Genomic DNA, 72,089 nt, shown 5'->3' on the forward strand with positions numbered 1-72,089 from the left:
TTTTATTGAGTAACATACATAATCTTATACACAAAAAATATTGATAAAGGAAAAGATAGGGTCCACAATAGAAGCCCTGGGAATAAGGGGTTGGGGAAAGATGATTTTTTTCATCTAATCCTTCTCCTCTTGTTTTCTCACTAGTTATCTCACTTGCAGTGCTTGTCTCTTGAACAAACAATCAATCTATGGTCCGGTTTGTGAGTTTTCTCTTTTTTCCTCTAAGCAATTGCTCTCACAGAAAATGGCCACACACTACGGACTCTTTAAAAATGGCCGCTGGTCTGCACATTTGCAGTGTAAACTCCTACCATCTACATCAGATCCGGTCTTCACCTTGTGGGAGCGCATGTTTGTGACGTCACACAGGGATTTCCCTCACTTGCGCTCTCCCAGAGAGGACTGGGTTGGCGATGATGACATGTGGTGGGAGGAACACATCACATGTGCACAGCATGCTGGCAGATTACACAGGATATAAAAAGGCAGATGGGGCACTTGCCACTCATTCCCCATTGAACAAGCTTATGCAAAACGTGCATTTGGGGTTGGCCCCTGGGAATTCTGTGGTCTGTGCACAGGCACTTTACAACATGGGTAAGTGTATGCAACCTTTATAACTTAGGTACGGGCAGTAGATTTACTTTATGGCCCTGCTTTCCACATTATCAGTTTATAATTAATGGTAGATCTTCTCAGCACAATCACTTTATGATTGTTGCAATATTACCACATTTGACTAGGAGAGTATATGTTTACATGATCTTCCAATACTATAGACTTATGTAATTTGTGGAACTGCCTCTTACCCCAACTCCTTATTCCCAGGGCTTCTGTTGTGGATCCTATCTTTTCCTTCCTCAATAATTTTTGTGTGTTAGACTATGATAAGTAACATACATAATATCAAATCATGTTTAATTTTTGAAGTCAGCACTCCATTTATCTTTATTTATATCTTTTATGAGTTTTTTCTATAATTTTTATCCTCATTTTTTTTATTAAGACTGCACTATTGATTATGTTCATTATATTAATCAAGACTTGTCTTATAATCAATTACCCTGTGAATTATTTAACATAGTTGTTCAGTAGTTTAATTCTCCAACCCCTGTTGTCTATTAGTTTAGCTATCCATCGTATGGTGTGTAGTGGTTTAGTGCTACAACCCTAGCTGTTTAGTACTCCAAGCCCTGTTGTCTAGTAGTTTAGTTATCCATTTTATGGTGTGTAGTGGATTATTTCTCCATCCCCAAGCACCCTTGTAAGCCTTGAGGAGTGCAAGACTTGTGGAGCAGCCCCTTCCCCAGCTGCCCCTACAGCCACCAGAGTCACTCAGTGCCGAGTCATCTAGAAGTAACTCCCCTGTCCATGCTTGCTCATCTAGGTGTCATTGCTGAAATGCACTCTGGCAGTGTGAGGTGTCCAGTTCCCACCGCTGCACAGGGGGAATCTCGAGCCATGTCTGCTGTGGTCTCTCATTCTCCTCCAGCCGCAGTGGAACCTGCTCAGCAGAGACATCGGTCCCAGCGTCTGGCTCAGTCTGATACTGTGCGCATGGTTACTGTTGCCTTTCCAGGCTCTACCCTCGTAGCCAGCACTGGTCAGCGGCGAACAGGCTTTTCTGGGACTAAGTCCTGCTTTTCACACACTGAGCATGCTCACGGGAGGACCTCTCATTGGAGGTCGAGGGTCACACGCTCAGGCCCTGTTGCAGCTCCTATCGGTCCTCCAGGAAGGTCCTGTACAGCTGCAACTATAAAAGGTTTGCATGGCCGCACGTCCATGCGCTAGTATCAAATGTGTTTGGCTTATGCCAGTGGATACTATACCACTCTATACATATGTGGTTTGAGGCTGTAGCTTTGGGACTGTACACTCAGGCAGGCAGCCAGCATCAGTGGAGGCAATTAGCCTTGGCTTAGCTTCTGGTTCCTTCATGTGTGCGGTTAGCACAGATGAGTTCCAGAGCAAGCACAACCCTTAGTTAGGGTAATAGTTTTGTGTACAGCACGACTCTGTGAGTCAACAGAGATCGCATCCAGTTCACATGGGGTGAAGCTTAACCCATGTTTGAGCTCCGCCATTATTTTGCAGCAGATATTGGTGGACCCCGGGCTGCGAACGCACCTTGCAGCTACCTATCTATACTCGGTGCGTTCCGCTAGCCCTAACAGGCAGATATCGAATTATTCAGGGAATAGGTGATGTTGTTTGCGACTTGTTGCTGTTGTGCAGGCACATCTTTCTTAGAGAAGTAATGGCGACTGGAGGGACTGCGAGGGCCATCAGCTTTCGGAGTCCGTCTTTATCCATAAGGCGGAAAGGCTGCATTTCCATGGCCAACAGATTGGAGTGGCCATGCAATAGTCACAGAGATCACAGGCCATGAGTCATACAGAAACAAGCGCTGTGATCATTTTAGTGAATAGCTCTCAGCTTGCCCCTGTCGTTCAGACAATGACACGATTGGGTGACGAATCTTCCAAGGAGGCCGCTGGCTGTTCACAATAATTATTTCTCTGAAATGTAATAGTGAGAAGCAGCTTATCCACGTTCAGATTGCAACACATGGAATATGCGTATATCCCACAGGACGGTCACTGCAAACTCCACGATAAACCTACACTCCTCACTGCCAACATCAATCCTGTTTTTAACATAATAAATAAATACAGGCTGACTGGACGCCATTCTTCTTTTGAGGTTCACACCATCAGGGTGTTCCATCCCCTCTCCCTCAGAGTAGCAGTCAATACCGGCCCCCAGGCTCACCCACCAACTTCCTCGACCACTTTTATGTGTTACGGCCACACTTCATGTCCTCAGAATTGGCAACCCTTAACCTGGGAGACTTCAACAGCTCCACCTCCTCAACTGTATCCCAGCTTCTATCTCTAGCCAATTCTCTTGGCCTCTCACAACTTTCGAAATCTGAGACACAAAAAGACGGTAACACCCCTGATCTGGGGCATATATACCGTATATACCGTATATACTCGAGTATAAGCCGACCCCCCTAATTTTGCCACAAAAAACTGGGAAAACTTAATGACTCGAGTATAAGCCTAAGGTGGGAAATGCAGCAGCTACCAGTAAATGTCAAAAGTAAAAATAAATACCAATTAAAGTACAATTATTTGAGACATCAGTAGGTTAAGTGTTTTTGAATATCCATATTGAATCAGGAGCCCCATATAATGCTCCATACAGTTTATGATGGCCCCATAAGATGCTCCATATTAAAATATGCCCATATAATCCTGCATAAAGGTTAATAATGGCCCCATAAGATGCTCCATAGACACACTTGCCCCATATAATGCTCCACAAACATTAATTAGGGCCCCACAAGATGCTCCATACAGACACTTGCCCCATATAGTGCTGCACAAATGTTATGGCCCCCTACAGACACTTGCCCCATATAGTGCAGCACAATCGTTATGGCCCCATAAGATGTTCCATACAGACACTTGCCCCACTTGCTTTTGCTGAGATAAAAAAAAAATCACATACTCACCTCTCCGTCGCTCAGGCCCCGCCACTTTCAATATTCACCTGACTTTGTTCCGGCTTCATCTTCATCGTCTTCTTCACTGATGTTCAGGCAGAGGGCGTGCACTAACCAAGTAACTGCGCCCTCTGACCTGAGCGTCACTGCAGAAGACGCTGAAGATGGAGCGGCGTCCGGAATGGGGAGCAGGTGAATATCGCGCAGCGCTCCCCCTCCCCATTATACTCACCTGCTCCTGGCGCTGTGCAGTCCCTGGTTCCCCGACGCCGCAGCTTCTTCCTGTACTGAGCGGTCACCTATGGGAGGTGGAGCCACATATTCATTACTGTAATGAGTGGTACCATGTGACCGCTCAGTACAGGAAGAAGCTGGGGAGCCAGGGACCGCACCAGGAGCAGGTGAGTATAATTAGACAGTCCCCGCTCCCCCTCCCCTGCCGACTCCTTGGTATGACACGAGTATAAGCTGAGAGGGGGACTTTAAGCCCCCAAAAATGGGATGAAAATCTCGGCTTATACTCGAGTGTATACTGTATATATCTTATTCTCTACTTCTCTGAACATAATTCACCATCAAACTCAACTGTACCCAAAAGGCTCATGCAACCTTTATCTCCCCCCCCATTTCCTCAAGATGGTTGTACCATCATTGTAAATAAGCACCTGTAATTGGTGTCACCCCCACCTCATTGTAGATTGTAAGATCTGAAGAGCAGTATTGTCATTATTTTTGCTTTACTTGTTTGGTTATCTTAAACTTGGTAACTTTTGAGTGATTTATATAAACTGCTGACTCGTAAAGCTATGCGTAATGTGCTTGCGATATATAAATAAAGGTTATTATTATTAGTTGATTGAAATTTGTGAAATTCAAGCTGTTAACTTGTGGAATCCATTTTCTCCTGTTACCCTTGTGAAAATAAAACATTTTGGCCTAAAAGATCATTTTTGTTGAATAAATGTGGTTTTTATTTTCATGGATCTACGTTATAAACTTCTGAAAAGCACATAGGGGTTTAAGGTGCCCACCACTTATCTAGATAATTTCATTGAGGGGTCTGGTTTATAAAATGGGGTCACTTATGGGGAGTTTCACTATTTAGGAATATCAGGGGCTGTTCAAATGGACCATGCCATCCATTGTCGATTCCAGACAATTTTGCCTTCAAAAAGTCAAACAGTGCTCCTTCCTACCGAGCTCTGCCTTGCACCCAAACAGTGGTTTTCCCACACACATGGTGTATCAGTGTACTCAGAAGAACTTGCACACCAATTATTGTGGTCCAATTTCCCCTGTTACCCTTCTGAAACTGCAAAATTTGGGGCTAAAGTTCATTTTTGTGGAAAAAGTGTGATTTTTAAAAAAAAAAAAAATTATTTTCACGGCTCTACGTTATAACGTTCATTTAATCACCTGGGGGTTCAAAGTTGTCACCATCACCACACATCTAGAAAAGCTACTTGGGGGGTCTAGTTTCTCAAATGGGGTAAATGGTGGGAAGTTTCTACTGTTTTGACACTTCATGGGCTCTCCAAATGCAACATGTCACCTGCTCTCGATTGGAGCCAATTTTGCGTTCAAAAACTCAAACAGTGCTTGATCCCTACCAATCCCTGCCATGCGCCCAAACAGTGGTTTTCCCCTACATATTGGGTATCATTGTACTCACGAGAAATTGGATAACAATTTTTCGTCTCCAAATTCTCCTGTTACCCTTGTGAAAATAAAACAATTGGTTGCAAAATTTCATTTTTGTGGAATAAATGTGAATTTTTATTTTCACAGTTCTAAGTTATAAACTTCTCTGAAGCACCTTGGGGTTCAAGGTGCTCCTAATACATCTAGGTAAGTTCCATGAGGGGTCTAATTTCAAAAATGGTCACTTGTGTGGGGTTTCCACTGTTTAGGCACATCAGGGGCTCTCCAAACATGACATGATGTCCACTCTTGATTCCAGCCAATTTCAAGTACAAAAAATAAAACGATGGTCCTTCCCTTCTGAGCCCCAAGTAGTAGTTTTCTCCCACATATGTGGGAATCTATGTACTCAGGAGAAATTGCACAACAATTTTTGGAGTCTTTTCTCCTGTTACCCTTGTGTAAATAAAAAAATTGGGTCTAAAGTAAAATTTTTCTGAAAAAAAAGTGAAATGTTCATTTTTTTTCCTTACACATTTCATTGATTCCTGTGAAGGACCTGAAGGGTTAATAAACTTCTTGAATGTGCTTTTGAACACCTTGAGGGGTGCAGTTTTTAGAATTATATCACTTTTGGGTAATTTCTGTCATATATACCCCTCAATGTCACTTCAAATGTGATGTGGTTCCTAAAAAAATGTTTGTTCTTTTTAATTTTGTTGCAGAACTGAGAAATTGCTGGTTAATATTTAACACTTATAACGTCTTACAAAAAAAATGTTGCTTCAAAAATTGTGCTGATGTAAAGTAGACATGTGGGAAATGTTATTTATTAACTATTTTGTGTCACATATCTCTCTGATTTAAGGGCATAAAAATTTAAAATTTTGAAAATTACTACATTTTCTAAATGTTTGCCAAATTTCCGACTATTTCACAAATGAACACTAGTCATATTGAAGAAATTTTACAACTACCATGACGTACAATATGTCACAAAACACAATATCCGAATCAATGGGATCCTTTGAAGTGTTCCAGAGTTATTGTCTCATAAAGTGATACTGGTCAGAATTGTAAAATTTGGCCTAGTCATGAAGGTGAAAACGGGCATGGAGGGTGAAGGGTTTATATTTGGTTGCACACCCTTTGGAATAAATAACTGCAATCAGTCGCTTCCTATAACCATCAACAAATTTCTTATACCTCTAAACTGGAAGTTTGGACCACTTTCTCTTGAAAACTGCTCCATTTCTCTAATTTGAAGGGTGTTTTCTCCCAACAGAAATTTTAAGATCTCTACACAGGTGTTCAATGGGATATCAATCCGGACTCATTGCAATCCACGTCATAACTCTTTCTTTCCATCCATTTCTGGTGCTTTTTAAATATGTTTGGGGCCATTGTCCTGCTGGAAGACCCATGTCCTAGGATGCAAACCCAGCTTTCTGACACTACCCAAAATCCTTTGGTAATCTTCAGATTTCATGATGCCTTGCACGCAGTCAAGAAAAAAAGGAGGGAGACAAGCACACATAGGGTTATATTGGATGGTACAGATGAGAATGGATTTATGGAGTTGCTCACATGAAAGGGTTGTCCTTGTCACAACTCCCATAATTGCCGATGAGTATTACAACTGCGACAGTCCTGTCAGCAAATGAAAGTGAACGCTGAATAAAGGAAGCAGTTCCACAGTGGAATAACAATTTTGTAGTCTTTGTTTTTCCATGTTTTGTGCACAGTCAGTATCACAGGAAAAGGGGGTTAAGTACTGAGGAAAAAAACACCAATACTTAAAAAAGGGAAACCGCCCACCTGGGCATTGCAAAAAGGCTACTATTGGTATAAAAAGCTAAATATATAGTTATTAGGACATAAGACATAACAGGAAGGAAAACAATCACATTTAAAGTTAATATTTACTAATCTCAGTAAAAAATATATAAAATAGAGCAAATAATGACTGTTTACTTTATCAATAAAAAAACAACAGGTATAAGCAGATATCGCACTGTTGCTATGTGGGTTAGTGGTATCAATCAACTGTGGACTGCACTAACCACATAGGTATGGACTTATTTATTGTTTACTAGTTAGTTATTGTCACAATGAAATAGTAGTCTGTAATAAATAAGTGTAATAGATATTATGTAACAATATTTTCATAAAAAACATTCATTTTCGCTTATAGAATCAAAATTAAAACAAGTAAATAAACAAATTATTATAAAAAGGAATTAAAAAAGTATAAGACAATTATATTAAAGAAATGAAATTGTATTTAAACAGGACAGTTGTTGGAGCTTGGTAGAAAGACACTGCTTTACCCTGCCCAGCCAGCAGGACAGTCACTTGAACAAGCTACTGAACTGCAAATCCTTATTGTCTTTCTTGTGTCAGCAATGCCTGCCTGTTAGGAACAAGGCCTTGGTCAGAAGTTGAACTAGAAAGACAAACTAATAAACACAACTGATAAAACGACATGTAGATAGCAGGCGTGTCCGGTTCAGGGCTCCATGAAGAAAGCACCTATCATCAAACTGAAAAACTCTATATTTCCCTGCAAGCTCTAGAATTATTATATAGGAACATATAGCCTTAATTACTGTATATTTGCAATAAACGGAGGAGAAAATATTGCATCCATGAATATTGCTACACTTTAACAAGTGGTGTGCAAATAGGGATCAATTAAGATTTTGAACATTGTCAAATAATATCAAGATATATTAATAGTATCTATAAACATTATATTAATTAGAAATTGCATATAATGATATAGTTAGGCTAATTAATGTTTTAAGGAAAAAAGATACAAACAAAAAAAATGATACTGTATATATAAAAATAAATATTGCACACAAACAAGGCACTCAGAGCCAGATGCAGCAAAACAACCCCAAAACATATTTGAACCTCCACCATATTTGATTGTAGGTACTGTGTTCCTTTCTTTGTAGGCCTCATTCCATTTTCGGTAAACAGTAGAATGATGTGCTTTACCTAAAAGGTCTGTCTTTGGCTTTTCTGTCCATAAGACGCTTTCCCAGAAGGATTTTGGTTTACTTACATATTTTTGTAATACTGAAGTTGAGCTTTTTATGTCTCTTTGTTAGCAGTTGGGTCTATCTGGGCCTCCTGCATTAGCGTTTCATTACATTCAAATGTCGACGGATAGTTCGCGCTGACACTGATGCACCCTGAGCCTGCAGGACAGCTTAAATTTCCTTGGAACTTGAATGGTACTGCTTATTCACTATCTGGACTATCCTATGTTGCAACATTTCATCAACTTTTCTCTACCATCCAGGTCCATAGAGATTAGCTACAGTACCATGGATTGTAAACTTCTTGATTATGTTGGAAAAATATTTAGAATTGAGAGTCCTCAGTGGTTGATACCTTTTAATGGCTAACTGAAAAGATGGTAACAAATTGCAAGCTTTCGAGACTACACAGGTCTCTTCATCAGGCAAAAACTAAAAGAAATTCTGAAGAATCATTGATTATTGATTATGTTGCACACTGTGGACGTAGGAACATCAAAATCTCTGGAAATTGACTTGTAACCTTGAGATTGTTGATATTTCTGATTAAATTTTGTTCTCAAGTCCTCATATAGTTCTCTTCCTTCTGTTCTCCATGCCTAGTGTGGCACACAATACAAATATTGAGTCAGCTGCTCCCCTTTCAATCTGGTTTCAGGTGGGATTTTCATATTGCCCATACCCATTACGTGGCACAGGTAAATTTGAAAGAGCATCACATGCTTGAAATAAAGTTGTTTACCCAAATTTTTAGAATGATGTCAACAATTTTGTCCATCCTATTTTGGGGGTTTTGTGGGAACTTATGCAGTACTTGCCTTTCTTTTCTCTTTCTTTTTGTGCTTTACCAATACACACAAAGGAAATATATATGTGTACAACAAAACATGCGTAATTTCGATAATTTTCTGGGAGAAATACTTAATTTTTTTGAACAATTTCAAAGGTGCCAACATTTTTGGACATGACAGTATGTGTATTTTTTTAAATTTTTCATCTTTATTTTCAATTGGAGAAAAAGGGGGTAATTTAAACTTTTTTATTTTTTTTCATATTTTGCAAAAAAAAAAAATTATTTTCACTGTTCTTAATACAGTATCAGTTTATACAGCAGAAATCACAATGTCCTTGGAAGCCCGGCCAAAGGCAGGGTTTAAAAGGAGCTTTGTAATGACAAAGACCCATGGCTGTCAAAACAACCCACCGGCAACTCACGATCACGTCACAGGTGTACCAATGGAAGCATGATATGACATGCCCCATGCCAGTGTGCATTAAATTCGTGTGTCAGAAATTGACAGATAAACAGGTTGACATTACCAATCACAGTCTGAGTTCTGTTCCTCCCATGATTGTTAAAGGCATGTACTGGTTGTAACATACAGCTATGATCTGCGGGTTATGGGATGGGATTATCCTGTGAGCCCACGCCATACACCCACTTCTGACACATGCAATACATGCACTGAGCATATCTGTAAGGGTTTAATAAAATTGCATTTTCAGGCTGCTATCTTAATAGATTTTCAGATGCCCATTATATGCAGTCTGATCCAACTTCCAGAAATGTATCATGTCTCAGAGTGTTTCTTCCTATTGTAAAGGCTGAATGTGAGGTCTCCATATATCCAGGTTGTTGCTGTCTTTTATTTTATCATTATTATTATTATTTATTGTTATAGCGCCATTTATTCAATGGCGCTTTACATGTAAGGAGGGTTATACATAATAAAAACAAGTACAATAATATTAAACAATACAAGTCATAACGGGTACAGGAGGAGAGAGGACCCTGCCCGCGAAGGCTCACAATCTACAAGGGATGGGTGAGAATACAGTAGGCGAGGGTAGAGCTGGTCATACAGCGGTTTGGTCGATCGGTGGTTACTGCAGGTTATAGGCTTGTCTGAAGAGGTAGGTTTTCAGGTTCTTTTTGAAGGTTTCGATGGTAGGTGAGAGTCTGATATGTTGGGGTAGAGGGTTCCAGAGTAGGGGTGATACGCGAGAGAAATCTTGTATACAATTGTGGGAAGAGGAGATAAGAGGGGAGTAGAGAAGGAGGTCTTCTGAGGATCGGAGGTTGCGTGTAAGTAAGTACCGGGAGATGAGGTTACAGATGTATGGAGGAGACAGGTTGTGGATGGCTTTGTACGTCATGGTTAGGGTTTTGCAGTGGAGTCTCTGGGCAATGGGGAGCCAGTGAAGGGATTGACAGAGGGGAGAAGCTGGGGAATAGCGGGGAGGACAGGTGGATTAGTCGGGCAGCAGAGTTTAGAATAGATTGGAGGGGTGCGAGAGTTTTAGAGGGGAGGCCACAGAGCAGGAGGTTGCAGTAGTCAAGGCGAGAGATGATGAGGGCATGGACTAGGGTTTTTGCAGATTCTTGGTTGAGGAATGAACGGATTTGTGAAATATTTTTGAGTTGAAGTCGGCAGGAAGTGGAAAGGGCTTGGATATCTGGTTTGAAGGAGAGATCAGCATCAAGGATTACCCCGAGGCAGCGAGCTTGTGGGACTGGGGAGAGTGGGCAGCCATTTACTGTAATGGATAGATTCGTTGGGAGGGTCACATGAGATGGGGGAAAGATTATGAATTCTGTTTTGTCCATGTTAAGTTTCAGAAATCTAGCGCAGAAGAAGGATGAAATAGTGGACAGACATTGAAGGATTCTGGTTAGTAGGGAGGTGATATCTGGTCCAGAGATGTAGATCTGTGTGTCATCAGCATAGAGATGATACTGAAAGCCATGAGATTCTATGAGCTGTCCCAGGCCAAAGGTGTAAATGGAGAAGAGCAGGGGCCCTTGGACTGAACCTTGTGGGACTCCGACAGATAGAGGGCGAGGTGAGGAGGTGGTGTGTGAGTGGGAGACGCTAAATGTCCGGTCTGTTAGGTATGATGAGATCCAGGATTGGGCCAAGTCTGTGATGCCAAGGGATGAGAGGGTCTGTAATAATAGGGACTGGTCCACTGTGTCAAAGGCAGCCGACAGGTCCAGGAGGAGGAGGACAGAGTAGTGTCGCTTGCTCTTGGCGGTTAAGATTTCATTGGTGACCTTAGTTAGGGCAGTTTCAGTGGAGTGGTGTGACCCGAAGCCAGATTGTAAGCGGTCGAAGAGGGAGCAAGAAGAGAGATGGGAGGACAGTTCAAGGTAGACGTGGTGTTCCAGTAGCTTGGAGGCATAGGGGAGAAGTGATATAGGGCGATAGCTAGATAGAGAGGATGGGTCAAGAGAGGGCTTTTTGAGGATAGGTGTGATGGAGGCATGTTTAAAGCTTGAGGGGAAAACACCAGTTGTTAGTGATAGGTTGAAAAGATGGGTTAGGGTTGGGATGAAGACTGTGGCGAGATTTGGGATGAAGTGGGATGGGATCAGGTCAAGTGCACAGGTGGTGAGATGCGATCTTGAGAGTGGAGTGGAGAGTCAATCTTCCGTAATAGTGGAGAAGTTGGTTTTGGAGGTGGAGGGCTGGGAAGTCGGGAGGAAGGGCTCTGGGGGTTTTTGACCAAAACTGTCTCTGATGTTATCAATCTTCTGCTTGAAAAATGAGGCAAAGTCTTCAGCGGAGATAAGTGGGAGGGAAGAGGTGTTGGGGGACGGAGGAGAGAATTGAAGGTGTTGAATAACTGTATAGGGTTGTGAGACAGGGAGGATATGAGAGATGAGAAGTAGGTTTGTTTAGCTGAGGTGAGTGTGGTCTTGAAAGTAGTGAGGGACTGTTTGAATGCGATGAAGTGCTCGTTGGAGTGGGATCTTTTCCATCTGCGCTCAGCAGCCCTGGAAGCTCGCCTCAGTTCTTTGGTCAGGCTGGTGTGCCAGGGCTGTCTGTTGATTTTGCGAGCTTTGGTATGTGTAAGTGGGGCAGCAGATTCCAAAGCTACAGCTATTGTGGTGTTAAATAGAGTGGCAGCGTCATCCGCATTGTGTAAGGAACTTATATCTGTGAGAGGGAGGAGGGATTCAGATAATAAGTGTAGGTCAAGGTGTTTTAGATTTCTGCGAGTGTGTGAAAGTTTCTGGGGTGGGGATTGTAGACATGGAGTGGAGAGGGAAGAGAATGTGAGGTTATGGTCAGAGAGTGGAAGAGGTGAGTTAGAGAGGTTAGATAGGGAGCAGAGGCGGGTGAAGATGAGGTCCAGTGTGTGACCATCTTTGTGGGTGGCTGTAGAAGACCATTGAGTGAGGCCGAAAGAGGAAGTGAGAGATAGAAGTTTAGTGGCAGCTTAGAGGGAAGTGTTAATGGGGATGTTGAAGACATCCATGATGATAGTAGGGATGTCTGCGGAAAGGAAATGAAGTAGCCAGGTGGTGAAGTGGTCAAAGAAGGTGGTGGCTGGCCTTGGGGGCAGTAGATGACAGCCGGTTGGAGGGGGAGTAGATGCGCACAGAATGCACCTCAAAGGAAGGGAGGGTAACAGAGGGTGGCAGTGGGATTGGGGTGAAGGAGCAGGTATCTGACAGGAGAAAACCAACTCCTCCGCCATGTTTGCTGCTGGGGCGGGGTGTGTGAGAAAGGTAGAAGCCACCATATGAAAGAGCAGCAGGAGAGGCTGTGTCAGAAGGGGTGAGCCAGGTTTCGGTGATGGCGAGGAAGGAAAGTTTGGTAGTAACAAAAAGATCATGGATGTAGGAAAGCTTGTTGCCGACAGAGCGAGCGTTCCACAGAGCTCCTGTTAGTGGGACTGGGGAAGCAGGGGCTGGGTGAATGGGTATACGTTTAGAGAGGTTACGGAAGGTTGTGATAGAGCGTGGATGGGAGGTAGAAATGACTGTGGGAATGTGGTGAGGAGGACCAGGATTTGAAGAGATATCACCAGCAGTGAGAAGGAGCAGAGAAAGTGTTAGCAGGTGGGAGCAGGAGAGGGCATGAAGGGGCTGTCTGTGTTTGGAGGCAGAGGATTGTATGTTAAGGAACAGTTTTGAGGAGGAGGTGAGGTGGATGGGGAGGATTGAAGAGGAGATGAACAGTTCCTTACTTGGTGCAGGGATCAGGGGAGTTAGCAGGAAGTGAAGAATTAGAGGGGTGAAAGTGAAAACAAACAGAAACATTGTTTACAGTGACTTGCCAGTTACCTTCAGTTCCCTTCTGGTTCAATTCTGGTTTTAATTCTAAAATTAATCTTCACACTCTTAGGACACACTTATAGGAATCACACTGCAGACTAAAGTCATTGCAGAATTGAGCTATGCAATATATGTAAAACTAAGTGCGGTCAGGTGTGAAGCAGAGAGGAGTGGTCTCTGTTCATCTTGGTCAGAGAATTAAGAGTGGACCAGATGCATACAATCAAGCATTGAGTAAGCAAGGTCATAAATAACACTAGGATAAGCTGGGGTTAGCTGAAAGGCATACCATGAGAATGCTAGGAGCAGAGGAAGGCTGTGTGCAAAGCTGGGTGATGTACTATGTGCACTTCATAGACAGACAGCAGGAGAGCTGGGTGGATGAACATACCATGAGAATGCTGGGAGCAGAGGAAGGTCTGTGTGCAAAGCTGGGTGATGTACTATGTGCACTTCATAGACAGACAGCAGGAGAGCTGGGTGGATGAACATACCATGAGAATGCTAGGAGCAGAGGAAAGTCTGTGTGCAAAGCTGGGTGATGTACTATGTGCACTTCATAGACAGACAGCAGGAGAGCAGGAGAGCTGAGTGGATGAACATACCATGAGAATGCTAGGAGCAGAGGAAAGTCTATGTGCAAAGTTGGGTGATGTACTATGTGCACTTCATAGACAGAGAGCAGGAGAGCTGGGTGGATGAACATACCATGAGAATACTAGGAGCAGAGGAAAGTCTGTGTGCAGAGCTGGGTGATCTACTATGTGCACTTCATAGACAGACAGCAGGAAAGCTGGATGGATGAACATACCTGTAGGAAGAATAGACATGCTGGTTAGAGTGCGATGGTGGCAGGTAGCAGGGCACAGTCAGTATTTATCTGGTTTTAATTCTAAAATTAATCTTCACACTTTTAGGACACACTTATAGGACACACTTATAGGAATCACACTGCAGACTGAAGTCATTGCAGACTTGAGCTATGCAATATATGTAAAACTAAGATATATATATATATATATATATATATATACGTGTAGGGACATACGTCTAGGGTTATATGTGTGACTAGTGATAATGTAACCTCTGTCCTGAAGGCAAGTCGCACCTAGGTGTTAATAGGTACTTCCTTGGGACTAGTAGAAATTCTGTCTCCATATCCCTCCAGGAGGTCTGGCTAAGGCCAAGAAGAAAGGAACACTTGACACCCCCTAGTGCTTGGAGGGGAGATGCTAATTGCGGCTTGAGGGTTAGCTATCCCTGGGAACCATCTCACAAGTGTCTCCAGAGGAAAATAATATATATTTATTAGTAGAGCAGCCATGGCCCAATCAAACAGACCGCAATTATGATATTAACCTGGGAGGCCGGTCTAGAAACCTGACCTCAGACCAAAGTTATAAATTTAGGCTGCAGACAGAGAATTGTGTTCACATGATGGGGGCAGCCTGAGAAGCTGATGTGATCCAATCTACATTCTTCCTTCCCTCAGGGAGCAGAAAGCAACTACCAGTTAGATAATTTCTGTAAGTTTTCTCCTGTTTATTTTGACACTGTTTTGCATAAGTTATGTCTTTTTATTATCATATTTTTATTCCTTTTTCTTATTGTAAGCATTGAACCTTTTGTTCTTAAAGTATAAAACTTTAACAAGTTGAACCTTGAATGCTCTAAAAGAATCCATAGCCTAAAGGTGTGTGAGCCTTATGAGTGATAGACATATTTTTATTAGAATTATTATTAGTCCGGGACTCATCGCCCGTGTATTCGATGAGTGATGGCAGCGCGCATGAGCGGGTGTGTGTCCTGGGTCGGTGTGTGATTTATGCTCCCATTACAGCATAGGACAGAGATTGAATGCTGGACTGAGAGTGGGGAGATAGATTAACCCTTGCAGGCACAACCCCAAGTCACGTGTGAGAGCATGTAGAAAAGCTGCAGAGACACCATCACGTGTTTCTCAACGCAAGCAATAAATAGCCAGGTCTTTCACCGGGAAGGAACAACTACGGGAAGGGCAGCATCCAAAAAGGAAAACCACCTATGCCAAAACATGGTATCCATCCACAGACAGCTGTTTTTTTTTTTTTGTTTTTTTTTCTTCCCTCAGATGGGAAAATCCACGGTCCAGAAATCCAAGACCAAAGAAAAATCCCAAACAGCTGCGTCAAATCCAAAACACAAAAGCTGTTCCCATCATCATCGGAAAATTTCAGTTTACTACAACATCAGAAAAAACAAGTCAAGACATAGTTACAAGGTATCTCCACTTCTTCACCTTCCAAATCCCTTCGGCATCCACCTCCCCCCTTCTTCTTTTATCCCATAGAAAACACACATACATCTTCCCCAAAATCACTTTTAGACTATTCTTTACTACAATTTCCTTTCTCTTAAAAACATACACATTCCTCACATCCCATAATACTTCCTTTATACATGCAACTATTAACCACAACACTCTCTCCTTCACTCCATCACACATTCCCAAGCCAAACATGAACAACTCGAATGATAACAAGCTCACACCACACAATTCTTTACAGAACGGTCCCATTCTTCCAATCACCTCCCTAGCATAATGACAATTCCAAAACACATGTATTACACTTTCCCTTCCACCACACCCACCTCTCGGACACATATCATTTCTCCCCAACCCACGATTCTTCTGAAATTCTCTAACTGGTAACACTCCATGCAAAGACTGCCACACAATCTCACTCTGCCTATTCGTCATACCGTCCAACCGCACTTTCTTCCATACTTTTTCTATATCATTCCCTCTAACCATGTTTATTCCACACTCTGTCTCTCTACATTCAATCATCCTATACACAGCCTTCTTATTACTCAACAACCTAACATCCACATCACACAACTCATACTTCACCAAAAATTTATAAACCCACACATACCATCTAGGCACGTCAAAAGCAACCGGATACCTCAGATCCCTCTCTCGCCACTTCAAACGAAATAAATACGCCCCAAACAAAAACCTACACAGACAAGAAAACTTGCCATCCATCCTAATCACCCTCAAGAAAATAGGCAAAATCACACTTTTAATAACTAAGATTTTTCCAAAAAACGAAAGACTTCTCATCTTCCAAACACATAACTTCCGCTCAACCTTTCCTTTCGCATCATCCCAACTTTCTTTCCCATCCAAACTCTCTGAAAATTTCACCCCCAAAACCTTAATAGACCCAGTCACCTCATTCACTCCTACATCCTTACTTAAAACCCCTCCCCAAAAAACCTTACACTCACTCTTCTCCCAATTCACCTTAACCCTGCTGTTCTGTTGGTCAAAAATGACCGACTTTGAACTTCAATATTCTTTAAAATATTCAAGATGCGGCTCTGAAACCCGTGGCCGACCGACCCATCCTCATTTAAGTCAATCAACCACAAGTTTCAGAACCGCATCTTGAACACCCCAAAAAATACCAAAGTTCAAAATAGGTCTCCCCAGACCGAACAGAACAGCAGGGTTAAATGCTGACGCACCACAAAAAATAGACGCTAATAACTTCACCCGCCTCACAGAATACTCTGAATCACACAACACACACACGTCATCCATATAAGCACTAACCTTCCATTCCCTCCCTCCACCTCCTGGCACTTGTACTCCTCTAATCACTTTATCTTTCCTCAACATACAAAGCAACGGTTCAATCGCACAAATAAAAACCACAGGAGACAAAGGACAACCTTGTCGCACAGCTGAAAAAACATTCACTCTTCTACCCACAGAACCATTCATCAAAACACAACTATAAATGTCTTTATATAAGCTCCTCACCCTCCAAACAAAATCAGGCGGAAACCCCATTCTCAATAATACCCGGAACAAAAAACTATGTGATAACCGATCATACGCCTTTTCAAAGTCCAAACTCAAAACAAATACACTCTTCTTCCGACTCATACAGTCCCACAAACAATCTCTCAACATACACACACACTCATGTATACGTCTCCCAGGCACTGCACAACACTGTTCATCCCCAATCACACTCTCTATCACATCACCCATCCTATTCACCATTACTTTCGCATAGATCTTATAATCGCAATTCAACAACGTTATCGGTCTCCAATTTTTTAAACTCTTCAAATCTCCTTTTTTAGGTATTAACACAACCATCCCTGCACGCATACTCTCAGCCACCTCCATACTAGACCACATATACTTACACACATCCACAAAATCCTTACCAATCACATGCCACATCACCCTATAAAACTCTATAGGAAGACCATCCTCTCCTGGAGTCTTATTTAACGCCATGCTATTCATTACCTTCCATACCTCATCACCTGTCACCTCACCCATCACTCTCACTCTCTCCATCTCACTCAATTTATTTTCTAATACACTTAGTACATCCTCCTCCAAAGCCTCATCCCTCCACTTCACTGCATACAGCTCCTCATAAAACTTAGCCACCTGTTCACACATATCCTCCCCACTTACCTCTCTTCCATCCTCTGCATTCAAAACACTCATACTCTGCTTTTTCCCAAAAACCTTTTTGAAGAAAAACCTTGAACACCTTTCATCTTGCTCCATTCTATCAATTTTTGCCCTAAAAATAATACTCTTCCCTTTCTCCTCCAAAAACTCATTAATTTCTTTTTTAACCTTTTTTATCCCCTCCTCCACCTCCATTCCTCCTTCCCTCAATTTATACAATAAACATAAACGGACATTCAACTTAACAAACTTTTCCCTCTTAATTGCCGCAAATTCATACCCCACACTTTTAAAAAAACTTTTTTGTCTGCCTCTTAACCCAATCCCACCACTCACAAACATTCCCAAAACTTTCCTTACTTTTACACCACTGTTCATACTTTCTCACTTAGGGTACGTTCAGACTAGCGTTGTGCTAGTGTGCGTCGGCGCCGCGTCGGGCGACGCAGCGGCGACGCACGCGTCATGCGCCCCTATGTTTAACATGGGGGACGCATGCGTTTTTGCTTGTTGCGTTTTGCGACAAATGCGTCTTTTTTGCCGCAAGCGTCGGACCAAGAAAACGCAACAAGTTGCATTTTTCTTGCGTCCGATTTTCGGCAAAAAACGACGCACGCGTCGCAAAACGCAGCGTTTTTGCGTGCGTTTTGCCGCGTTTTTCGGTGCGTTGTGCGTCGCGTCGCCGACGCAGCGGCGCACAACGCTAGTCTGAACGTAGCCTTACTCCTTCCTCACAGCTTCATTTTCCAACAATTTCACATTTAACTTCCACAAACCCTTTCCAAACACACCACTAACATTAATATCTAACTCGCACAACACACAAACATGGTCCGAAAAAACGACCCTATCCTGCTTATATCCAACAGGAATAATATTTTTAGAAATAAAACAATAATCCAACCTGGACTGTGCTCTTCCACTATCAGAAAAAAAGGTATCTAACAAAGGGTTAACCTTACACACACGCTGCATATCACTCAAATCAAAGTCAGTAACTAACTCCAGCAAAACTTTTCCAGACACATCCACATTCACTCCCCCCACATCACAATTCATATCACCCACAATCACCACAGGCACTCTTCCTGGAATAAAAAGCTTCACTTTTTCAAATAATAACTTACGCTCATTTTTTTCTACTGGCGCATAAATATTGATAACACAAAACTTAGCATTTTTATATTCAAAATTTGCTAAGATACACCTCCCCACCTCCACCACCAAATAATTATTCAAAACCACCTCCTGCCCCTTAACTAAAATACCCACACCATCATTTCTATTATTTGCACTACCAGACCACACAGACGCACCATAAGACCACTCATCCCCTTTCACACCATCCACAATCCCACATTCTTGCAAACAAAAAATAGATGCACTCGCAATAGCTAAAAAATCAAGAATTGCTGCTCTCCTCCTTGCTTTCTTAAAAACTCTCACATTTTAAGAAACTATAGAAAAACCCATACTATAAGAACAAAAAACAATGCAAAAATTACCACAAAACTACACACATTACACAAAAAGCCCTTGACAAAGGTCAAGACTCACAGAAAGGAGAGAAAAAAAAACAACAGATCCACTGAGCTTTCATTTTACCCAGTATCACCATTGTCCTCCTCTGCCATTCGGACTGAACAGCAAGTCTCTGAACCACTAGCCCCTTCGTGCTCACTCCATTTTTTTATAGCCGGCCCAATTTTTCTCTTAGGCATACTACTGCATGCCTCATCACTTTCCCCATCCTCCTCCCTCTGACACTTATTCCCACCCCTGTCCTCATCTGAAGAAAGCCCTCCAATATTCTGAGGATCTGAGGGGTGCACAGGTCTCTCAGCTTCAGAAATGCGCACGTCTTCCTCCGTGGCATCCATTGCTTCCTCAAGAGAAAACATTTCAGGCACAGTAGAGTCATCATCTTCTTCCTCATCTTCTTCCTGATCTTCTTCCTTCTTCTTAAACCCCTTCTCTACTTTTTTTGCCGCCAACCAAAACTCCTTATCTTCCTTCTGTGCATCACTCATAGCACCACGGGGTGCTATGGCTATGCCCTGCCACAGAGAAGTTCGCCGGAGGGTGTCTGAACCCACCCACACTGCCAGGATCTCTTCTGAACCTTACACGATACTTGTATCGACAATTAAAGATTCCTAAGCAGTTCACTTGCTTCTCTCCCTTTGAAACAAAGTCACAATACTGTGAGAGGAAGCTCTCCAACAATGCAGGTTCAGTAAAGGGGTTATAGACAGTGATAGTCACCTGCCTTTCCTGAAGACCAAACAGTGGTTCACATTTCACTCCCTTCAAACAGGGATCTCTGGCATGATTCCTGAACCACTCATAGATGTTCAGGCAATAATGCTCTGACATAAAAGTAATGTCGTAGTTACCTTGATTAGGGAACTCATTGATACTAAAGATGTTTTCTCGCTTTCCTCCAGCCTTTTCCTCAATAAGGTCACGAACAATAAAGACCACGCTGTTCCTTGCCCGGATAGATGGCTCCAACGTCACTCGGATGGTGTTCCTCACATAACTCATCTTCAAAGCTGTCGGTACAAACGACCACAGAAAAAAACAGAATTCTCTGCAAAAGGGTCTGGATTGCTCCAGAAAACCTCACTCCAGACAGCTGTTTCGGGGTTTTTGCCCCTCATCAGTGTGGAGTAGGAAACTGGCTATTAGGAGCAGTGCCTAGTAAAAGGACTAAAAACATAAGGATGAATGACCTCGGGGAGATCAAAACATCCAACACCGCAGAGACACCATCACGTGTTTCTCAACGCAGTGATCCAGAACACTGCCCCGATCCCTTATGGGAAATATGCAAATGCATGTAGAAAAGCCGTGAAGACACCATCACGTGTTTCTCAACACAAGCAATAAATAGCCAGGTCTTTCACCGGGAAGGAACAACCACGGGAAGGGCAGCATCCAAAAAGGAAAACCACCTATGCCAAAACATGGTATCCCATTAAGAACCTGTGGTCAATCCTCAAAAAATTAGCGGACAATCAAAAACACAAATTGTAATAAACTCCAAGCACTCAGCAGACACGAATGTGATGTTATTGAGCAATTGCCGAAGTCAGAAAAACAAGGGCCACACTAAAAATATTGACTCCTTAGATAATCTTGAAGTATTAAACAGTAAAAGTATAAAAACTCATGAAAAACTTATAAATAAATTTCAGTGACCATAGAAACACCTAACTAAACAAGGACTAAATGCATGTAGAAAAGCCGCGGAGACACCATTACGTGTTTCTCAACGCAAACAATAAATAGCCAGGTCTTTCACCGGGAAGGGACAACCACGGGAAGGGCAGCATCCAAAAAGTGGTGTTGGATGTTTTGATCTCCCCGAGGTCATTCATCCTTATGTTTATAGTCCTTTTACTAGGCACTGCTCCTAATAGTTAGTTTCCTACTCCACACTGATGAGGGGCAAATACTCCGAAACAGCTGTCTGTGGATGGATACCATGTTTTGGCATAGGTGGTTTTCCTTTTTGGATACTGCCCTTCTCGTGGTTGTTCCTTCCCGGTGAAAGACCAGGCTATTTATTGCTTGCGTTAAGAAACACGTGATGGTGTCTCCGCGGCTTTTCTACATGCATTTGCATATTTCCCATAAGGGATGGAGGCAGTGTTCTGGATCACTGCGTTGAGAAACACGTGATGGTGTCTCCGCGGTGTTGGATGTTTTGATCTCCCCGAGGTCATTCATCCTTATGTTTATGTGTGAGAGCAGGCACGTGACAAATAAGTTACACCATGGAGTAGGGATCCGAGACAACTGGTCACGGATCCAGGTTCTATCCTTCGCTTATATTTTCCTCCTTATCTAAAGTTTGTATTCTCTAACACCTTTGAGGTACATAGCCATTTAGCGCATATGCATGGCAAACAGGATCATAGAGGCTCAACTCTGCAAGTTTTGCAAGGCATAAATACAATGGTATTGCATGAAATCAAGACACAAGAGAATATATAGCTGATATTCAATTTCCCTTTGCCACACTTAATTTAGCCTCATATAGTGAATACCTAAAACTACCAGGATGTTAGGGAGTGGAGTAATAACAATAATTTTTATGTCTCATGAACAATACATCTCATGCAGGAGAGCATGTTTTGGACTTGTAGTCATCAGAGCTTTTGATAATAAAAAAATTCAAAATGTTTGAATACTTGGATGTAACGGAGTTGGAATAAAACAAATTAGACAACCTAAGTAGAATGCACTAGGGTCTATCAAAGTAGAAAACCACAAAAACAAAACAGTTCTTAAAAAAATAAGTTTTATTTGTATAAATACCAGTAAGTACCTAATATTAATAATCAATCAGGACAGCCGAGGGTCATAAAAGACATGAAGTCAGGCCAGTATAGTCAATCATTTTTACTCAAAAATACAAGAAATTTCTAAGACAATAGTCACCCTTCCTGACAGTGGAGGTTGGCACCCTAGGGATTCGACATGGCACCCCCGCTCAACATAGGCTGTCACTACTTGACCCTCAGTGGACCTCCTTACAAAAGCCACCACAAACACCCCTATAAAGTGCTTAAGTGCTATAAAAATGTAAATGAAGTCTGGTTTTATTGATCATGTCAATAAATCTAATGAGCATAAGATTCCATGGAGGAGATTTATCCAATGTTCATGTCTGTAAAATCTGGGGTTAGATGTAATAAAAGTCTGATAGGCCTGAGGCACTGCAAAATAATCTGAACAGGTATTCACATCTGAAGCCAGATGAATGAGTGAAGATGTATATGCAGACCAAACACAAATTAGATAGATAAATAAAGGCTGTCAGCCTAAATCTACAAGATTTTTTTGACTATAGAGAATATCACTCACAGTATTATCAATTGCATATATCATGCATGACCAGTATGACAGTGGGGTATCCATAATAGGATTCATACTGTTAGGAATGGCGGAACGCACCGAATATATATATTTATTAGAAGAAGTTGGTGCGTCCGCAACCCGGGATCCACCGTACAGGAAAGCACCTGCAGCTAGATATGGCGGTACAATACAGTAGTATAAACAGACTGTTACTTCACAGAGTCTGTTAGCAAGGATAACGCTGTGCCCTGTTTGGCTCACTGAGGAACACAGCTACTTAGTAGAGCAGATGGTGGTCATGCAGTCAAATGCAAACATGAAACTCCTCGCCTGAGGTGCCAGCATTCTAGGGGCTTATTTCAGCCGGGTCCCTGAATACACACACAAACATGACCACAGTGGCGCTGAGCTCATACATAAATTGACACTAGCGCATGGCCGTGCGGTCATGCGCACCTCTTATAGCTGCAGCAAGTGCAGGACCTTCCTAGAAGGACCAATGAGAAACTGCCACAGACGTTGAACACCTTCAGGACCTTCCTAGAGGACCAATAGGATTTGCTGCAGTACCTGAGCATGTGACCCTTGATCTCCAATGAGAGATCTTACCCTGGGCATACTCAGAAGGGGAAAAGTAGGACTTAGTCCCAAAAACGTCTGCTCGCTGCTGAACAGTACTGGTCACAATGGCAGAAGCTGGAAGGACAGCAGTAACCCTTCGCACAGTGTCAGACTGAGCATGATGCTGGGACCGACGCCTCCACTGAGCAGGCTCCACTGCGGCAGGAGAAGTATGGGAGACCGCAATGGAGATGGCTCGAGATTCCCCCTGTGCAGAGGCAGGAACTCGACCCCTAACACATATTATATAAATGCAAATAATGCAAACCACTACTGGTATCAGTGTCATGAGTTACATATGCCAGACCATCAATAATGCCACTCACAGTATTATCAATTGCATTTACCAGATATTAGTAGTATCACAACAGCAAATCCACAATAGAATTCATATTCGATAAATTCAAATAATGTCTCCGATTGCAGATATAAGATATAGCATATCCATAATAGGGTAATAATAATAATAATTTTTATTTATATAGCGCCAACATATTCCGCAGCACTTTACAATTAAGCAGGGACATGTACAGACAATAAATTCCGTAAAAGTTAAGACAATTTAAAAATTTAAACAGTGACATTAGGGGTGAGTTCCCTGCTCGCAAGCTCACAATCTACAAGGAAATGGGGGGACACAATAGGTAAAAAGGTCTTGTTATTTCAGGTCTGGCAATTATAATAAATAGGGATTTTCATATAAAGCTGCATGATCCGGTCATCAGCCCGTGTGTTTAAGTGCAATAGTCAAGTATCAAGTGCAGTTATCTTGTGCATGGAGGGTGTGGAGACAGATGAATAGTAGGGGGCAGATTCACATGCAGATAATATTTGGAAGGAGGGAACAGGACAAAGTTAGTTTACTGAGTAGTTGATGTGGTAGGCTTGTTTAAAAAAGCACGCTTGAATAGGTCGGGGCTAGGTATCAGTCTGATCGTCTGGGGAAGTGCATTCCAGAGAGCTGGCGCAGCATGAGAGAAGGCTTGGAGATGGAGGTGTGAGGTTTGGATTACAGGGGATGTTAATCTTATGTCATTTGTAGAACGGAGGGAACGTGTAGGGCGATAGACAGAGATGAGAGAGGAGATATAAGGCGGTGCAGAACTGTGGAGAGCTTTGTGGGTGAGAGAGATGAGTTTATACTGGACCCTGTAGCGAATGGGTAGCCAGTGTAATGACTGGCACAAGATGGAGGCATTGGTTAAGCGGCTGGACAGAAATATGACCCTGGCTGCCGCATTCAAGATGGATTGGAGAGGAGAAAGTTTGGAAAGAGGGAGACCGATCAGAAGAGAGTTGCAGTAGTCCAGACGAGAATGAATAAGAGCGACTGTAAGAGTCTTAGCAGTTTCAAAGGTGAGAAAAGGTCGGATTCTGGAGATGTTTTTAAGATGCAGGTGACAAGAGCGGGTGAGTGATCGGATATAGGGAGTAAAGGAAAGTTTGGTGTCAAATATGACCCCAAGACAGCGGGCATGCTGCTTGGGAGTTATGGTTGAACCTTCCAGGGTAATTTCGATGTTGGGTAGAGTGAGGTTAGTAGAAGGGAGAAACACAAGTATTTCAGTTTTGGAGAGATTTAGTTTCAGATAGAGGGAGGACATGATGTTAGAGACAGCAGACAGACAATTCTTGGTGTTTTGAATTAGAGTGGGGGTGATGTCATGGGAACAAGTGTATAATTGGGTGTCGTCAGCATAGAGATGGTACTGGAACCCAAATCTGCTGATTATTTGTCCAATAGGAGCAGTATATAGAGAGAAAAGGAGGGGGCCTAGGACTGAGCCCTGCGGAACCCCGATAGTAAGGGGATGAGGAGAGGAAAAGGAGCTGGCAAAAGATACAGTGAAGGAGCAGTCAGAGAGGTAGGAGGAGAACCAGGAGAGGGCTGTGTCCTTGAGGCCTATGGAGCGGAGCATAGTGAGAAGGAGCTGGTGATCCACAGTATCAAATGTGGCAGATAGATCTGTTGTGAATTCTGTGGCTGAGTTCACTTCTGTGGTCACAAGTGGTATTGCAGTCTCTGGGCTTCCTCCCTCAGGTGTTTTGGTGAGCTCGTTGGCTGCCTTGCTATTTAGCTCCACCTGAGTCTGTCTTCCTTGCTCCTTGTCAATGTTCCAGTGTTGGATCTGAGCTACTGCATCTTTCCTTGGGCCTGCTGCTCTGCTAGATAAGTGCTTCTAGTTTGTTTTCTGTTTTTTCTGTCCAGCTTGCTATTAATTTTTGCTGGAAGCTCTGAGAAGCAAAGGGGTGCACCGCCGTGCTGTTAGTTCGGCACGGTGGGTCTTTTTGCCCCTTTGCGTGGTTTTCGTTTTAGGGTTTTTTGTAGACTGCATAGTTCTCTTTGCTATCCTCGCTCTGTCTAGAATATCGGGCCTCACTTTGCTGAATCTATTTCATTCCTACGTTTGTCTTTTCATCTTGCTAACAGTCATTATATGTGGGGGGCTGCCTATTCCTTTGGGGTATTTCTCTGAGGTAAGTCAGGCTTGTATTTCTATCTTCAGGCTAGTCAGCTCCTCAGGCAGTGCCGAGTTGCATAGGTAGTTTTAGGCGCAATCCACTGCTGCTTATAGTTGTGTGAGGATAGATCAGGTACTGCAGTCTACAGAGATTCCACGTCTCAGAGCTTGTCCTATTGTTTTTGGTTATTGCCAGATCTCTGTATGTGCGCTGATTGCTGCACGCTGTGTTGCCTGATTGCCAGCCATAACAGTACAAGGAGCCACACCAATGATTCCCAATAGAGGGAAAAAAGAAATCCTGACATCATTTTTTTTTCTTAGCTCTGTCTTCAGTCTTTTTTTTCCTCTAGACATTAGAGTGCTTCAGGACACAGCTGTGGACATGGATATTCAGGCTCTGTGCTCCTCAATGGATAATCTTGTTGTAAATGTACAAAAGATTCAAGATACTATTGATCAGAAATCGATGCTAGAACCAAGAATTCCGATTCCTGATTTATTTTTTGGTGACAGAACTAAGTTCCTGAGCTTCAGAAATAATTGTAAGCTATTTTTGGCCTTGAAACCTCATTCTTCTGGTAATCCTATTCAACAGGTTTTGATTATTATTTCTTTTTTGCGCGGCGACCCACAGGACTGGGCGTTTTCTCTTGCGCCAGGAGACCCTGCATTGAGTAGTGTCGATGCGTTTTTCCTGGCGCTCGGATTGCTTTACGATGAGCCTAATTCAGTGGATCAGGCTGAGAAAAATCTGCTGGCTTTATGCCAGGGTCAGGATGATATAGAAGTATATTGTCAGAAATTTAGAAAGTGGTCAGTACTCACTCTGTGGAATGAATCTGCACTAGCGGCTTTGTTCAGAAAGGGTCTCTCTGAAGCTCTTAAGGATGTAATGGTGGGATTTCCTATGCCTGCTGGTTTGAATGAGTCCATGTCCTTGGCCATTCAGATCGGTCGTCGCTTGCGCGAGCGTAAATCTGTGCACCATCTGGCGGTATTGTCTGAGAGTAAACCTGAGCCTATGCAGTGCGACAGGACTATGACTAAAGTAGAACGGCAAGAACACAGACGTCTGAACAGACTGTGTTTCTATTGTGGTGATTCTACTCATGCTATTTCTAATTGTCCTAAACGCACTAGGCGGTTCGATAGCTCTGCCGTTATTGGTACTGTACAGTCCAAATTCCTTTTGTCCATTACCTTAATGTGCTCTTTGTCATCGTATTCTGTCATGGCGTTTGTGGATTCAGGCGCTGCCCTGAATCTGATGGATTTGGATTATGCTAAACGTTGTGGATTTTTCTTGGAGCCTTTGCGGTGTCCTATTCCGTTGAGAGGAATTGATGCTACACCTTTGGCCAAGAATAAGCCTCAGTACTGGGCCCAGCTGACCATGTGCATGGCTCCTGCACATCAGGAAGTTATTCGCTTTCTGGTACTGCATAATTTGCATGATGTGGTCGTGTTGGGGTTGCCATGGCTACAAACCCATAATCCAGTATTGGATTGGAACTCTATGTCGGTAACCAGCTGGGGTTGTCAGGGAGTACATGGTGATGTTCCATTTTTGTCTATTTCGTCATCCATTCCTTCTGACATCCCAGAGTTCTTGTCGGACTTTCAGGATGTATTTGAAGAGTCCAAGTCTGATGCCCTACCTCCGCATAGGAATTGTGATTGTGCTATCGATTTGATTCCTGGTAGTAAATTCCCTAAGGGTCGTTTATTTAATTTGTCCGTACCTGAACACACCGCTATGCGCAGTTATGTGAAGGAGTCCCTGGAGAAGGGACATATTCGCCCATCGTCGTCACCATTGGGAGCAGGGTTCTTTTTTGTAGCCAAGAAGGATGGTTCGCTAAGACCGTGTATTGATTACCACCTTCTTAATAAGATGACTGTTAAGTTTCAGTATCCCTTGCCATTGATTTCTGACTTGTTTGCTCGGATTAAGGGGGCTAGTTGGTTCACCAAGATAGATCTTCGTGGTGCGTATAATCTGGTGAGAATCAGGCAAGGAGATGAATGGAAAACGGCATTTAATACGCCCGAGGGTCATTTTGAGTATCTGGTGATGCCGTTTGGACTTGCCAATGCTCCATCTGTTTTTCAGTCTTTTATGCATGACATTTTCCGTGAGTATCTGGATAAATTCCTGATTGTTTACTTGGATGACATTTTGATCTTCTCTGATGATTGGGAGTCTCATATGAAGCAAGTCAGAATGGTTTTCCAGGTACTGCGTGCTAATTCCTTGTTCGTGAAGGAATCAAAGTGTCTCTTCGGTGTGCAGAAAGTTTCATTTTTGGGGTTCATCTTTTCCCCTTCTACTATCGAGATGGATCCGGTTAAGGTTCAGGCCATCCAGGATTGGACTCAGCCGACATCTCTAAAAAGTCTGCAGAAATTCCTGGGCTTTGCTAATTTTTATCGTCGCTTCATCTGTAATTTTTCTAGCATTGCCAGACCATTGACCGATTTGACCAAGAAGGGTGCTGATTTGGTTAATTGGTCTTCTGCTGCCGTGGAAGCTTTTCAGGAGTTGAAGCGTCGTTTTTGCTGTGCCCCTGTGTTGTGTCAACCTGATGTTTCTCTTCCGTTCCAGGTCGAGGTTGATGCTTCTGAGATTGGTGCAGGGGCGGTTTTGTCACAGAGAGGTTCTGGTTGCTCAGTGTTCAAACCATGTGCTTTCTTTTCCAGGAAATTTTCTGCTGCTGAGCGTAATTATGATGTGGGCAACCGAGAGTTGCTGGCCATGAAGTGGGCATTCGAGGAGTGGCGTCATTGGCTTGAGGGTGCTAAGCATCGCGTGGTGGTTTTGACTGATCATAAGAACCTTACTTATCTTGAGTCTGCCAAGCGCTTGAATCCTAGACAGGCCCGTTGGTCGTTATTTTTTGCTCGTTTTGATTTTGTGGTTTCATACCTTCCGGGCTCTAAAAATGTGAAGGCGGATGCTCTGTCTAGGAGTTTTGTGCCCGACTCTCCGGGGTTATCTGAGCCGGCGAGTATCCTCAAGGAAGGAGTCATTGTGTCTGCCATCTCCCCTGATTTGCGGAGAATGTTGCAGAAATTTCAGGCTAATAAACCTGATCGTTGTCCGGCCGAGAAACTGTTCGTCCCTGATAGGTGGACTAGTAAAGTTATCTCTGAACTTCATTGTTCGGTGCTGGCCGGTCATCCAGGAATCTTTGGTACCAGGGAGTTGGTTGCTAGATCCTTCTGGTGGCCATCTCTGTCACGGGATGTGCGTGCTTTTGTGCAGTCCTGTGGAATTTGTGCTAGGGCTAAGCCCTGCTGTTCACGTGCCAGTGGGTTGCTTTTGCCCTTGCCGGTCCCGAAGAGGCCTTGGACACATATTTCGATGGATTTCATTTCTGACCTTCCCGTTTCTCAAAAAATGTCGGTCATTTGGGTGGTCTGTGATCGCTTTTCTAAAATGGTCCATCTGGTGCCCTTGGTTAAATTGCCTTCCTCCTCTGATTTGGTGCCTTTGTTCTTCCAGCATGTGGTTCGTTTACATGGCATTCCTGAGAATATTGTTTCTGACAGAGGTTCCCAGTTTGTCTCGAGGTTCTGGCGAGCCTTTTGTGGTAGGATGGGCATTGACCTATCTTTCTCCTCGGCCTTCCATCCTCAGACTAATGGCCAGACCGAACGAACCAATCAGACCTTGGAAACATATCTGAGATGTTTTGTTTCCGCTGACCAGGATGATTGGGTGTCATTTTTGCCGTTGGCTGAGTTCGCCCTTAATAATCGGGCCAGCTCGGCTACCTTGGTCTCTCCATTTTTCTGCAATTCTGGGTTCCATCCTCGTTTCTCTTCAGGACAGGTTGAGTCTTCGGACTGTCCTGGTGTGGATTCTGTGGTGGACAGGTTGAAGCAGATCTGGACTCAGGTGGTGGACAATTTGACCTTGTCCCAGGAGAAGGCTCAGCTTTTCGCTAATCGCAGACGCCGTGTGGGACCCCGACTTCGTGTTGGGGATCTGGTTTGGTTATCTTCTCGTCATATTCCTATGAAGGTTTCCTCTCCTAAATTTAAACCTCGTTTTATTGGTCCGTATAGGATTTCTGAGATTCTCAATCCGGTGTCTTTTCGTCTGACCCTCCCAGACTCCTTTTCCATACATAATGTATTCCATAGGTCGTTGTTGAGGAGATACGTGGCACCTATGGTTCCATCTGTGGAGCCTCCTGCCCCTGTTTTGGTGGAGGGGGAATTGGAGTATATTGTGGAGAAGATTTTGGATTCTCGTGTCTCTAGACGGAAACTCCAGTATCTGGTCAAATGGAAGGGTTATGCTCAGGAAGATAATTCCTGGGTTTTTGCCTCTGATGTCCATGCCCCAGATCTTGTTCGTGCCTTTCATGTGGCTCATCCTGGTCGGCCTGGGGGTTCTGGTGAGGGTTCGGTGACCCCTCCTCAAGGGGGGGGTACTGTTGTGAATTCTGTGGCTGAGTTCACTTCTGTGGTCACAAGTGGTATTGCAGTCTCTGGGCTTCCTCCCTCAGGTGTTTTGGTGAGCTCGTTGGCTGCCTTGCTATTTAGCTCCACCTGAGTCTGTCTTCCTTGCTCCTTGTCAATGTTCCAGTGTTGGATCTGAGCTACTGCATCTTTCCTTGGGCCTGCTGCTCTGCTAGATAAGTGCTTCTAGTTTGTTTTCTGTTTTTTCTGTCCAGCTTGCTATTAATTTTTGCTGGAAGCTCTGAGAAGCAAAGGGGTGCACCGCCGTGCTGTTAGTTCGGCACGGTGGGTCTTTTTGCCCCTTTGCGTGGTTTTCGTTTTAGGGTTTTTTGTAGACTGCATAGTTCTCTTTGCTATCCTCGCTCTGTCTAGAATATCGGGCCTCACTTTGCTGAATCTATTTCATTCCTACGTTTGTCTTTTCATCTTGCTGACAGTCATTATATGTGGGGGGCTGCCTATTCCTTTGGGGTATTTCTCTGAGGTAAGTCAGGCTTGTATTTCTATCTTCAGGCTAGTCAGCTCCTCAGGCAGTGCCGAGTTGCATAGGTAGTTTTAGGCGCAATCCACTGCTGCTTATAGTTGTGTGAGGATAGATCAGGTACTGCAGTCTACAGAGATTCCACGTCTCAGAGCTTGTCCTATTGTTTTTGGTTATTGCCAGATCTCTGTATGTGCGCTGATTACTGCACGCTGTGTTGCCTGATTGCCAGCCATAACATAGATCCAGGAGAATCGGCAGAGAGCAATGACCTTTTGATTTAGCCGTTATTAGATCATTGGAGACTTTAGTGAGGGCAGTTTCAGTGGAGTGTAAAGAGTGGAAACCAGATTGTAAGGGGTCAAGAAGAGAGTTATCCAAGAGATAGCGGATTAGACGGGAGTGGACCAAGTGTTCCAGGAGTTTAGAGATGAAGGAAAGGTTAGAGACAGGTCTGTAGTTAGCCGTGCAGTTCTGGTCCAGGGATGGCTTTAAGTAAAGGGGTAATGATGGCATGTTTAAATGAGGAGGGAAAGATACCTGAAGAAAGAGAGAGGTTAAATATTGTAGTCAGGTGAGTGGTGACCACTGGTGAAAGAGACTGCATGAGGGGTGAAGGAATGGGGTCACTATTGCAGGTTGTAGGCCGAGCAAAAGCGAGGAGCTTGGAAACTTCTTCTTCTGAAACAGGCTCAAAGATGTCTAATGAGCTTGAAGTGCGGCAGGGAAGGGGATCCAGGCACTGAGGAGATTGGGCTGAGATATCCTGATGGATGTAGTTGATTTTTTCTAGGAAATAAGTGGCCAGATCCTCACCACTGAGATTGGAGATGGGGGCCTGTACTTTAGGTTTCAGGAGGGAGTTTAAGGTTTCAAAAAGTCGTTTTGGGTTGTTGGATAGTGAGGTGATGAGGGTGGTGAAGTAGGATTGTTTGGCCACAGAAAGGGCAGAGTTATAGGTTTTGAGCATGAACTTATAGTGGATGAAGTCTTCTGCTAAGAGAGATTTTCTCCATTGCCGCTCTGCACACCTTGAGCAATGCTGAAGAAAGCGTGTTTGCATAGTGTGCCAGGGCTGCCGTTGTCTGTGTCGGGTCTTTCTGCGTGTAGAAGGTGCTGCTTCATCCAGGGCATTCTTCAGTGTAATATTTAAGTGTGACAATGCTAAGTCTGGACAGGAGAGGGAGGAGATGGGGGCTAAAGATGTGTGGAGGTTGTCCATAAGCTGCTGGGTATTAATGGTACGTGTATTCCGATAAGTGTGGTAAGTGGGGGTGTCCTGGGTGAGGAGACAATTTTTGATAGAGAAGGAAAGAAGGTTGTGGTCCGAGAGCGGGAGAGTGGAGTTAGTAAAGTTGTGCAGCGATCCAGGACGGGAGAAAACCAGGTCCAGAGTATTCCCGTCCTCATGCGTAGGAGAATTAGTAAACTGTGAGAGGCCGAATGAAGAAGTTAGAGAAAGAAGATGAGAGGCAGATTGGGAGAGGGGATCATTGATGAGGATGTTAAAATCTCCCATGATGAGGGTGGGGATGTCACAGGATAGAAAGTGAGTAAGCCAGGTGGCAAAGTGGTCTAGAAACAGGCGGGAGGAGCCTGGAGGGCGATAGACAATCGCTACCCGCAAGGAAAAGGGCTTAAAGAGTCTGACGGTGTGGACTTCAAAGGAAGGAAATGTAAGCGAGGGAACCGGGGGGATGACCTGAAAAGCACATTGTGATGAAAGGAGTAAACCAACACCTCCACCCTGTCTATTCTCAGGTCTGGCGGTATGTGAAAATTTCAGCCCACCAAACGAGAGAGCGGCAGCGGCGGTGGTGTCTGAATGCTGGATCCATGTTTCTGTAATAGCCAGGAGGTTAAGGGAATTAGAGAGGAAAAGATCGTGAATGTAAGTTAGTTTGTTACACACAGACCGTGCATTCCAGAGAGCACAGTGGAAAGCAATAGGAGAAGGCATACACTGAATGTTAATAAGATTAGCAGAGTTTCTATATGTAGCTGGAGGAGAGTAATGTATGCTGGAGGAGGGAGGTCCAGGGTTTGGGGAGATGTCACCTGCAACTAGTAGAAGGAGAAAAAACAGAAAGAGCAGGTGGTGAGATGATTTGTATGAACATTTTGAGTGCTGCATGGCGGTAGTGGCTGGTTTGGAGTGTGTAAGAAATGTCAGTAGTATACATGGGTGAGGGGAGAAGGGAGGGGTGGATATAGAGAGGGTGCCCAGAATGTGCTAAAGGGCGGGCAAGTTGTGAGAAAGCAGAAGTTAAAACAAAAAGAAGCAGATTGATATGATCAATGCATAATGTAGTATGACTGACCAAGAAGCATGATTGTTTGAAAAACTTATGCACCTTATCTGTCTCCTGCCCTGTCCAACTGCCACTGTATAACTGCCATGCACTTCATACCGTTGCACTTAACCCCTTCATGACCGGGGGATTTTTCATTTTTCCGTGTTCGTTTTTCGCTCCCCTCCTTCCCAGAGCCATAACTTTTTTATTTTTCCGTCAATTTGTCCATGTGAGGGCTTATTTTTTGCGGGACGAGTTGTACTTTTGAACGACATCATTGGTTTTAGCATGTCTTGTACTAGAAAACAGGAAAAAAATTCCAAGTGCGGTGAAATTGCAAATAAAGTGCAATCCCACATTGGTTTTTTGTTTGGCTTTTTTGCTAGGTTCACTAAATGCTAAAAATGACCTGCCATTATGATTCTCCAGGTCATTACGAGTTCATAGACACCAAACATGACTAGGTTATTTTTTATCTAAGTGGTGAAAAAAAATTCCAAACTTTGCTAAAAAAAAAAAAAAAAAAAATTGCGCCATTTTCCAATACTCGTAGCGTCTCCATTTTTCGTGATCTGGGGTCGGTTGAGGGCTTATTTTTTGCGTGCCGAGATGACGTTTTTAATGATAGCATTTCAGTGCAGATACGTTCTTTTGATCGCCCGTTATTGCATTTTAATGCAATGTCGCGGCGACCAAAAAAACGTAATTCTGGCGTTTCAAATTTTTTTCCCGCTACGCTGTTTAGCGATCAGGTTAATACTTTTTTTTAATTGATAGATCGGGCGATTCTGAGCGCGGCGATACCAAATATGCGTAGATTTGATATTTTTTTTATTGATTTATTTTGATTGGGGCGAAAGGGGGGTGATTTAAACTTTTATGTTTTTTTTATTTTTTTCACATTTTTTTAAACTTTTTTTTTTTAACTTTTGCCATGCTTCAATAGCCTCCATGAGAGGCTAGAAGCAGGCACAACGCGATCGGCTCTGCTACATAGCAGTGATCTCCTGATCGCTGCTATGTAGCAGAATTGCACGTGTGCTGTGAGCGCCGACCACAGGGTGGCGCTCACAGCGACGGGCAATCAGTAACCATAGAGGTCTCAAGGACCTCTATGGTTACAATATACAAGCATCGCCGACACCCGATCATGTGACGGGGGTCGGCGATGACGTCATTTCCGGCCGCCCGGCCGGAAGCGGTAGTTAAATGCCGCTGTCTGCGTTTGACAGCGGCATTTAACTAGTTAATAGGTGCGGGCAGATCGCGATTCTGCCCGCGCCTATTACGGGCACATGTCAGCTGTTCAAAACAGCTGACATGTCCCGGCTTTGGTGCGGGCTCACCGCGGAGCCCTGCATCAAAGCAGGGGAGCCGGCATCGGACGGTATAGTACGTCCGATGCCGGTAAGGGGTTAATATCTGTAGCAATATCTGTTGCACACGCGAACCCGCACACGTCCTATCCCAGCCAGACTAAATATATATGAAATGAAATGTCTGCTAGCATCAGGAACCAAATGGCCACAATCAGCAATTAACCAATTAGCATAAGGCCCTAGCAGGCGTTACTATGCAGGGTAACCAACCAATGCTGAACAAGGCCATAAAACAGTGGAAAAAAGGAAGAAAGAAGAAAAAAAAAATAGCTTTGAACACTTTAAATCAGAAACCAAAAACAGGGAAAAAAAATTAAAAAAATGCAACACAGGAGTGATGGATTGAAATACCCTGAGCAAAGCTTGCTAGATATGAATCTGTTCACACTTGCAGTCAGCACACAAATGGATGATGGATTGAAATACCCTGAGCAAAGCTTGCTAGATATGAATCTGTTCACACTTGCAGTCAGCACACAAATGGATGATGGATTGAAATACCTGTGTGAAGAAGAGAGGAGAGGAACATCAGCTTCAATGCCACTGTATAACTGCCATGTACTTCATACCGTTGCACTTAATATCTGTTGCAATATCTGTTGCACACGCGAACCCGCACGCGTCCTATCCCAGCCAGACTGGGTTGACATAGGGTTGATATATAATGGGTGCAAGTGAAATAAACTCATGTTCCCATGATCCAGAGGAGGCATAGGAGAAGATCATGTGGTCAGATGAGATCAAAATAGAACATTTTGGTATCAACTCCACTCGCTGTGTTTGGAGAAAGTAGAAGGATGAGTATAACCACAAGAACACCATCCCAACCGTGAAGCATGGTGGGGGAAACATCATATTTTGGGGGTGCTTTTCTGCAGAGGGGACAGGACGACTGCACCATATTGAAGGGAGGATGGATGGGTTATGTAACCTGAAAGACCTGGAGAAGATCTGTATGGAGGAGTGGGCAAAAATCCCTGCTGCAGTGTGTGCAAACTTGGCCAAGAACTACAGGAAATATCTGATCTCTGTAATTGCAAATAAAGGTTTCTATTCCAAATATCAAGTTCTGTTTTTCTATTGTATCAAATATGTATTTCATGCAATAATATGCAAATTAATTACATAAAAATCGTACAATTTGATTTTTTGGATTTTTTAAACGATTTTGTCTCCCACAGTTGAAGTGTAACTACGTTAAAAATTACAGACCACTCTATTCTTTGTAGGTGGAAAAATTTGCAAAATTGGTAGTGTATCAAATAGTTATTTTCCACAGTGTACATTCTAATGAATGACCCCTTTAAGCAAAATGAATGGTTTTCAGCTCAGAAAATTAATTGCATATTATAGCATTTCAGTTAGTTAAAACTAACTGAATCTATCAACCTTTTGAACAAGTTTTGTTAAATGTAAGTGCACAATGCACATTCAAAAATGTATGTTACTCATAAAGAAATATGAGAATTTTCAGAAAGAATTGTGCTAATAATTCTAACTTAAAAGTTTTCTGTCCTTTGTGCCCTTAAATTTTGATGAACGCAACCAGAATTTAAGTATGAGCTATTATGGCTATTAAGGGAGTAGTTGTGCAAACTGTTGGGATCTCCGGGGCATCATGGATTTTGCAAGGTATGATCTATTTACTGTAAGCACATTTGTGCCAAAAGACCCCACAGTGACTCATTGAGAGACAAACATCTTCTTGCGGTAATAATATTTTGCTTTTAATTATCTTTAATAGACTAGTGCACCTTTTGAAGCTACCTTTAGAACACATTTCCACCTGAAAATTATGGATGCGAGTGCTATAATCTTTCATTTATAAGTGCTAACAGCAAGAGTCCATTTATTCCAACTGGACCTTTAGGAGAATTAAAATTACAGCCTTGGGGCAAAGTAATAAAATAACTACCACCTGAAAAACATTGGGACACTCCGAATATTGTTCACTTCAAAAACTCACAATCCAAAATTTAACATAGATTGAGCTATCGGAGCACCAAATGTCTATATCAATTGAATTTACATTTATTAAGAAGGATTCAAGGGTTACTAATTAATTAGAAGAAATGAGTATATAAAATAAAGTGTTTCTGAGGGCTAATCTTGAAGGGCATTTCTTTCCTTTGAGTTGTGTTCCTTAACCCCTTCCTTATGACATCAGTTTTAGTTGTGCTTTCATTTTTTTCCTTCAAGAGCTTAAGCTTATTTATTTTTCCATTTGACATAACCATATCAGGCTTTTTGTGGGTCGAGTTGTAGTTTTGAAAAACACTATTCACTTTATTATATAATGTACTGTAAAACAGGAAAAAAAAAGTCCAAGTGCAGTGAAGTGGCCATTTTTAGATCTTGCAGCAAAAATGACCTGGCAATATGATTCATTAACTCAGTATGATTGAGGAAATATCAAAGTTGTATATTTTTTTCTGTTTTAAGTGATTAAATAAAGTTTAGAAATTTGTAGAAAAATATATATATTTATTTCTGTCAATGGTGGTGTGGGAAGGCAGGCATGGTTAGCTGAAGTTTTTATTTGATAGCTTTTTATTACATTTTTTTCACAGAAGAGGAACAACTTAAAAAATGCAATTCTGGTGTATTTCATTTTTTTCTCTTTGTTCAGCTTAATTTATTTTATATTTTGATATATCAGACAGTGGTAATAGGAATGTGCTTATTTGTTAATTTGTTTATGTTTAATGTAGGAAAGGAGCAGTGATTTGAATTACCATATATTTTTATATATTATAAAAGCTGATTTAATTGTATTTTTAGTCCCCTTAGGGGCCTATAACCTGTGGTCATTTGAGTGTTTGTATCAGATTGTTTTATATACTGCACTATGACTGTATTGCAATGTATAGACCAAACAATGTTCTCCTATAAAGCTGTGCCTGATTGGGGGATACTGATGGCAGCCAAGGGGTTTTGCAGCCGACCCCTAGGGTCATCATAGAGTGTGGGTGCCACTAAGCTGGGCCATCAGAGTGTGGGGGCTACTTAAGGGCCATGATACAGTTTAGGGCTACTAATGGGGCCATGATACAGTGTGGGGGCAATTAAAGTGGCCATAATGGGCAGCACAGTAGCTCAGTGGTTAGCACTGCAGCCTTGTAGTGCTGGGGTCCTGGGTTCCTGGGTTCAAATCTCACCAAGAACAATATCTGCAAGGAATATGTATGTTCTCCCCATGTTTGTGTGGGTTTTGGGTTCTCCGGTTTCCTCCCACACTCCAAAGACATACTGATAGGGAATCTAGATTGTGAGGGGCAATAATTCAGTGGGGCCATCTTATAGTGTTGGGGAAACAGTTTGGGTGCTACTAAGGGGCCAGTATATTGTGTGGGTGGTACTAAGGGACCAGTATACAGTGCAGGGGCCATTTTACTGTGTACAGGGAAGCATCATACTGTGTAGAGGGGAGCTGAAGGGACATCATATTGTGTTTAGAGGAGCTGAACAGGGAGAGACTCAGGACATTGTTAAATGTTAAGTGGGCACTTATTGGTATACGGGCACACAGGATATTGTGACAGTCAAAGGGGCACGTAGAGGGCACTATTACTTTCTAGGGCGCAAAATGTGGGCACTGTTTTTTACGACACTTGCACAGGGCATTAATATATTTTAGAGGTTTTTTTTATCATTTTGAAGACAGAATGGAGGTTTTATTATGTAAGGGGGACAGTGGTTGGCATTACCATGTGGGGTACTAAGAAGAGCTCTGTTGTTGTACCATACAGCAGGTGCACTAATAGGGACTTGAACGCCAGCAGCAGCTTAGTACTGAGGTATCAGTAGGATGAGCAGTTTGTGCAGGTTAGAACTAGATGGAGACGGTGCTGGAAATGTGAGAAGCTGGTATGCATGCATAATAGGAGTATGTGATGCACCCACAGGGCAGTGGGATACTCTGTACTGGGTCTGGTCACAAAAGGGGATGTCACAGTTGCTGCGACCCAGTCCGTGGTCCTGGGCATCAACGTAAAAGGGGGTTAAATGTTCAAAGTTTGTCGTGACACCACTTGTGGAGTTCGGTCAATAGGGGGACCGACGCTGCATTAGAGGGTTCCCCTGGGGGATGTTGCGGCAGCCCAGATGTTACACTTCCCACAGGTGAAGCTGGAACCCCAGGGGTTCTATGGTGTGTGGCATAGATGGTAAGTCTGGTGAACAAATGGAAGAGACAGGTTGTAAGTCTTTACCTGGTTTACTTGTGGATGACAGGCCACAGTCCAGGGCACCAGCAACAGGTGAATTAGAAGTCCGAGTAGTCCAGAGACAAGTGGAATTCCCTTGGCAGGTCAGGTAGGAGTCTTCCACTATGCACTTACTGTCTCTGAGGTCCCTGCTGCCACTAAGTGTCCTAAGCAAAGTCCTTAGTCGTTCTTTTGTCCGGGACAGGTACCTTTATGGCAGGCAGCTTGAGCCGTGCCTACTGGGGTCCTTTCACTGTGACTCCAGGCTCCAAGGTGCTGCTCTGCCACAAGTAAATATGTGCAAAGTCCATGTAATTCAATGCCCTCTGGTTCTGCTCTGTGTCTTATAGTCCACAAAAGCCTCGGGCTCCTGGTACCCGGCTACTGCGCTCTGACTCCCTGGAGGCCTTCCTAGTCCCCTCCGGGAGTCCTGCATCTCCACTGTGCTCTGTCCCTATCTGTCCTCGCACACAGACTGTCTGCGCTAACTGAACTAACTCCGCCTCCAAACTAGGATTTTTATCCAGGGAAGCTGTCCTAAAACAGGGTTTTGAGCTCCCCCTCCTGGCCTGGACTTGGAAGGTGTTGTGTGTGTGATAACCTATCAAAGGGAATCTCACTTGTCTCCAGGCATAGCACTACCCTCCCCGAGAGGATGGCAGCATTACTGTGGCACCTGAACTCCTGGGGTGCCACACATGTTTACACTGACAATTAAACAGACAGACCCAAGACAGAATCAGAATAAACACATTCCCTACTGCAAGTAAATAAGTAAAAGCTGTATGTAGTCCATCTCTTCTATCCTGTCTGCTCCTGCAGTGATTTTACAGAACACGGCAGATAAAATTGCCTGCTTTTCTTCTATCTATGTAATATATATACATATACAGTATATGTGTGTGTCACTGACATCTATATACCTACAGTATGTATCATATGTGCATATAGCTCTGGCAAAGATTAAGAGACCACCACATCAAAACCCTGTCATGGGCAGCCCAATCTCCAGACCTGAACCCTATTGAAAACCTCTGCAATGTAATCAAAAGGATGATGGATAGTCACAAGCCATCAAAGAAGAACTGCTTACATTTTTGCACCAGAAGCAGTGTGAAAGACTGGTGGAAAGCATTCCAAGACGCATGAAAGCTGTGATTTAAAATCATGATTATTCCACAAAATATTGATTTCTGAACTCTTCTGAATCCTGAGTTAAAACATTAGTATTGTTGTTTCTAAATGATTATGAACTTGTTTTTTTTTGCATTATTTCAGGTCTGAAAGCACAGGATTTTTTCATTATTTAGACTATTTTTCTTTGTCAGAAAAAAATACAAAATGCATTGCTTGGAAATTCAGAGACATATTGTCAGTAGTTTATAGAATAAAAGAACAATTTACATTTTACTCAAAAATATACCGTATTTTATGGTGTATAACACGACTGGGCATATAAGACGACCCCCCAACTTTTCCTTATAAAATATGGAGTTTGGGATATAGTCACCGTATAAGACGGGGGTCATCTTATACGCCGGGTGTCGTCTTATACCGTGTGTGCGATCCGAATGGTTCCCAGGGTCTGGAGGAGAGGAGACCGGAGATGGTCATCCCCAGTCCTTCGCGCAATGCATCCTTGGGTACGGAGGCCGCCGCTTGCACTGCTGAGAGGCGGGGGCCGTCGGAAGGTAAGTATATCCATTTTTTTTTTTATTCTTTTTTTTTTTTTACATGAATATGGATCCCAGGGCCTGAAGGATAGTCTCCTCTCCTCCAGACCCTGGGAACCATCCAGGACCGCTCCCTGCACACGCCGTACCCGGCATATAAGACGACCCCCGACTTTTGAGAAGATTTTCAGGGGTTAAAAAGTCATCTTATGCGCCGGAAAATACGGTACGTATAAAGAGAAAAATCAGACAAACTGAACGTTTTGTAGTGGTCTCTTAATTTTTGCCAGAGCTGTATATATCTATTGTATTCTAACCTGTCCTGCTGTGATTTTTCTGCACGTGGCACATGAATTGCTGACTTTTCTTCTATCTAATATTTATATATACATATATATATATATATATATGTGTGTGTGTGTGTGTGTGTGTGTTTTGACGAATATATTTTCTTTGAAAATGATGTGTGATTTAGAGCAATTCTCTATGTAAATGCTCATGTTAAAATCGCATTGCAATCAGATAGTAATCGCACTGCATTCGGATGTACATCGGATGCTAGGTGTGAAAAATCAGATTGTACTCGCATTACACTCGTGCGCCTCTCAGCAGGGAGACTTGGACCGCTTTTTTCATACGTATAGTGTGACTCTGGCCTATGAATTTGCCCCAGTGGATGCCCAGGGGGCATTTGACTGTCATATTGACACTTAGGCCAAATAGGTTACTATTATCTATATCTATAGCATTCACTGCTGTCAAAAAAAAAAGTAAAAACAATACACAATCATTTCTAGACCTGCTGGGCACCTGCAGATGTCCAGGTAATCCTGTGTGTGGTGGGCAAAATGGCATGGGAACTTCCTCCCCACTGTCCGTTCATGTCTGATGCGGGAGCGTCCTCCCCAGAGCTGATGAACTCACAACCGCTCGCTACTGAAAACACCGCGGTGCGCCTCGGCCGATGGCTCCGCTGTCAAGGTAGCGTGGTGAGCAGGGGGCATGATGAGCGAGAGGCGTGGGGCGTGGTTGTGTGGTGATGTCACCTGTCCGTGTGTGACGGACGTGTGTAAAGGTCAATCTCAACGCGTTTCGAGGGAACCGTCCCTCTTTCTCAAGGTATGGCTCCTACACTACCACGACTCCCTTTAAGCCTATCCATGCCTCCCATGCCTTCCAACAACCAATCACACATTGAGCTCAATCACACTGAATCAGCTTAAGTTGTTTGATCCCTGTATGTCAATGTTACTCCCTGGAAGTACTGAATCTCACTTATGTCAGTCAGTACTTAGTGGAAACTGCTCCCAACTCTCCCTGTTTTGATGTTGTTAAACAACAAATATCCCCCAATGTTAAAAATTATATTTTTATTAAATACATCCATCCTCGCTCATCACGCCCCCTGCTCACCACGCTACCCTGACAGCGGCGCCATCGGCCGAGGCTAACCGCGGTGTTTTCAGCAGCGAGCGGTCATGAGTTCTTCAACTCTGGGGAGGACGCTCCCGCATCATACACGAACGGACAGTGGGGAGGAAGTTCCCATGCCATTTTGCCCACCACACACAGGATTACCTGGACATCTGCAAGTGCGCCTCAGCGTGGTAATCTTCTTTTTTGCATTACATTTTCACTGACACACAGGCTGGGGTTCACGCCACACCAGCCTGATTACCTGCTGCTTTGATTTTCCGGCACACGTGCTCAGCGTCATGGTGACATATTGTTTCAGTATTTCTAGACCTGCATTTTTATAGCATTTTTGATTGACTTCATTGAAGTTGATGAGTGAATAAACACCGCCATTCATATCTTCATTTGCAGCAGCGTTTGCTGTAGAGAAGATATGAATATTCCTTTTTTTTAGTTTCTCTTGTTTAAAATAAAGGTCCATGTCCCCACCCCCCTCCCACCCCCTGTGCGCCCACCCGCTGTTCTTAAAATACTCACCCGGCTCCCTCGCTGGCTGGCGCTGCTTCCTGTCCTGGCCGCACCTTCTACTGTATGAGCGGTCACGTGGGGCCGCCGATTACAGTCATGAATATGCGGCTCCACCTCCCATAGGGGTGGAGCCGCATATTCATTACTGTAAATGAGTGGCCCCACGTGACCGCTCATACAGTAGAAGGTGCGGCCAGGACAGGAAGCAGAGCCAGCGAGGGAGCAAGCCGGGTGAGTATTTTAAGAACAGCGGGTAGGCGCACAGGGGGTGGGAGGGGGATGGGGACATGGACCTTTATTTTAAACAGGAGAAACTAAAAAAAAAAGGAATATTCATATCTTCTCTACAGCAAACGCTGCTGCAGGGAAGATATGAATGGCGGCTTCAGCACCAGATGCTGGTGCGTGTGGTACCCAGCACGGTGCGTGTGGTACCCAGTGGGCACACGGGCGGCATACGTGTGCCACACTGATGTGCCACAGAAACGCACGGGCACACGGACACGGATAATTCCGGTACCGATTTTTCCGGTACTGGAATTACCTGGACGTGTGGGACTGCCCTAATGGGTTTGCTTCTGCTCAATGCACATGGATGATAGAGGTAGACAAATGAGCATAAATTTGTCTTCAATCAGTTGATGGCCTATTTCATTGTTTAACCCCTTTCTGACCTCGGACGGGATAGTACGTCCGAGGTCAGATCCCCTGCTTTGATGTGGGCTCTGGCGGTGCACCCGCATCAAAGCCGGGACATATCAGCTGTTTTGAACAGCTGACATGCGCCCACAATAGCAGCGGGTGGAATCGCGATTCACCCACCGCTATTAACTAGTTAAATGCTGCTGTCAAACGCTGAAATGGCATTTAACTACCGCATCCGGCCGAAAATGAGCGCATCGGCATAACAACCAGAGGTCTTTTTGAGACCTCTATGGTTGTTGATGCCGGATTGCTATGAGCACCACCCTGTGGCCGGTGCTCATACCAATGCAGGAATTCAGCTACATAGGAGCGATCTGAGCTTCACTCCTACAGTATGTAGCTGAGCCGATCGAGTTGTGCCAGCTTCTAGCCTCCCATGGAGGCTATTGAAGCATGGCAAAAGTAAAAAAAAAAAAAAACATTTTAACAAAATATGAAAAAATAAAAATTATAAAAGTTTAAATCACCCCCCTTTCGCCCCATTCAAAATAAAACAATTAAAAAAAAATCAAACCTATGCATATTTGGTATCGCCGTGTTCAGAATTGCCCGATCTATCAATAAAAAAAGGATTAACCTGATCACTAAACGGTGTAGCGAGAAAAAAATTTGAAATGCCGGAATTACGTTTTGCAATAACGGGTGATAAAAAGAACGTATCTGCACCAAAATAGTATAATTGAAAACTACAGCTTGGTGGGCACAAAATAAGCCCTCAGTTGACCCCAGATCATGAAAAATGGAGACACTACTGGTATCAGAAAATGGCGCAATTTTTTTTTTCTAGCAAAGTTTGGAATTTTTTGTCACCACTTAGATAAAAAATAACCTAGTCATGTTTGGTGTCTATGAACTCGTAATGACCTGGAGAATCATAATGGCAGGTCAGTTTTAGCATTTAGTGAACCTTGCAAAAAAAGCCAAACAAAAAACAAGTGTGGGATTGCACTTTTTTTTCAATTTCACCGCACTTGGAATTTATTTCCCGTTTTCTAGTACATGACATGGTAAAACCAATGATGTTGTTCAAAAGTACAACTTGTCCCACCAAAAATAAGCTCTCAAATGACCATATTGACGGAAAAATAAAAAAGTTGTGGCTCTGGGAAGGAGGGGAGTGAAAAACGAAAATACCCCGGGTCATGATGGGGTTTAAGGCCACATTCACTCATTCAGGTTTTGGTCAGGATATTACCTCAGTATTTGTAAGCCAAAACCAGGAGTGGAACAATCAGACGGAAAGGATAATAGAAACATATGCACCACTTCTGTATTTATCACCCACTCCTGGTTTTGGCTTATAAATACTGATGTAAAATACTGACCAAATACTGAATGTGTGAACGTGGCCTAAGAATAAGAAATGTTTTAACAGAAATACACGTGAACTCATGTCACTAAGCCTTAAGCATTAATTTCCTTATAAATCCCCTCCCAAAAAAGAGAAGTTGCTTCTATTAGTTATTCCACCAGGTGCATTTCCTCTCCTAACGACACTTAAATTGCGTGCTGGTAGAAAGGTAATTTGGTCTCACACCATTAAAAAGTAATGGAACCCTTGATGATAAGAAATGGCACAGCTAGCTTGTTGGAAAACGTTTAATTAATAAAGTCATAAAAATATTGTGAAGCCAGGCAGTTTGTGAGACATCATATACTATATAAACAGATAAAACATAAACTCTTTACATGCTGGAATATTGCAAAACTTAAAGCCGGGGTAATTCCCTATTAACTGTCACACTGTGAAAAGAAAGTAAATTTATCAAATTGAAAAGTTTACATGTTTGAGCCTACAGTGAATTTGGAATTTTCAAAAATATTTAATCTTTTATTTAAATATAATGATAGAAATGGGAAGAAATGATTCTTACAGTTATTTTATCTGAAAATTTCATGACATTCGTTGATTTCTGAAGAGCATTGTGCTGCTTAATCCTGGCAACAATCTAGCAGCAGAAGTGACTGTATGTACTAATTATTGTATTCTGGAAAGTTCTAAATGCTATTTACCTGGTATTGGCGGCAATTTGCCAAAGTGTTTACTGCGAAATTCTGGCGTAAAATATTTTTTAGAAGTCACACAATTGCAATTTTTGACATTTTCACACCATGTTGAGCTTGCAACCAGGACTGTCCTGTGTACACATGAATTGGCCAATTTATGCACTAAATATTGTCAATTTTTCTAATCTTCTAGTGCCATAATGCAATTCAAATTTCATATATTTCATGTTTGCATGCTATAGCACTGCAGAGGTCTACTTTAATTGTTGGTTGTATATGGAGATGGCTACTCTTAGTAAGCACCTGTTCACATCTGATTTCTGTTTGAAAGTGACAGAGAGTCTTTTGATATTTTTATATTTAGGCTCTCTGACTGAGCACTCCACCCCTAAGCCTCAGGATTTTTTTTATTACAGCAGGATCCTACCTTCCCATATAAATGTATGCTTTAGTCCAAGAAAGGATTCACACAGGCAGGTTCACAGCAATGAGAATCGCCTTATCGTGGCTGCCAGGTACACATGAATTGGCCAATTTATGCGCTAGGTATTCTCAATTTTTCTAATTTTCTACAGCAATAATGCAATTCAAATTTCATATATTTCTTGTTGCATGCTATAGCGCTGCACAGTGCTACTTTATTTGTTGGTTATACATGGAGATGACTACTCTTCAGTGGCGTATCTAGGGGGGCAGCCGGGGCATTTGCCCCGGGCACAGCCGGCAGGGGGGGCGCAGTCGGGCCGCCTAATTCGGCGGTCCGCAGTGTCTCCCCCGGCGGCTGCATTCTGCCGCCCCCCGCACTGGGGGTCAGCTGTTCTCTGTGCCGACTGTCAAGCTGACAGCCGGCACAGAGAAGCTGCAGAGTGCCGGCTCCCAATGTGTGCAGAGTGGGAGGGGAGCCCCTGCAGGGAGAAATCCCTGCAGCTCCACTGCCCAGCCGCACGATCTGTCTTCTTCCTGCTTCCTCTGACACAGACGCGCCGCTGGATGACGTCATCATTCAGCGGCCGGCTGTGTCAGAGGAAGGCGATGGAGCTGCTGCGCAGAGCGCGAGGAGAGGTGAGAGGAGTGTGTGTATGTGTGTGTGTATGTGAGTGTGTGTATGTGTTTGAATGTGAGTGTGTATGTGTGTGAATGTGTGTATGTGTGTGAATGTGTGTATGTGTGTGAATGTGTGTGTGAATGTATGTGTGTGTGTGTGAATGTGTATGTGTGTGAGTGTGTGTGAATGTGTGTGTGAATGTATGTGTGTGTGTGTGTGTGAATGTGTATGTGTGTGAGTGTGTGTGTGTATGTGAGTGTGTGCGTATGTGTGTGTCTCAGTATTGTGTGTGTGTGTGTATCGCGCTGCAGGGGAATGTGCAGAGAAGTGAATGGTGTGTGTGGGGGGGAGGAGAGGGCAATGATGGGGCTGACGGGGGGCATATGCCCTTGGAGGGGGGGGGGGGCGCCAAAATGAATTCTTGCCCCGGGTGCCAGAAACGCTAGATACACCTCTGCTACTCTTAGTAAGCACATGCTCACACCTGTTTTCTGTGTGTATGTGCAGATCAGTCTTTTGATATTTGGAATGTCATGGCAGCGCTCAGCCAACAAATTCATCAAAAGTTGCTCCACACTACACCAGACATGTCTGGTGAATTGCACAGAGGTGCACACCACTGACAAGATGAGATAAGTTCAATAAGTGGTAAGCAATCAACTTTTTCTTGTACATTCCTCAATAAGATTGGTAATAAATGAATGAATAAAATATTGAGTGAGTAAATTAACCCCTTAACGTCCAATGATGGACATAGTCCGTCATTGGATGCCTCCCTCTGTTTGATGCGGGCTTCGGTGATGAGCCCTCACCTTTTTCCGGCACATGACAGCCGATCTGTGCAGCTAACATGCTCCCCACATATTCGCGGGTAGAATTGTGATCTACCCACAGCTGTTAACATGTTAAATGCCGCTGTCAAACTCTGACAGCGGCATTTAACATGCACACGCAGGAAGCGCATCATTACCTCCTCCCATCGGCGTCCGTGTCACATGAAATCGGGTCGCGGATGGGTCAGAATGACAACCAGAGGTCGCCTGGAGACCTCTATGGTTGTCAATGCCGGATTGCTTTGAGCGCCGCCTGGTGGTCGGCACTCATAGCAAGTGAGTAATTCTGCTACATACAGATGATCTGATCATCACCTGTATGTAGCAGAGCCGATCAGGTTATGGCAGTTTCTAGCCTCCCATGGAGACTATTTAAGCATTCCAAAAGTGAAAAAAAGGTTTTAAAAATATATAAAAAAAATTAAAAAATACATAAAAGTTCAAATCACCCCCCTTTCGCCCCATTAAAAATAAAACAATTTAAAAAAAATCAAACATACACATATTTGGTATCGCCGCATTCAGAATCGCCCGATCTATCAATAAAAAAGGATAAACCTGATCGCTAAACGGCGTAGAAAGAAAAAAATCAAAATCCTAGAGTTTCTTTTTTTTTTGCCGCGAAATTGCATTAAAATGCAATAACGGGCGATCAAAAAATCATATCTGCACAAAAATGGTAACATTAAAAACATCAGCTCGGTGCACAAGATAAGCCCTCAATCAACCTAAGATCACAAAAAATAGAGGAACTACGGGTATCAGAAACTCGTAATGACCTGGAGAATCATAATGGCAGGTCAGTTTTAGCATTTAGTGAACCTAGTAAAAAAAAGCCAAACAAAAAACAAGTGTGGGATTCCACTTTTTTTGCAATTTCACCACATTTGGAATTTTTTCCCATTTTCGAGTAAAACCAATGATGCCGTTCAAAAACACAACTCGTCCCACAAAAAACAAGCCCTCACATGGCCAATTTGACCAAAAAATGTAAAAGTTATGGCCATGGGAAGAAGGGAAGCAAAAAATGGAAACGCAAAAACGGAAATACCCCTGGTCCTTAAGGGGTTAAACTACGGATTTATCCACCATGATTATTGGTATGAGTTTAAGGTGTAGCAATTGCTATTTAAGAAATGCCAGTGTTCAACAGTACTTGCATCTAACAGACGAGAGTACAATTGAACTTCTGCCCACCGGGTCAGAGTGACGCCAGCAGTGTGATCATGTCATGTGAACACGCTGCTGACATCACTCGAAGGTGATGCGGAGGCACAAATGGGTAAGTGCTCCACAATAGTGGAGCTGAAGACACCGAAGGTGGGGGAGGGTATTTACTGGGTGGTGTTTACTGGGAGGTGGTGTATTTAGTGTGTGTGGGGTATTTGCTCTGTGTGTCGGGGAAATTGCTGTGTGTCGGGGGTAATTACTGTGTGTGTATGGAGGGGAATATTATTTACTGTGTGAGGGTATTTACTGTATGTGAGAGACAGTATTGTACTGTGTGGGGAGATTTACTGTGATGGGGGTTTTCAGTGTAAACGGACTGGGTGAGATTCTGTGTGTATTATTTGAGGACACAGATTTCGGAAGCAAGGAGGTGACATTTGCACACACAGTATGGGTAGCAGGAGAAATTTGAAGACACAATATGAGGAGCAAAATATGAGATGGTGGGTATGTACGGGGAAAATGTATGAGGACAAGAGTATGGGGGGGTGACAGGATAAGTGCAGGCACAGTATGGGGAGTCGGACGGATGTGTGAGGAGGCAGTACGGAAAGTGAGAGGGTAAATGTATGAAGAGGGAGGGGGAAACGTGTGAGGAGACAATATGGGGAAAAAGTGTGAGTGGGCACAGTATAGAGACTGAGTAGTGTGGGGGTGTTGCATGGGGCAGCAGTGTAAGGGCACATCCAGGAGGTGACAGTATCCCGGGGGGGGGGGTTGATGAGGGGGCACAGTTTAGAGACTGGGCCCTATAGGGGAGACTCAGTGTGAGAGAACAGTGTGAAAAGGGGGCCCAGTATAAAAAGGAGGGAGCAGTGTGGAGAGCATGTACCATGAGAGGGAGAGCATGGGTTCATATTTTGTGCAGAGAATAAAGTGAGGGGCAATTATTTATTCAAGGGCTCAGCATGGGGCAACCATTTTTTATTTGGGAGCATTACAATGACACTGTTATCTTTAAGGGTGTCATGTGGGGATGTGCAGCACAAGACCAGAGAAGATGGAAGTCTGCAGAGACAGCTGTGGATGAGAAAACTCATGGAGTCCGGACAAGATGAAGAAGAAAAGAAAGAGAACGAATCCAGAGACAACTTCATCTATAAGGTACCTGGATGTAAAAAATGTTTATGTTACTAATTCTCATATTTTTATTTATGATATAAGCATTATAGGGGTTGTTCAAGTTTGTGATGAGCCTGCAGTCATTCTATATGACTGAAGACTTCTGAATTCTCACTGTGCACACTGGACGCTGTCATGATTCTCTGGTGCCAGTGATTTGCATACATGTTGTCACATGCTGACTAGATATGCGTGGCCTCACTCAATGAAAATACATTGAGCGAGGGCGGGCATATCTAGTTGGAATGTGGCCAGAAGTATCCAAATCATACTTGTGCAAGGGAGAATCCTAAAAGTGTGCACTGCAGAGCATTCACTGTGAGAATTCAGAAGCCTGCAGTCACCTATTGTGACTGCAGATTTTCATCTCAAACCTGGACGCACCATTTAATTAGAAAATGAAGCCCTGAGTACTAGAGTTGAGCGACCTTGACCTTTTTAGAGTCGAGCCGGGTTTTGCGAAACCCGACTATGTCCAAAGTCGGGTCGAGTGAAATCGGCCGATTATGACGTAAAGTCGGGATCGACCGAAACACGAAACCCAATGCAAGTCAATGGGGCAGCATAGTCGGCAGTGAGTGGGGGCCAGGAAAACACCTAGAGTGCCCATTTTAATGTCAAAACCATCCATTCTTCTTAATGAAGCTTGTCAAGCGTAATTTACCTTATAATAATTGGAAGGCATTTGAAATTGGGGGTCATTTGGCTAAAGTTGTGGGGGGTAGGGCTGGTTCAAGTAATTAGTGGGCCCAGGAAATCTGGACCACGTCACGGCAGTGGAGCAGGGAGAGGTAAGTATTTCAACTTTGCAAGTGCTGTGAACCTGAGCAAGCAGGGGGGGCCCACTCGTTGGCATTGGCACTGGCACAGGGCCCCTCAAAGTACAGCGGTGTGTTTGCACGGCGGGGGCGCCTCCCACCGGCAGCAACACTTTTGCGTACTGTGAGAGGCCCTGTGCCAGTGACGTCGCCAACTAGTATTCCTCCCCCCACCTGATGAAGGAACCTGCACTTTCATCTGCACCTTCCTCTTTGTCCCCGTGTAAGGTGGTATGGTATGCGGGAAGAGCAACCTGACTTTCAGCAGGGTCACAATGTTGTTGTGTAGCGTGCACGGGGAATGTTGCGTTATGGGTCAATGTACCAGCAGACTCATCTATCACTGGCTGGGCAATGGGCACGATGAAGTGGAAACACAGATATAGGCCCAAAGAAGAAAGTGGGCTAAATGCAGTTCAAAATTGGTAACACAGGAATAACCAGGGGGCATTGCAGTGGAGGACAACTGGAATGAGAGGCTGACACAGAGAGTAGGGCCAAATCAGTAAGTAGTCGAAATGCAGTTCAAAATTGGCAACCGTAGTAAACAGGCGGCACAGCTTTGTTCAGTGGAGGAGAACAGCAAGGAGTGGCAGACACCGATAGTAGGCCCCAAACCAACTAGTACGCCAAATGCAGTTGTTCCATTTAACCACAATTTAATGAGAGCCTGAAGATAGAAGCTCAGGAAAGGCAACCTGGGGAACACCTTGGAGTGTAACACACCATCTCTCTCCACCCCATACCCATTTTGTATGGCCTAATTCAGTGTACTTTTCTACAACTACTAAACGAGAGTCGGAAGACCGAAGCAATGGCAAGGAAACCTGGGGAACACCTTAGAGTGTAACACACCCTCTCTCTACACCCCATACCCAATTTGAAGGTCTAATGCAGTGTAGTTTCCAAGAACTACTAAACGAGAGCCGGAAGATCGAAGCTCAGGAAAGGCAACCTGGGGAACACCTTGGAGTGTAACACACCCTCTCGCTACACCCCATACCCAATTTGAAGGCCTAATGCAGCGTAGTTTCCAACAACTACTAAACGAGAGCCGGAAGATCGAAGCTCAGGAAAGGCAACCTGGGGAACACCTTGGAGTGTAACAAACCCTCTCTCTACACCCCATACCCAATTTGTAGGCCTAATGCAGCGTAGTTTCCGACAACTACTAAACGAGAGCATGAAGATCGAAGCTCAGGAAAGGCAACCTGGGGAACACCTTGGAGTGTAACACACCCTCTCTCTACACCCCATACCCAATTTGTAGGCCTAATGCAGCGTAGTTTCCGACAACTACTAAACGAGAGCCGGAATATCGAAGCTCAGGAAAGGCAACCTGGGGAACACCTTGGAGTGTAACACACCCTCTCTCTACACCCCATACCCAATTTGAAGGCCTAATGCAGTGTAGTTTCCAAGAACTACTAAACGAGAGCCGGAAGATCGAAGCTCAGGAAAGGCAACCTGGGGAACACCTTGGAGTGGAACACACCATCTCTCTACACCCCATACCCAATTTGATGGCCTAATGCAGCGTAGTTTCCAACAACTACTAAACGAGAGCCGGTAGATCGAAGCTCAGGAAAGGCAACCTGGGGAACACCTTGGAGTGTAACACAACGTCTCTCTACACCACGGAAGGGATGATTCTTAGGAAGGAAGGCTGTTGGAAATAAGCATTGCGCGTCCGAGGGTGATTAGATTCTTATTAGGTATATACTCACCCTCGGACGCGCCCTGCTTCTTTATTTGGAATGAATGTTTATTTGCAATGTGGTGTTGACTTTCTCTATTATTTTGGTAATTAATGATTTTATTATTTTCATTATTTTGCATCTTCTCGGCAATAATATAAAGAAGACGCGACAGGACAACACTCGGTGGATGCCATATGTGTGTTTTCAATTTAAAAAAACTTTCAGTTAACTACTTGCAGGAGAAAGTAATTGTAGCTGGTGGCCATTTTTAGTACTGTACCAGATTTTAGTTGTGTGTTTGTTTTTAATGTTAAAATGTCTGCATTTGATATCTCACCAGTATTTTCTTTTTTATAAGCAAAATACTTATTTTTATATTTTCTGATGTTGGTTCCAGGGGTACACGGCCAGCAGTGCCCTGGTCAGTGTAGTAGTAGTTGAAAGAATGGACCGCAGACAGGCATCGAAGGCCTAAAATAAAAACACATGGCTGTAGGCAATTTTAAATTGGTTCCAGGGGTACACGGACAGCAGTGGTGTGGTCAGTGGAGGCCTAGTGGAAGGAGTGACCGCAGACAGGCATCGAAGGCCTAAAATAATAACACATGGCTGTAGGCAATTTTAAATTGGTTCCAGGGGTACACGGGCAGCAGTGACCTGGTCAGTGTAGTAGTAGTTGAAAGAATGGACCGCAGACAGGCATCGAAGGCCTAAAATAAAAAAATTGGGCTGGCTGTAGGCAATTTTAAATTGGTTCCAGGGGTACACGGACAGCAGTGGTGTGGTCAGTGGAGGCCTAGTGGAAGGAGTGACCGCAGACAGGCATCGAAGGCCTAAAATAATAACACATGGCTGTAGGCAATTTTAAATTGGTTCCAGGGGTACACGGACAGCAGTGGTGTGGTCAGTGGAGGCCTAGTGGAAGGAGTGACCGCAGACAGGCATCGAAGGCCTAAAATAATAACACATGGCTGTAGGCAATTTTAAATTGGTTCCAGGGGTAGACGGGCAGCAGTGACCTGGTCAGTGTAGTAGTAGTTGAAAGAATGGACCGCAGACAGGCATCGAAGGCCTAAAATAAAAAAATTGGGCTGGCTGTAGGCAATTTTAAATTGGTTCCAGGGGTACACGGGCAGCAGTGACCTGGTCAGTGTAGTAGTAGTTGAAAGAATGGACCGCAGACAGGCATCGAAGGCCTAAAATAAAAAAATTGGGCTGGCTGTAGGCAATTTTAAATTGGTTCCAGGGGTACACGGGCAGCAGTGGTCTGGTCAGTGGAAGTCTAGTGGAAGGAGTGACCGCAGACAGGCTTCCAAGGCCTAACATAACAAACTTGGGCTGGCTGTAGGCACTTTTAAATTGGTTCCAGGGGTACACGGGCAGCAGTGACCTGGTCAGTGTAGTTGTAGTTGAAAGAATGGACCGCAGACAGGCATCGAAGGCCTAAAATAAAAAAATTGGGCTGGCTGTAGGCAATTTTAAATTGGTTCCAGGGGTACACGGGCAGCAGTGGTGTGGTCAGTGGAGGCCTAGTGGAAGGAGTGACCGCAGACAGGCATCGAAGGCCTAAAATAATAACACATGGCTGTAGGCAATTTTAAATTGGTTCCAGGGGTACACGGGCAGCAGTGACCTGGTCAGTGTAGTAGTAGTTGAAAGAATGGACCGCAGACAGGCATCGAAGGCCTAAAATAAAAAAATTGGGCTGGCTGTAGGCAATTTTAAATTGGTTCCAGGGGTACACGGGCAGCAGTGACCTGGTCAGTGTAGTAGTAGTTGAAAGAATGGACCGCAGACAGGCATCGAAGGCCTAAAATAAAAAAATTGGGCTGGCTGTAGGCAATTTTAAATTGGTTCCAGGGGTACACGGGCAGCAGTGACCTGGTCAGTGTAGTAGTAGTTGAAAGAATGGACCGCAGACAGGCATCGAAGGCCTAAAATAAAAAAATTGGGCTGGCTGTAGGCAATTTTAAATTGGTTCCAGGGGTACACGGGCAGCAGTGACCTGGTCAGTGTAGTAGTAGTTGAAAGAATGGACCGCAGACAGGCATCGAAGGCCTAAAATAAAAAAATTGGGCTGGCTGTAGGCAATTTTAAATTGGTTCCAGGGGTACACGGGCAGCAGTGGTGTGGTCAGTGGAGGCCTAGTGGAAGGAGTGACCGCAGACAGGCATCGAAGGCCTAAAATAATAACACATGGCTGTAGGCAATTTTAAATTGGTTCCAGGGGTACACGGGCAGCAGTGACCTGGTCAGTGTAGTAGTAGTTGAAAGAATGGACCGCAGACAGGCATCGAAGGCCTAAAATAAAAAAATTGGGCTGGCTGTAGGCAATTTTAAATTGGTTCCAGGGGTACACGGACAGCAGTGGTGTGGTCAGTGGAGGCCTAGTGGAAGGAGTGACCGCAGACAGGCATCGAAGGCCTAAAATAATAACACATGGCTGTAGGCAATTTTAAATTGGTTCCAGGGGTACACGGACAGCAGTGGTGTGGTCAGTGGAGGCCTAGTGGAAGGAGTGACCGCAGACAGGCATCGAAGGCCTAAAATAATAACACATGGCTGTAGGCAATTTTAAATTGGTTCCAGGGGTAGACGGGCAGCAGTGACCTGGTCAGTGTAGTAGTAGTTGAAAGAATGGACCGCAGACAGGCATCGAAGGCCTAAAATAAAAAAATTGGGCTGGCTGTAGGCAATTTTAAATTGGTTCCAGGGGTACACGGGCAGCAGTGACCTGGTCAGTGTAGTAGTAGTTGAAAGAATGGACCGCAGACAGGCATCGAAGGCCTAAAATAAAAAAATTGGGCTGGCTGTAGGCAATTTTAAATTGGTTCCAGGGGTACACGGGCAGCAGTGGTGTGGTCAGTGGAGGCCTAGTGGAAGGAGTGACCGCAGACAGGCATCGAAGGCCTAAAATAATAACACATGGCTGTAGGCAATTTTAAATTGGTTCCAGGGGTACACGGGCAGCAGTGACCTGGTCAGTGTAGTAGTAGTTGAAAGAATGGACCGCAGACAGGCATCGAAGGCCTAAAATAAAAAAATTGGGCTGGCTGTAGGCAATTTTAAATTGGTTCCAGGGGTACACGGACAGCAGTGGTGTGGTCAGTGGAGGCCTAGTGGAAGGAGTGACCGCAGACAGGCATCGAAGGCCTAAAATAATAACACATGGCTGTAGGCAATTTTAAATTGGTTCCAGGGGTACACGGACAGCAGTGGTGTGGTCAGTGGAGGCCTAGTGGAAGGAGTGACCGCAGACAGGCTTCCAAGGCCTAACATAACAAACTTGGGCTGGCTGTAGGCACTTTTAAATTGGTTCCAGGGGTACACGGGCAGCAGTGGTCTGGTCAGTGGAAGTCTAGTGGAAGGAGTGACCGCAGACAGGCTTCCAAGGCCTAACATAACAAACTTGGGCTGGCTGTAGGCACTTTTAAATTGGTTCCAGGGGTACACGGGCAGCAGTGACCTGGTCAGTGTAGTAGTAGTTGAAAGAATGGACCGCAGACAGGCTTCGAAGGCCTAACATAACAAACTTGGGCTGGCTGTAGGCACTTTTAAATTGGTTCCAGGGGTACACGGGCAGCAGTGGTCTGGTCAGTGGAAGTCTAGTGGAAGGAGTGACCGCAGACAGGCTTCCAAGGCCTAACATAACAAACTTGGGCTGGCTGTAGGCACTTTTAAATTGGTTCCAGGGGTACACGGGCAGCAGTGGTCTGGTCAGTGGAAGTCTAGTGGAAGGAGTGACCGCAGACAGGCTTCCAAGGCCTAACATAACAAACTTGGGCTGGCTGTAGGCACTTTTAAATTGGTTCCAGGGGTACACGGGCAGCAGTGGTCTGGTCAGTGGAAGTCTAGTGGAAGGAGTGACCGCAGACAGGCTTCGAAGGCCTAACATAACAAAATTGGGCTGGCTGTAGGCACTTTAAATTGGTTCCAGGGGTACATGGGCAGCAGTGTATGGTCAGTGGAAGTCTAGTGGAAGGAGTGACGGCAGACAGTCTTCGAAGGCCTAACATAACAAAATTGGGCTGACTGTAGGCACTTTTAAATTGGTTCCAGGGTAACACGGCCAGCAGTGGCCTGGTCAGTGTAGTAGTTGTAGAAAGAAGGGACCGCAGACAGGCTTCGAAGGCCTAACATAACAAAAATGTCAAAACAATGGTATTGTCAGTGCCAGGCATTGAAGGATGTCAGCGCCTAGACTACACATTGGTGAAGCTGTGAGAGATAATTTTGCTAGTGGTAGAGCACTGTTTGAGCTGGGGGGGGGAACTGTCTTGTGGCCGGCGTTACAGGCACAGGGCCCCTCATATTACAACGGTGTGTCTGACGTTGGGTGCGCACCACCACCGCCAGAGACACTTTATTGTACTATGAGGGACCCAGTGGCAGTGCCGTCGACCAAAAGCGGCCACACCCACCTCTTCAGACAAACAGCACTCTCAAGGGTCCAAGCGCAAAGTGGCGATAGCACGGCCCCGTGTGGGGAGTTTGGCCATTTCGTGAGGTGGAAACATGTCGTATGCTGGACAATCAGGTGAAGAAAATTACGAGATTGGAAAAGTCATTCAGAATAGTCCACAGGCAAGACCTTTTCATAGGAAAGCTAGGTGTCAGCCGGGCAGGGTGGGGAAAAGATTTTGAAATCCAGTTGTGGTTCATTTTAATGAAGGTTAGATCATCTACATTTTGGGTAGCCAGACGAGTCCTTTTTTCTGTTAGTATTGAACCTGCAGCACTGAATACTCTTTCTGATAGGACACTAGCTGCCGGGCAAGCAAGCTCCTGCAATGCATATTCTGCCAATTCTGGCCAGGTGTCTAATTTGGATGCCCAGTAATCAAATGGGAATGACGGTTGAGGGAGAACGTCGATAAGGGATGAAAAATAGTTTGTAACCATACTGGACAAATGTTGTCTCCTGTCACTTTGAATTGATGCTGCAGTACCTGTCCTGTCTGCGGTCATAGAAAAATCACTCCACAACCTGGTCAGAAAACCCCTCTGGCCAACGCCACTTCTGATTTCTGCCCCTCTAACACCTCTGGTCTGCTGGCCCCTGGAGCTCGTGTGAGAACGATCACGGGCGCTGTGTGCAGGGAATGCCAGAAGCAAACAGTCAACAAGAGTTGATTGTTTTGTTGCTAATATTAGTTCCAAGTTCTCATGTGGCATAATATTTTGCAATTTGCCTTTATAGCGAGGATCAAGGAGGCAGGCCAACCAGTAATCGTCATCGTTCATCATTTTTGTAATGCGTGTGTCCCTTTTGAGGATACGCAAGGCATAATCCGCCATGTGGGCCAAAGTTCCCGTTGTCAAATCTGCGGTTGTGCTTGGTTGAGGGGCAGTTGCAGGCAAATCTACGTCACTTGTGTCCCTCAAAAAACCAGAACCCGGCCTTGCCACGCCACCAATTTCCCGTGCCCCCGGGAAAGCTTCCTCATTAAAAATATACTCATCCCCATCATCCTCCTCATCCTCCACCTCCTCTTCGCCCGGTACCTCGTCATGTACACTGCCCTGACCAGACAATCGCTGACTGTCATCAAGGCTTTCCTCTTCCTCTGGTGCAGACGCCTGATCCTTTATGTGCGTCAAACTTTGCATCAGCAGACGCATTAGGGGGATGCTCATGCTTATTATGGCGTTGTCTGCACTAACCAGCCGTGTGCATTCCTCAAAACACTGAAGGACTTGACACATGTCTTGAATCTTCGACCACTGCACACCTGACAACTCCATGTCTGCCATCCTACTGCCTGCCCGTGTATGTGTATCCTCCCACAAAAACATAACAGCCCGCCTCTGTTCGCACAGTCTCTGAAGCATGTGCAGTGTTGAGTTCCACCTTGTTGCAACGTCTATGATTAGGCGATGCTGGGGAAGGTTCAAAGAACGCTGATAGGTCTGCATACGGCTGGAGTGTACAGGCGAACGGCGGATATGTGCGCAAAGTCCACGCACTTTGAGGAGCAGGTCGGATAACCCCGGATAACTTTTCAGGAAGCACTGCACCACCAGGTTTAAGGTGTGAGCCAGGCAAGGAATGTGTTTCAGTTGGGAAAGGGAGATGGCAGCCATGAAATTCCTTCCGTTATCACTCACTACCTTGCCTGCCTCAAGATCTACAGTGCCCAGCCACGACTGCGTTTCTTGCTGCAAGAACTCGGACAGAACTTCCGCGGTGTGTCTATTGTCGCCCAAACACTTCATAGCCAATACAGCCTGCTGACGTATGCCAGTAGCTGCCCCATAATGGGAGACCTGGTGTGCAACAGTGGCAGGTGCGGATGGAGTGTTTGTGCGACTGCGGTCTGTGGACGAGCTCTTGCTTCTGCAGGAGGACGAGGAGGAGGAGGAGGAGGAGGAGGGGGTGCGAACGGCTACAGACAACTGTTTACTAGACCGTGGGCTAGGCAGAACTGTCCCAAACTTGCTGTCCCCTGTGGACCCTGAATCCACCACATTTACCCAGTGTGCCGTGATGGACACGTAACGTCCCTGGCCATGCCTACTGGTCCATGCATCTGTTGTCAGGTGCACCTTTGTGCTCACAGATTGCCTGAGTGCATGGACGATGCGCTCTTTAACATGCTGGTGGAGGGCTGGGATGGCTTTTCTGGAAAAAAAGTGTCGACTGGGTAGCTCGTAGCGTGGTACAGCGTAGTCCATCAGGTCTTTGAAAGCTTCGCTTTCAACTAACCGGTAGGGCATCATCTCTAACGAGATTAGTCTAGCTATGTGGGCGTTCAAACCCTGTGTACGCGGATGCGAGGCTAAGTATTTCCTTTTTCTAACCATAGTCTCATGTAGGGTGAGCTGGACTGGAGAGCTGGAGATCGTGGAACTAGCGGGGGTGCCGGTGGACATGGCAGACTGAGAGACGGTGGGAGATGGTATTGTTGCCGCCGGTGCCCTAGATGCAGTGTTTCCTACTACGAAACTGGTGATTCCCTGACCCTGACTGCTTTGGCCTGGCAAAGATACCTGCACAGATACAGCAGGTGGTGCGCTAAATGGTGGTCCTACACTGCCGGAAGGGATGTTGCGTTGATGACTAGCTTCATTGGCCGAGGGTGCAACAACCTTAAGGGACGTTTGGTAGTTAGTCCAAGCTTTCAAATGCATGGTGGTTAAATGTCTATGCATGCAACTAGTATTGAGACTTTTCAGATTCTGACCTCTGCTTAAGGAAGTAGAACATTTTTGACAGATGACTTTGCGCTGATCAATTGGATGTTGTTTAAAAAAATGCCAGACTGCACTCTTTCTAGCATCGGATACCTTTTCAGGCATTGCAGACTGAGCTTTAACCGGATGGCCACGCTGTCCTCCACCAGGTTTTGGCTTTGCCACGCGTTTTGGGCAAGATACGGGCCCGGCAGATGGAACCTGTGGCGATGTTGATGCCTGCTGCGGCCCCTCCTCCTCCTCTGCTTCAGAACTGCTGCCGCCTGCACCCTGTTCCCCCAATGGCTGCCAATCGGGGTCAAGAACTGGGTCATCTAATAACTCTTCTTGTACCTCCTGCGCAACTTCGTCTGTGTCACCGTGTCGTTCGGTGGTATAGCGTTCGTGATGGGGCAACATAGTCTCATCAGGGTCTGATTCTTGATCAGCACCCTGCGAGGGCAATGTTGTGGTCTGAGTCAAAGGACCAGCATAGTAGTCTGGCTGTGGCTGTGCGTCAGTGCACTCCATGTCAGATTCAATTTGTAATGGGCATGGACTGTTAACTGCTTCACTTTCTAAGCCAGGGACGGTATGTGTAAAGAGCTCCATGGAGTAACCCGTTGTGTCGCCTGCTGCATTCTTCTCTGTTGTTGTTTTTGCTGAAGAGGACAAGGAAGTGACTTGTCCCTGACCGTGAACATCCACTAACGACGCGCTGCTTTTACTTTTACCAGTTTCACGAGATGAGGCAAAAGAGCTAGAGGCTGAGTCAGCAAGATAAGCCAAAACTTGCTCTTGCTGCTCCGGCTTTAAAAGCGGTTTTCCTAATCCCAGAAAAGGGAGCGTTCGAGGCCTTGTGTAGCCGGACGACGAACCTGGCTCCACAGCTCCAGACTTAGGTGCAATATTTTTTCCCCCACGACCACCTGATGCTCCACCACTACCACTACCCTCATTACCAGCTGACAATGAACGCCCCCGGCCACGACCTCTTCCACTAGACTTCCTCATTGTTTTAAAAACGTAACCAAACTAACGTTATTTGTTGCAGTCACACAACTTACACGGTGAGCTATAACTTCAGTATGATTTAGCTACCCCTTTACAGGTTGGTGAGACCACAGCGAAAATCAGGCCCAATGTTACACACTCTTTTTTTGGTGGCTGCAAATTAGAGAGATGCCCCACACGCAGGACTGTCACTGAAGCACAAATGTTAATATTAATGTCACACTATTATTTTTTTTTTATTTTTATTTTTTTCAGGAACACTTTAGAAACCCCCCCAAAAAAAAAAAAAAGATTTTTGCAGGGAGAATTTAGAAAACAAATGTAACAAACTATATGCTTTCTATGGGCCACTGAGTGAGAGATGACGCACACAGGAATCAGGAGTGGCACACAAGCCCAGAGGCCAATATTTTTCTACCAATGATTGATGGAGTTATTTTCTCTGGTAGATTTTGGAACCCAAATCAAGGAAAAAAAATGTAGGCTTTCTATGGACCACAATTGGAGAGAGAGAGAGAGAGAGAGAGAGAGATGGCACACCCAGGAGTCAAGACTGGCACACAAGCAGAAAGGCCAATATTAATCTCCCACTGTTTTTTTTTTTTTTTTTCAGGGAGACTTTAGAAAAAAAAATAATAAAAAAAATGTGATTTTATCAGGAAGAATTTAGAAACCAAATAAAATAAAATGATTTTTTCAGGGAGAATTTAGAAAACAAATAAAACCAAAAATAGGCGTTCTATGGCCCACTGACTGAGAGATGACGCACCCAGGAGTCAAGACTGGCACACAAGCAGAAAGGCCAATATTAATCTCCCACTGTTTTTTTTTTTTTTTTTCAGGGAGACTTTAGAAAAAAAAATAATAAAAAAAATGTGATTTTATCAGGAAGAATTTAGAAACCAAATAAAATAAAATGATTTTTTCAGGGAGAATTTAGAAAACAAATAAAACCAAAAATAGGCGTTCTATGGCCCACTGACTGAGAGATGACGCACCCAGGAGTCAAGACTGGCACACAAGCAGAAAGGCCAATATTAATCTCCCACTGTTTTTTTTTTTTTTTTTCAGGGAGACTTTAGAAAAAAAAATAATAAAAAAAATGTGATTTTATCAGGAAGAATTTAGAAACCAAATAAAATAAAATGATTTTTTCAGGGAGAATTTAGAAAACAAATAAAACCAAAAATAGGCGTTCTATGGCCCACTGACTGAGAGAGAGAGAGAGAGAGAGATGGAACGCTTAGTACTGGCACACAAGCCCAAAGGGCAATATTAATCTCCCTTTTTTTTTCCAGGGAGAATTTCTAAAACCCAAAAAAAAAATAAAATAGGCTTTCTATGGCCCACTATTTGTGAGAGAGATGGGACGCTCAGGACTGGCACAGATGGCACGCTCAGGACTGGCACAGAAGCCCAGAGGCCAATATTAATCTCCCTTTTTTTCTGGGAGAATTTATAAAACCAAAAAAATATTTAAATAGGCTTTCTATGGCCCACTATTTGTGAGAGAGATGGCACGCTCAGGACTGGCACAGATGGCACGCTCACAACTGGCACACAAGCCCAGAGGCCAATATTAATCTCCCTTTTTTCAGGGAAAATTTATAAAACAAAAAAAAAAAATAAATAGGCTTTCTATGGCCCACTATTTGTGAGAGAGATGGCACGCTCAGGGCTGGCACAGATGGCACGCTCAGGACTGGCACACAAGCCCAGAGGCCAATATTAATCTCCCTTTTTTTCAGGGAGAAATTATAAAACCCCCAAAAAAAATAAAATAGGCTTTCTATGGCCCACTATTTGTGAGAGAGATGGGACGCTCAGGACTGGCACAGATGGCACGCTCAGGACTGGCACAGAAGCCCAGAGGCCAATATTAATCTCCCTTTTTTTCTGGGAGAATTTATAAAACCAAAAAAAAATTTAAATAGGCTTTCTATGGCCCACTATTTGTGAGAGAGATGGCACGCTCAGGACTGGCACAGATGGCACGCTCACAACTGGCACACAAGCCCAGAGGCCAATATTAATCTCCCTTTTTTCAGGGAAAATTTATAAAACAAAAAAAAAAATTAAATAGGCTTTCTATGGCCCACTATTTGTGAGAGAGATGGCACGCTCAGGGCTGGCACAGATGGCACGCTCAGGACTGGCACACAAGCCCAGAGGCCAATATTAATCTCCCTTTTTTTCAGGGAGAATTTATAAAACCAAAAAAAAAAATAAATAGGCTTTCTATGGCCCACTATTTGTGAGAGAGATGGCACGCTCAGGGCTGGCACAGATGGCACGCTCAGGACTGGCACACAAGCCCAGAGGCCAATATTAATCTCCCTTTTTTTCAGGGAGAATTTATAAAACCCCCAAAAAAATAAAATAGGCTTTCTATGGCCCACTATTTGTGAGAGAGATGGCACACTCAGGACTGGCACACAAGCCCAAAGGCCAATATTAATCTCCCACTGTATTTTTATCAGGTAGAATTTATACACCCCACAAAAAAAAATACAGAAAAATGAAAAGGCTTTCTATGGCCCACTATGTGAGAGAGATGGCACACACAGGGATGGCACTCTAGCAGAAATGCCAAATTGCCAATCTTAATCTCCCACCAAAAAAAAAAAAAAAAAAAAAACAGGGAATGTCCTACAATTACTATCTCCCTGCCTGCAGTAATCTCAGCCAGGTATGGCAGGCAGCTACTATCTCCCTGCCTGCAGTAATCTCAGCCAGGTATGGCAGGCAGCAATAAGGAGTGGACTGATGCACAAATGAAATAAAAAGTGTGGACAAACAAAAAAGATAGCTGTGCAGAAAGGAAGGAACAAGAGGATTTGTGCTTTGAAAAAAGCAGTTGGTTTGCACAGCGGCGTACACACAGCAATGCAGCTATCAGGGAGCCTTCTAGGGCAGCCCAATGAGCTACAGCGCTGAGGGGAAAAAAAAAAAAAAAAAAACTTCCACTGTCCCTGCACACCGAGGGTGGTGTTGGACAGTGCAAATCGCTGCAGCACAAGCGGTTTTGTGGTTAATGGACCCTGCCTAACGCTATCCCTGCTTCTGACAAAGCGGCAGCAACCTCTCCCTAAGCTCAGATCAGCAGCAGTAAGATGGCGGTCGGCGGGAACGCCTCTTTATAGCCCCTGTGACGTCGCAGACAGCAAGCCAATCACTGCAATGCCCTTCTCTAAGATGGTGGGGACCAGGACCTATGTCATCACGCTGCCCACACTCTGCGTTTACCTTCATTGGCTGAGAAATGGCGCTTTTCGCGTCATTGAAACGCGACTTTGGCGCGAAAGTCGCGTACCGCATGGCCGACCCCGCACAGGGGTCGGATCGGGTTTCATGAAACCCCGACTTAGCCAAAAGTCGGCGACTTTTGAAAATGTTCGACCCGTTTCGCTCAACCCTACTGAGTACATCATGTTCAACATATAATATCTAAACTGAAGTCACACATTCAAAATAAACCAGATTGGCTCTGGCTTGAGCTTATACTAAAACTCAATCCCACACCCCCTAAGTTAGTATCCAAACTATACCACAACTTAATTTCCCCAAACATTAATTTTAAACCCTTATACCTATCCTCTTGGGAGTCTGAGCTAAACATATCTCTCTCCAATAGAGAATCAGATCAAATTTTAGGACACTCACATGGGTTCTCAAGATGTGTCCTATTACAGGAGAATGCATTTAAACTCACTTCCAGATGGTATAGAACCCCCGAGTCGCTCTTTCATCTAGGCCTTTCTGACTCTCCTCTTTGTTGGAGATGTATGAAGGCAAAAGGCTCGCTATCACACATATTCTGGTCATGCCCAGCTATCACAAACTTCTGGAAAGACGTCTTTGACCGACTCCGCCAGTTGGGATTAATAACTCACAACCTAACACCCCAAGAAGCTCTATTGTCACTTCCCACGAAGTCATACAAGCCGAAAAAACATGATCTTCTTCCTCTTCTAGTAGCCGCAGCCAAACATCTAATCTCTTTGCATTGGAGACAAACAATTCCCCCTCATATTGATGAATGGACCAAAAAAGTCCAAGACATCTGTAGGATGGAAGAATTATCTAGCTGGGATTCTCACTCACACGATAAATTCTTTCGAACATGGTTGCCATGGCAAATGTTAAATAACTCGCCCGCTCGGCCCTCCACTAGCCATTCTTCTTAACCAACACAATTTTGTTCCCCCGAGAACTCATTAAGCTTATTGACAATGCACTGTGTTGGACCCGGACACTACTCAATCACCTAGCTATATTGGTATCATCTAATATTCTCCATTGCGCTCGTTTTCAACTGGTAGAATTTATCTGTCTAGTCTCTGTTGTTTTCAGTCTAATTGTACCCGCCATCCTCAGACGAAATAATTATAGATAGAAATTTCTACTTCGACCACTTTCTCCCTCCGGTACCTCTCCCCCCCCCCCCCCCTTCCTTTACAGTTTTTGCAGTTCTTTTTACAGTTTGTATTGCTATCGGTTCATTTGTTTAAATGCTTTCTTTTTCCTGTAGCATCTCGGGATGCATATCCCGAATATGGTGACCTAAACTCGCCGACAGTACTCAACACAAATAACCAAAGAAATGGTCACCTTTATTGATAATAATTTGCATTTGTTTGGTACTAATTATCACATTTAGAAGTTTGTAACATTTTATCTCTTATTCATGTGTACCATTTTGTTCTTCATGTATTTTGAAAATTTGAAAATAAAAAATACAAAAAATAAAAAAAGAAAATGAAGCCCTGCAGCCAATCCTAACAGCGTGTAATATCCTCACTGTCAGGATTGAGCTCTGCTTGCTGGTTCCAGCATTCATCACATGGCTCATGTGATTTTCATGCTTACACTGTTACGTGACAGCTAGCTTCTCTCAGTTTTTCACTGAACATTGAATTAGGGAGAGCAGCTTGTCAGCACGTCACTAAGTTTGCAAATCACATATGTGCTTGGGAGGGCGCCAAACTGAATTCTTGCCCCTGGTGCCAGAAAACCTAGATAAACCTGTGCCCACATGTTTGTCAATAAGCATGCAGGGATTGCATGCCAGTCAATGTAATGCTGTAGCTATCTTGGTAGTGGCATTAGTGCAATTGGCTGGCTACATTACCTCATCAGAGATTACAAAAAGGACTGGCGCCGCCGCACTATGCTTACTGACTCGATTGCACAGCTCAAGGACAGTTCTGAATGAAGGGAGAGAGCAGTTATCCAGGCCTGTGTGTGAACAGTTTAACTAATCAGAGTCCTCTAGTGTTGATACTGATGCTGATGTTAAACCACAACAGTCCTTCTAAGGGCTAATCTTGTGCTTTGCTGTTTGTATCAGATATATTCTGCATTTAGCCTAGGGACTAGTCATCCATAGAGTATTGCATGCTTTGCTTTACATTTCGGTGGTATATAACACTCCAAAACAGTGCTCAAAATGTTTTGAGATTCAATTAATCATACATAGAGTATTACGTACTTTGTTTTACATTTCTGAGATGTAAAACACTTCAAAAAAGCATTTAAACATTTTTTTGGATTCAATTAGTCATCTATAGAGTATTAAGTGCTTTGTGTCAAATTTCGGTGGTATGTAAAATTCCAAAAAAGTGTTGAAAAATGTTTCAGGATTCAATTAGTCATCCATAGAGCATTACATACATAAATTTTAATGGTATATAACACATCAAGAAAGCAGTGAAAACATTTTTCTGGATTCAATTAGTGATCCACACAATGTAATGTAGTTAGTGGGCGATAGAGCACCAAAGATGGCAGAAACTCACGAGACTCCTAAGGGAGCGACTAGAGAAATATAGGAGCCAGACCAAGCTGGCGCAACAGCGGAGGTGGCAGTAGACTGTGGTCCAGAAGCAGCTGCTTTCCTGAAACCACTAAGGTCCAAACCCAGGCCGCAGTTTTCACTGCTGGGGTTCTTGCAGACTGCAGGTGGGAGAGCCAGTATCCAGCAACTAGTGAGCTGACTGCGAGGCCTAGGGTCGTCATAAGAGAGAAGAAGGTGAGCCAAGCCCAGGGCTGGATACATGCTAGTGAGCCCACTAGCCACAAGGTACTGACAGTTGGCATGCCGGAGAGAGGTCATTACGCACAACCGACAGTGAAGATGGGGATCCATAGAACAGTTTGAGACCCATCATCACATCTAGCTCAACCAGCGGGCAGTAGAAACAGAACACTTGCCTCGAATGCTGCAAGAGCTGAAGGCTGGAACCAGGGTCACGTTCCTCAAAATGGAGGGTAAACACTGCTGGTATGCATTGGGTGTGTTCCAAGAAGGAAGGGAGCAAGATGAACCCTTCCTGCAAAATTAATGGGCCTGGGAGAGATTCCTTGAGGTGGCTCATGCTGGCGCTACCACCCCTGAGAGATTGGACTGTTTTTGAGGTTCCCCACCTCATATGCGGGAGGTGATGGTGCAGGTGACACAGGTGGCTATCGCCCATTTCTACATGTTGGGGGCTCTGGCACTACCCAAAGCTGAGTCCTTTACAGTCCAGGCACCTGAGAATCAGGCTCCAGGAAGTAGGTTAAGGCAGTCCCCCCAGCCTCCCGAGGAAGGAAAAGAAACGGACACCGGAAGAAGATTACTTTATTACCCTGCTTATAATTTTTTCCTAGCTTTCTACTTTGTGCAAAACCTTATGAGTGTAGGAGTACATCAACAACCCTTTCAAAATATTTACAATCATGTGCAAAAAAAATTCTGGATTGAATCTGTCATCCATAGATTATTACATGCTTTGTGTTACATTATGGTGGTATCTAAAACTCCAAAAAAAGTTCAACATAATTTTCTGGATTCAATTTACAAACATTGAAGGTTTAAGCTTATTTATTAGAAGCAGGATTAACAAGAGGGGTGTAGGTGTTGCATTGTATGTTAGAAAAACATATATCTCCACAGAGATCCAAGCTTTAGAGACTGGTAGCTCTGTAAAAATGGTGTTTGAAAAGAATACAAGGAGAGAAGAACAGAAAGGACACTATTGTATGTGTTTACTATAGGCCACCTGGACAGACTGAAGATATGGATGAACTGTTTTTACATCATATGTCTCTGCTCTCCAAAAAGTATGACATAGTGACTATGAGAGATTTTAACTATCCAGATATTTGTTTTGAATCCCTCTCAGGTAAAAGTAGTCCAAAAAATTCTTATCTTCTCGTGCTGAAAACTTTATCTTTCAAATAGTAAAAGAGAGAACAAGAGGATCTGCAATTTTGGACTTAATTCTTACCAACAATGAGGAAATGGTTGTGGAAGTAAGGGTGGCTGAGAATTTAGGATGCAGCGATCATGCTATCCTCGAATTTTAGATTACAAGAGGACCATTGTAATAGATGAATTTTGAATAAAATCCGCGCTGCTGCAACAAATGATGGATCCAGATATAGTTATAAGATGTTCGGGTGGTTTATTCAACACGTTTCGAAGCGCATGGCTTCTTCTTCAGGAAGTTTCCACAGAAAGATATATCCGCTTGTTGCAGCAGCACGGATTTTATCCACATTCATCTATTATAATGGTTCTAAGAGGTCGCAGCGCCGACCTGTGGATCTGCAGCAGCTGACAACTACACGCTTTTACTGTGTACCACCTGGTGAACAGTTCTCTCATAATTGATTAGAAACAATCCTGGGGATAAGACCCTATTTGCGCTTTTTTGTCTCCTACCTTTCTATACTAGATTACAAGGCGAGGAATACCAGTAAGGGTATGTTTCCACGTGCAGGAAACGCTGCGTGTCTGACGCTGCATAGAGCCGCAGCGTCAGACACGCAGCGTCCAGATGTTACAGCATAGTGGAGGGGATTTAATGAAATCCCGTCTCCACTATGCGTGGTAACACGCACGCGGCGGCCCTGCGACTCCGGACATGCTGCGCGTCTTTTCAGATCGCAGCATGTCCGTATATCTTGCGGCGACGCTCCATCGCCGCAAGATATAGCACAGGGCCCTATGGTGGGGAGCGATGATGCCGGATGTGTGCTGTGAACACATCCGGCATCATCGCGTCCCAGAAAGGGGGCGGGGCTTACCGCAGAGCGGCAAAGCCGCTCCGACGATACCGCCGGCCATCCTGAACGTGGACACGCAGCCTTAGGACTCAGACTTTAAGGTTGGACTTGAGAAAGGCAGATTTTAATAGACTCAGAAAAAGGGTAGGAAAGGTCCAATGGCTGGATAATCTAAAGGACAGAAATGTCCAAGAAGGATGGGAGATATTGCAAAATGAAATTCTCACTGCACAATTGGTAACAATCTCAAAAGAAGGAAGAATTGGAAGAATTTAAGGAGACCAGGATGGATGAACACAGAACTTAAACACTTGTTAAAAAGGAAAAAATAAATATATATTAAAAGGAGAGAGGGGGGCATTTCTAAAGAGAAATATAATGATGTTTGAAGGGAATGCAGGGCAAGAGTTATAAGAGCTAAAGCCAGTAATGGAGTGAGGCTTGCAAGGGAGACCAAAAGCAGTAAAAAGGATTCTGGGGTATGTCAAAAGCAAAAGAAAAGTTTAAGATGCTATAAAGACTTTTACAGGAAGAAAAGGGTGAAGTAGTCAAAAATTACGTTGAGATGGCCAAACTTTTAAATTCATATTTTTGCATCTGTGTTCAATTGCAACAAAAGCAATTGTAACATCAACTGATCTTCACAGTACCATCGAAGGAATAAAAGAATCCACACTATCTATAAACAGAGAAATGGTGAGGGAACACTTAGCTAGTTTAAATTAATTTAAATTTCCTGGTCCAGATGAATTACATCCTAGGGTACTGACAAAGTTAGATGAAATTGCAGAACCACTAGCCAGAATCTTTGAAAAATTCTGGAGAACAGGAGACGTCCTAGAATAATAGAGAAGGGAACATGTTGTCCCTATCTTCTAAAAAGGAAAGAAAATGGAGTCAGGAAATTACAGGCCAGAGAGACTTACTTCTATACTAGGAAAGACATTTGAACAAATTATTAAACAACATGAAGGTAAATCCTTGGATAAGATTATAGTAACTAACCAGAGTCAGCATGGGTTTATAGCAAACTCATAGTAACATAGTTAGTAAGGCCGAAAAAAGACATTTGTCCATCCAGTTCAGCCTATATTCCATCATAATAAATACCCAGATCTACGTCCTTCTACAGAACCTAATAATTGTATGATACAATATTGTTCTGCTCCAGGAAGACATCCAGGCCTCTCTTGAACCCCTCGACTGAGTTCGCCATCACCACCTCCTCAGGCAAGCAATTCCAGATTCTCACTGCCCTAACAGTAAAGAATCCTCTTCTATGTTGGTGGAAAAACCTTCTCTCCTCCAGACGCAAAGAATGCCCCCTTGTGCCCGTCACCTTCCTTGGTATAAACAGATCCTCAGCGAGATATTTGTATTGTCCCCTTATATACTTATACATGGTTATTAGATCGCCCCTCAGTCGTCTTTTTTCTAGACTAAATAATCCTAATTTCGCTAATCTATCTGGGTATTGTAGTTCTCCCAACCCATTTATTAATTTTGTTGCCCTCCTTTGTACTCTCTCAAGTTCCATTATATCCTTCCTGAGCACCGGTGCCCAAAACTGGACACAGTACTCCATGTGCGGTCTAACTAGGGATTTGTACAGAGGCAGTATAATGCTCTCATCATGTGTATCCAGACCTCTTTTAATGCACCCCATGATCCTGTTTGCCTTGGCAGCTGCTGCCTGGCACTGGCTGCTCCAGGTAAGTTTATCATTAACTAGGATCCCCAAGTCCTTCTCCCTGTCAGATTTACCCAGTGGTTTCCCGTTCAGTGTGTAATGGTGATATTGATTCCCTCTTCCCATGTGTATAACCTTACATTTATCATTGTTAAACCTCATCTGCCACCTTTCAGCCCAAGTTTCCAACTTATCCAGATCCATCTGTAGCAGAATACTATCTTCTCTTGTATTAACTGCTTTACATAGTTTTGCATCATCTGCAAATATCGATATTTTACTGTGTAAACCTTTTACCAGATCATTAATGAATATGTTGAAGAGAACAGGTCCCAATACTGACCCCTGCGGTACCCCACTGGTCACAGCGACCCAGTTAGAGACTATACCATTTATAACCACCCTCTGCTTTCTATCACTAAGCCAGTTACTAACCCATTTACACACAATTTTCCCCAGACCAAGCATTCTCATTTTGTGTACCAACCTCTTGTGCGGCACGGTATCAAACGCTTTGGAAAAATCGAGATATACCACGTCCAATGACTCACCGTGGTCCAGCCTATAGCTTACCTCTTCATAAAAACTGATTAGATTGGTTTGACAGGAGCGATTTCTCATAAACCCATGCTGATATGGAGTTAAACAGTTATTCTCATTGAGATAATCCAGAATAACATCCCTCAGAAACCCTTCAAATATTTTACCAACAATAGAGGTTAGACTTACTGGCCTATAATTTCCAGGTTCACTTTTAGAGCCCTTTTTGAATATTGGCACCACATTTGCTATGCGCCAGTCCTGCGGAACAGACCCTGTCGCTATAGAGTCACTAAAAATAAGAAATAATGGTTTATCTATTACATTACTTAGTTCTCTTAGTACTCGTGGGTGTATGCCATCCGGACCCGGAGATTTATCTATTTTAATCTTATTTAGCCGGTTTCGCACCTCTTCTTGGGTTAGATTGGTGACCCTTAATATATGGTTTTCATTGTTTCTTGGGATTTCACCTAGCATTTCATTTTCCACCGTGAATACCGTGGAGAAGAAGGTGTTTAATATGTTAGCTTTTTCCTCGTCATCTACAACCATTCTTTCCTCACTATTTTTTAAGGGGCCTACATTTTCAGTTTTTATTCTTTTACTATTGATATAGTTGAAGAACAGTTTGGGATTAGTTTTACTCTCCTTAGCAATGTGCTTCTCTGTTTCCTTTTTGGCAGCTTTAATTAGTTTTTTAGATAAAGTATTTTTCTCCCTATAGTTTTTTAGAGCTTCAATGGTGCCATCCTGCTTTAGTAGTGCAAATGCTTTCTTTTTACTGTTAATTGCCTGTCTTACTTCTTTGTTTAGCCACATTGGGTTTTTCCTATTTCTAGTCCTTTTATTCCCACAAGGTATAAACCGCTTACACTGCCTATTTAGGATGTTCTTAAACATTTCCCATTTATTATCTGTATTCTCATTTCTGAGGATATTGTCCCAGTCTACCAGATTAAGGGCATCTCTAAGCTGTTCAAACTTTGCCTTCCTAAAGTTCAATGTTTTTGTGACTCCCTGACAAGTCCCCCTAGTGAAAGACAGGTGAAACTGCACAATATTGTGGTCGCTATTTCCTAAATGCCCAACCACCTGCAGATTTGTTATTCTGTCAGGTCTATTAGATAGTATTAGGTCTAAAAGTGCTGCTCCTCTGGTTGGATTCTGCACCAATTGTGAAAGATAATTTTTCTTGGTTATTAGCAGAAACCTGTTGCCTTTATGGGTTTCACAGGTTTCTGTTTCCCAGTTAATATCCGGGTAGTTAAAGTCCCCCATAACCAGGACCTCATTATGGGTTGCAGCTTCATCTATCTGCTTTAGAAGTAGACTTTCCATGCTTTCTGTTATATTTGGGGGTTTGTAACAGACCCCAATGAGAATTTTGTTACCATTTTTCCCTCCATGAATTTCAACCCATATGGACTCGACATCCTCATTCCCTTCGCTAATATCCTCCCTTAAAGTGGACTTTAGACAAGACTTTACATAGAGACAAACCCCTCCTCCTCTCCGATTTTTACGATCCTTTCTAAACAGACTGTAACCCTGTAAGTTGACTGCCCAGTCATAGCTTTCATCTAACCATGTCTCGGTTATTCCCACTATGTCAAAGTTACCTGTAGATATTTCTGCTTCTAGTTCTTCCATCTTGTTTGTCAGGCTTCTGGCGTTTGCGAGCATGCAGTTTAGAGGATTTTGTTTTGTTCCAATCTCTTCACTGTGGATTGTTTTAGAAATGTTCTTACCTCCCTTCAGAGTATGTTTTCCTGGGTCGTCTTTGTTCGAGTCTAATGTTTTTCTTCCCGTCCCCTCTTCTTCTAGTTTAACGCCCTCCTGATGAGTGTAGTGAGTCTTCTGGCGAATGTGTGTTTCCCAGGTTTGTTGAGGTGTAGTCCGTCTCTGGCGAGGAGTCCATCATACCAGTAATTCACACCGTGGTCCAGGAATCCGAATCCTTGTTGTCTGCACCATCGTCTTAGCCAGTTGTTTGCATC

Source organism: Ranitomeya imitator, chromosome 7 (assembly GCF_032444005.1).
Source record: "Ranitomeya imitator isolate aRanImi1 chromosome 7, aRanImi1.pri, whole genome shotgun sequence".
Classification (NCBI taxonomy): Eukaryota; Metazoa; Chordata; class Amphibia; order Anura; family Dendrobatidae; genus Ranitomeya; species Ranitomeya imitator.